Genomic DNA, 72089 nt, shown 5'->3' with positions numbered 1-72089 from the left:
ACGCTGGGTCCGAGAGTACGCAAGCACCTGTGGTGGAAGAAGTACTTGACCACTCTACAGATCGTACAGTTTGTGATCGCTATATTGCACATTTCCATACCACTTTTCGTGGACTGTGGATTTCCAAAGTCCATCATAATCTCGGGCGGCTTACAGACGTTTCTCTTGTTATGTTTATTTGTAAATTTCTACATCAAGGCCTACATGCAGAAAGGTAGTCACTTGAAACTTTCGCCAGAGGCCCTGGACGACAATGGTGAAAAGAGACCGGAAAAGAATGGCAAGAAAGATTAGCGCACTGTAGTGCTTCAGTTTACTCGTCTAAATAAAAAGGCAAAGTTGTACTTGTTTCGTACGGTTAGGTTATTGGCACTTTGGCACGGTTACTATATATGCTTTTATTAATCCCGTTTGTGGCAGAGTAACATGGCAATCTGTTTTTCTTGTCCTGTGCTAAGAAATAGCAAGTGAAAAGTCTTTTCACTCTGCTTCAGAAACGTTTAGGCATGTGGCGTTAGTGAGCTTAAAGCTCACACATTCTTTAATTGCATGCATTTCGTGCTTAAAATTTTTATTTCTCTATTTTGTAACTAAAAGAACATTGCAAAAGAATAAAGGATTGATACATACATACATACATACATACATACATACATACATACATACATACATACATACATACATACATACATACATACATACATACATACATACATACATACATACATACATACATACATACATACATACATACATACATACATACATACATACATACATACATACATACATACATACATACATACATACATATATACATACATATTGAGACGAGAGAGAAGAAAGAAACCGGGGAGATCAATTTCTTAGGGGCTCGTGATCATGATATATATATATATATAGTTCAATGAGAAGTTCTGTGGGTCCGGTGCATCCGGTGAGTCCTTCGTCTTCTGACGAAGGCCGTGCCACGGCCGAAACGTTAAGAACATTAAAGATGCAATTTTCGTAAGTGTGCACCTTCGTTTCTAAAACTATATATATATATATATATATATATATATATATATATATATATATATATTATATACAAGCGAAATTAAACGGCAACATTTTATATGAAGTTAAGAGAGATTTTGTCTCCGTCGAAGGCTGCAGAAGGGCTAAACTTATTCTTTGGTTCCATTTCCACTGAGGAGGAGCCCATTTCTGGTGATCTTATATTTGACTCCATTAAAGCTACTATGAATGACAACGTGATCACTCAGGAAGGAACCGAATTAGCTATTGAACGTCTCTAAATTAACTCATCACGTGGTCCAGACGGCGTATGCCCTAAATTACTTAAAGTTACTAATCCGGTCATATCACCCATTTTGGCAGCTATATTTTTACAATTTATTGAGATAGGATGTGTGCAAGAAGCCTGGAAAATTGCTTGTGTGACTCCGATACCGAAATCAGGCGATCCCTCCGTACCATCAAATTACAGGCCCACTTTCCTAACCAGTATACCTTGCAAATTACTAAAACGCATCATATTATCCGTAATAATAAAGTATTTAGCCGAGCAAAATTATTTTATTTCTAACCAACATGGTTTGTAGCACGGCCGTTTATGTGAAACACCATTATTCGAATTAGTTACCGACCTCCATCTTGCTGCTCACGGGTCCATACTGATTGATGGCATATTTATCTATTCTGATAAAACATTTGATAAGGTCCGTCACACTCGTTTGATACTAAAACATTACTGCCTTAAAATAAACAGAAACATTACTAACTGGATTGCTAGTTTTTTTTTTTATGTAGTTGTTATCAATTCGTTACCATGAATTATTGTTCGTCTTCGTTGGTTCAAGTTAAATCCGGGGTACCACAAGGCTCAGCACTTGGACCGACACACTTCCTCATCTACATTAACAACATCATTAAGAACATGACTTCTACTACTACTTCTACTACTACTACTACTTCTACTACATGACTTCTACTAGGACTGCGTTATTTATAGATAGATTACTAATCCCGATGACAACGCTGCTTTACAAAAAGAACTTGCCAGCATTTCCGCTTGGTGTGATCAATGGCAAATGAAAGTTAACGCTTCTAAATCCAATGTTACCACTCTGACAACTGCTACTCACCCCGCCCCCCCCTGGTATCCTTACGTGATAAACACAAGGCCTATTGAACATGTTTCTTCATTAAATTACTTAGGCATGCGTGCACCTGCCTGCCGACCTAACATGGAATACCCACATTGAAGCAATAAGTTCTAAAGCATCCAAAACACTCGGCTTGGCCAGACGTCGGTTACTTCAAGCTAATCCAAAGACAAAACTTATGGGATACACCTCTCTGATTCGCTCTAAAATAGAATATGCGTCATTCATTTGGTACCCGCATCAGATATACCTAATTAATAAACTAGTGTCCGTCCAGAATTAAGCTGGCTGATTTATAACAAGAAATCACTTACGTCATTCCAGCATCACTAAAACATTTATTACTACAAAAAGGGAGACTGCTGGCATTATCATCACACTTTCACAAGCTTTATCACAATCATTCGTCATTTGCGGCCTCTTACATACAGCCTGCCCATCGCATCTTCCGGCACCTAGATCACCCTTTCAATGTTGTAACACAGCATGCACGTACAAACCCTAATTAACTCGCCACTGCTTCGTGTCATCCGTCACTGAAATATTCTACCACACAATGACGTCTTGATAATAAACTACAATAAATGTGTGCATATGCTGAATAGTGCACTTAGCATCGATTATTATTTCTGTCTTAACCTTTATGTCTACAGCCTTATAACATGTTTTGTATACGCGAGTGTCGTTCATTGTCTGTTTCATTGATGTTGCTGTTAATGTCTGCTCACCTGTTTCACTGTAGCCCCCTATGTTTACTCTAACCCCTGCCCCCCCATGTAAGGCCAGGAAAGGCCTTTAAAGTATGTGAATAAAAAATCCTTTTCACCACTACCATTAGTGTTGTATTGTGACACAGCGACAATCCTGCCCAAGGCCCTACGATGCACACGAGCCTGAATATCATAGGATTGGCTTGTTGAGCCGCACTGCAACATACCGACCCCTTATGGCAGTGCAACCTGCTTTGTTATGAAATTAAGAAGCCAGACAAAGTGAACTATTCAGCTACACTAGGTGTGCATATGCAGCTAATAGGTCTACATGTTAAATAAGACTACACAAGTGATATCTCAAGTGGCTTACATCAAAACGCTGAGATGTCTGAAATTGAGTCAGCGAAAGAATGTTTCAAAACAAGAGCTTCGAAATGAATGGTGTAGATTTGAATGGACCGCATTTTGCGCTGTTGTTTGGCAAAAACACTTAATTACATATAATCGCTTTGCAAACTGTCGTCGGAGACTGTTGCAAAGACTAAGTAAATTAAACGGGCAGTTTCACATCAGGCTCTTGTAATAGCACAACGGAGCTCGCGAGTATGAAAAAGCACGGAGGCTATCCATTTCATGCCCATTAAAGTTGTGTCAAGTTGTAATGCTCGCTGCAATAAAACTAAAATTAACGTTGGGAAAGCTGGACTTTGGCAGCTCTAATTACTCTGCGTGTAAAAGACATCACTGTCACAGAGGCACAGAAGGTAAAATGCCGCTTTGTACATATGCATGCATGGTTCGGAGACGCATGTTTGTTAGCCATTCGGGTTGTTTCTTTAAATGTGTCAAATCATAAACATACATATACTGCGTTACTCAGATATGAGACATTTTGCTCGCCAGCCATGTCATTTGCGAACCACGACAAAACAGGAAGTTTGGGTGTGCTACCACGTGAGCAATCTTTTTATCAGACCTGCAATATAAATCAGTGGAAACGGACGTTGCGTTGCATATAGTACACGTTAATTTGGCCATCTAGGCCTGCTACATTTCAGTTAGTTTATTTTCTTTCGAACAAAAAAGAGGAAAGCAGACAGAAAGCGAATCAACCTGAAAGCGCTGTCATCCGACGCCATTTCCCTGAAATATTTTCAGATAGCTTACGTCGTAACTATAAGCAAACGTGAGATGCACATTCTTTACTCTTATCATAAATCTGGGCGCAAGCAGTCTGAGTAGTTACGTAAAGTGTTCATTTCTTTCATTTAATACCAGGTTGAGTTAAGATTTGTAGTACAAACGTGCAATATTTGATATTACGCGGTAGTGGGAACTGTAGATTTTATCAGTGTCACATTACAATGCGAGACCATCTGTCTTCAATTAGCATAATTGGTAAAAGCCTTCTGAAATAGGTCTTTTTTGTCAACTAAGAAGATATTTTGGAGCTATTATAAGTTTATTGAGGCGCCTGGCGCAAGCATTTATGCTCCAGTTATGGCTTACGAGTATGTGCCCAACTTATAAAGTAATGTAGGTTATTGCCACGATAAGATCATTCACTGTACGCAGAAATTGTTCGTGATTTCTTAAATAATTTGTTGCGTAATTTAATGCGGCATGATAGGTTGGCATTATAAAAGAAATGTGAAGAGCAGCAGCCCGACTTGCCAGCAACGGCAGCCTAGAATTTATTTTGTTTGGTGGTAGCGTATACATCACCGTTTGCTTAATCTGTTGTTGCCTATAACCACCGTCGGTAACGCAAACACTTTCTTGTTGCGGTGACATAAATATCGCTGCTTTGGGCATAGAGGAGGAGGAGCGTTCCTTGCTGCAAGTGGACGCAGCCTTGACAAAGCTGGCGGCAATTGCTCTGCTCGAGCGCCGCTTATCAAGTGCGGTAGAACCCCGGAAGCCCGTGCTCAGTGGCACGACGCTTTAGCCGCAGAGCAACAGCGGTGGGTATGCCCATTTTCTGGTGCGTCCTTTAAGAAAGTACATCAACTTCAATCCACAGCATGAATGAACTAGACAACTTACCGCGGCGCGGTGTATGCCTTTCTGCTTGCGCACCAAAAGAACAGGGCGAACCCAGAAACGGCGCGGACGCCGTCACTCGCGTCTCTGTTTTCACTTTTTCAGCAGCAACAGGAGCAACATCATTCTCATGAATAGGAACAGGTTGTTGCTCCTGGACACTGCTGGCCTGGTCGTGAACAGGTGTGAGCAAAGCGATTGCACATGCATACCCTGACGACCTCGTGGGCAAAGGTGGCTGTATCGACTGTGTCTCCAAAACGTTGTCACCATGTCACCGTCGTCGACGCGAACGCAAGTGCCGATGTCGATTACTTGCGGATACTTTTGTTGCTGCGAATACTTCAAAAGACAAAACAATTGCTGCAGGCATAAATTCAATAATGAAACGGACTGTTTATGTCTACGAAAGCCTACTAACTGGCTTACCGGTCATCAACTTATTGTTGTCAGCTCATTCGACAGCACTGTATGTTACGGCGTGTTTGGGCGGTTTGAGATACAAAGATCAAGAGACACTGCGTCGTAGCCGAGGAGCAAGCGTCGACGCGCGCACGCGCTTGTGTCATGTGGTTGCCTGCCCTTTTCCTCCAACAGGCGTGACGCGACGCACTGTCGCGTAGGCGCGCGCCCACGTGCACCGACGCGTGCCAGATGTTGCGCCGGTAAGCGGACACGAAGTTCATTCGGGACACAACGCGCTGCGCACCATCCCATTTACCCTGCTTTCCCGACCACATAACTCACCATTCACATTCAAGTACAGTAACGCGGTGTGGTGGAAGAAATGAAGTAAGGGCGGGAACACGTCTCTCCAAAATACCCAATGTCCTCGAAGAAACAACATATCGACGTAGAGAGAAACTAAGTGTTAATAGAATACTGAAGCGTAGAATGTCTCACTTGCCCTTATGTGCCCAGCCTTTCTAAGCTTCAGCATATTAACACATTTGAGATTGTATCAAATTCAGGACAGTGTAGCAAATAATGGTCAACGTCACCAAGAGCTTGACAGCCCGCATGAAGATGACACACTTAAGTCCTGCTTCGCACCGGCGCGCCGGAGTTCGCGCATACCCTGCGTGCATGCGATAGACGAGGGAAGTATTGCTTGCTTTTAATTCCTTAATCACTCGAGGTTGCAGCTGTGAGGAAAACGAACGAAAGTGTATTACTACAGCTTGCTACCTCACCATTTTTCTGTCCTGACGAGCCTTCTTCATACGTGCAGGATTATACTAGCAAAACGTGAAAAACTCTCTGCACCCTCCTTCAATGCTACGCCGATGTTTGAGGGTAGACACTGAAGCACGATGTTGCAGTCCATGATACGTAATCTACAGTACGTATCATATACGCTGAACGCCCTTGTAACGGGGGAATTCTCGTTGTAGTAATTGCAGAACGGCCTTGCTTCCTGAGAGGAGAACAGACTGCAGCTGGTATGATTTTAGTTTCCTCAATGCCTACACTTTCACACGCCGTAGAGGGAACGACGTAGTCACCTCTAGATAACCATGACACCTTGAGGGACAAGAATTACACGAGCCACTGCACAAGGTCCGCCCCCTCTGTCGACCGAACCGTGAAATAGCCTAGGATGTGTCAAACTGCCAAGTGTGAAATTTACGTTAAATATTTCTAGCATTCGCACCGCTCACCTTACTCTTGTGGCGGAAGAAAAGTTTTGGGTGCCAGAGCCCCTTGACGAAATGTACTAGTTATCTACGCTTTGGTATACATGTAACGCATTGTTATCACTTTTCTCGGCGCGTTCTAATTTTCCCGAATAATAACAGCAACAGAGCACGTTCGAGGCTACTGGCGTCGAATAGACAAATACACAAACGCATTTTTTTCTGTTAAATTATTCGATGATCCCCGTATTGCCTTTCCCCTGCGTAGGGTAGAAAAGCAGGTTCTGTATTCACAAAAGAGTTACGCTAGAAACACCCGTAAGACAAAATTTCAGCCAATCCTCATGTCAAACATATTACTAGTGAAGGTAGCCAGACAATGGCAAAAACCACTTCTGAACGAAAAGTATCGTCAATTCGGCCCCAGATTTTTTTTTCCGTTGTCGACTTTCCTACCTTTCCAGTCCTCATCTCGCTCCGATTATGAGGACTAATCACACGACGAACTATAGCGAGTAACTGTCGAAGGCATTCAAAGAGCCTCCCAATCCTCATTTTTTAAAAGTTTATGCTGAAGTAGAAAAAGGAAAGAAAGTGTACTTCACAGGCGAAAGCCAGATGGCAGGCCAGAGGACACACGCCATAGTAAAAGCTCCTTCCTGTTTGCACTCCCTGTAGTTGTTTAGTCATTTTTGCCATGTTCTATAAACGTACCGCCCCCAGCACCAAGGCGGAAGCGAGGCCCGCCGTGGTTCCCTTATAAAGCGCTTTCGTGCATTCATGCTTGCGTGTTTCTGAACAGCATTTGCGTGTTCGCGAGCATTTTCGTTTCTTTTCCTTTTTTCCCTGGTCTCTGACTGCACGCCGAAAACGTTACGTCCACACGCCTCTTAATTTACCTCGTTTCAAAACTTTCACTCTTTGTGTTTTAATAACATACCCTGCACATCGTCACCGAATCACGCTAGTGACTTATAACCCTGGTGCTGCTACCTCACTCCGCTCAGACCAAGTTTGCTTATTTGATTTGCACCGTTTTTACCAATCATTGGACAGGAAGTCACGTCTCCCCGAGGCAGCTGCCTCTCGAAATAGAATAAACGCAAGGCGTACGTACCTTACTCGGACTTCACTACTACTCATCATTATGGTCTGCCAACATTGACAAAATTGTCTTTTGTCGTTCGTTTCCTCGTCATATGAAATGCGTCTTTTGTCTCAGAAGCTGCGTCGCCGACGACACAAATCAAAAGGCTGGCATTCATTTGCTAGCCGGTTTTCGGCTCGGGCGGATGCCAAAGGGATCGCCGAAATTTTTTTCGGGAATCCCTTGGCTGTAGTTTAGTGCGTAAAAAGAGGCGTAAGAAGTGCGAGCATCATATGAGGCTTAGCATAACGTCTGACAGTGGCATTTCATTTTACTAGAGTCACGTGATAGCCTGCAAAACGGGTAAACAAGGACTTCCAGCTGTTCGTAGCGCCGACTCCGTGAGTAGCTGATTTCTGTTCAAACCTTTCTTTTGTGCATCTGTTGCGCAGTCCCCTGCACTTCACACTGCTCTAGCAAAACAGTGAAACATTGTTTGCTTCAATGATTGTTTATTGATTAGAACAACCCAATATTTAACGAGAGAAATAAGAGGCAAGGTGACGCGCTAAAGCCGTCTTGCGAGAGTTATTACTTTAGCACAAGCCTGGGCTCCTATCTGAATACATGCGAATGTAAAAATCGTTAATTTTGCGCGCCAAATATTTCACCCTACTTGATGACGCTTGCTGCATTTAAAATAATTTATTAAGACATAGTGACTGTAGGAAGCAGAGAAGACAGTTGGGCTAGCTGGTGCTTATTACAGACTTGAGACATCATTACCTACCGCGAAAAAGAATTCGGACGACAGCAAGAAGCACACAGGACAGGACGCTAGACTTCTGTTGAATTCTTACTACAAAGAAACATAAGATGCATCTTTGTTTTTATTTCATTGGCGCCAATATTCCCTACGGCATAAATTAAATAAAGAAAAATAGCTCTGTTTGGCACGGACCTCTGCACAGACCTCTGCACGGACCTCCGCACAGGCCGCTCCTGGACTTCATCCAGGAGCGGCCTGTGCAGAGGTCCGTGCGTCCAGTACGTTAGGGTCGACCTGGGTGGTAGCCAAGGCCATGCCGGTGGCGGGTGCGGGCCTCGTGAAGGCCCCGAGCAACTGTCCAGGAGGTGATCCAGCGTTTCCTCTGTGACTGGGGCAGTGCAGAAGGGGCAGACCAGTGGGGGAGGCTGTACAGCGGACGCCCAAGTGGCCCGGATGGCGGGAGTCAGGGCAGCGCCTACACGGATTCTCCTGAGCGCAACTTCCTCCCGGCGAGTTAAGCCGCCGGGAAGGTGCGATCCACGCGGAGGCATGAGCGCACGCGTGGAGCGCCGGAGTGATTCTTTGTGCAGGAGCAAGTTGCCCTTTCGGCATAAGATTCACGTGATGCGCAGAACCTAGACGAAAGGAAGCGACATTCATTTTTGCCTTTCCCCCTCTAATACAGGAGCTATCGGAACGCGTTAAAGTGGGGAAAGGGAAAAATGATCATTGCTTCCTTGCGTCTAGGTTCGGCGCATCACGTGAATCTTATGTTTCTTTGCAGTAAAAATTCAGTTGAACTCTAGCGTCCTGCCCTGTGTGCTTCTTCCTGTCGTCCGATGTCATTTAGCGATAGTTAATGATGTTTCAAGACGGCAGCAAGCACAAATTTTATTTAAGCCGTCAACTTTTCAATAAATATTCTTGAAAATCGCGATATTTAGAAAAACGAGACTATAAAGTTCGCAACTATAACTCAGCGATAAAAAGAAAACGGTATCGCATTCTGTAAACCTTACTCATTAAAACAGTGAAAGCGAATATAGGTCACTGTTATACACTGCTATAAAATATACCACTAAATTGTGACCAAGACCTTTTCGAAACCCTAGCAAGCATTGTGAGAACTTCAAATTGAAATTTTTATACCTAATTCGACCGCTTTATATGCTCTAATAGATGCAGTTTTAGAACTGAGATACCTGTCTTCGGCGCCGAGTTACGAATTTGTAAAGTTCGTGCTTGTATTTTTTTTTTAGACGGACCGATTTCTGGCAAATCTTCATAAAAATTCCAGCCCGTAAATTAAAATTCTGCTTGCTACAGTCGCTAAAATTTAACTTGCTCTCTCAAATGCAGCAAACTTAATTTGAATCGGTCAGGCGGTAGTTTCATAAAAGCACTTCTGCGTTTTACGTGCATTTGAATGAGGCAGAATTGTCGTCAACTAAACTAAAGAGCACAAGCAGCGCACCTACTCACTCTAAGCTCTACGATACTTATAGCAATATCATTCGACAAGGCATCGCTCATTGCCCTCAGCTATGCGATTGTCTGTCCTCCCATGTAAGGGCTTCAACTGCAGCGATGTGCATTCTAGCTGTCATTGCAGCACGGCCTTACCTAATTTACAGCAAAGCTGTTAAAATGCCCCTCACCAGGTTTGGTCAGTTTAAACAGACAAGCGCAGAGCATACATCATGCGCGGAGGATCATGCCTATACAAATTATTGCAACACAGCACAACCCCCCCCCCCCCCCCTTCGAAAACAGCTGAAATTACAAGCTAAACGCCCCCCGCCCTCCCTTTCCAGGATGTTGCGTCCCATCCAGAGTGTCACGGTAACACGCGATGACGCCTGTACGTAAAACGCATGGCTAGCTACGTCACTCACCATGACACGTCACTTCCGTTAATCATCTAATGCGCAAGGCGCAATGCCGCCGCTGTAACTGTACCGCGCAGCAAAAAGAAAAGAAAGAAAGTAAGGAAGACAAAGAAGAGAAAGCAGGCAGCGCTCGGCGCGTGAAGGTGAAGTGGTCCCACGGCTGTGGTGTGGGAGAAGGCAGGGAAGAGACACCGCTTGCGAAGGCTAGTCGAGGCAAAGGGAAATAGCCGTTGGCAGTGAATCTCGCCTCCTGGCTGCACGGTAACAAGAAGGTTAACTTATTCAATATTTACCATAGATTAACTAATTTTACAAATTATTTAGGTAAAACACTCCTTAGACGGCGTTTTACAACTTCTAGCGTATAACTAAAATTTGCAAATTGGGCTGGTGAGGAGCCCCTAAGACAGCTCCCACAGCCGGTTTTCAAGCGGCGGTGGCGTGCGGCGGCGGCGTGAGAACAGCCAGCCACGCAACCCGAGTCGAAGTTCCCAATTTTCGCTTGGAAACGCAATCGTCAAACATTACAGAATTTTTGGCTGTGGCTTAAGGTACGTCCAAGTACGTCTTCCTTCAACCTTTGTGCAGGTACGTTAGACGGATCCGGCAATGAGATTTGAACCCATCTCAGTAAAGCAATGTGTATTTGGCAGTCAAGCTTGCTAACCACCGAGCTGTTGCGCAACAGCAGTACTGACCAATTAACGAAAGGATATGCGCTCCACGTTGTTTATGTGTTTGTGCGTGTCTGGTGCATGTATTTCGGAGGCTAAGACCAACAGTACTGTAGTGGACGGGGATGTGTGCATAGCACAGAAACTGTTCTTGACGAAATGGTGGTTTTTTTGCGTGCAATTATACGTTGCCACGCTCAGAAAACCAGCGTCGGCAGTACGCAGGAGGCGCACATGACAATGATGACAATAAGCCTCTAACGTGGCACATCCCGACATTAGAGGACGCACCGAAAATAAGATGTTTTGTGAAAAACAACGTTGAAAGCATCGACAACTCCATTGCCAACAGCGACGTGGGGGCGACAACGCCACGTAGTTTACAAAGTAAATCACAGGACTCACAGCCGCCAAGTGCGCTATACAGCAGCGCTGCAAATGTACGGGGAAAAACATTACGCAGACTCCACTCTAGCTGACACGTCAATAATGCGAAGAATGCTTGCTTTGCTAGACAATGCTTCTTAGGAATGATACAAGTTCTACAGCGAACAGTTGCTGCTCTGGCGACGTGTCTATCATATCAGTTTGTCTGCTTATATATAGTAAGGCGAGCGAAATGAGACCGTAATTTGAAACTTGATGCAGGCTTTTTTATTATTATTTGTAAAAAATTCGATATAAAGAAATGCAAGATATGCTAAGATGATGTTCCTTGGGTCCTTGTCTTCTTCGTCAGCAAACATTATGGCAATGCAATTAGCAGAAGTATTAAATAAAAATTGCTTTAAAATTTAAGCATGTTTCATTTAGACCCGACCGCGGGGCAGATGAGACAGGCAGAGAGGACGAAATTAGGCAATCCCAAAATAACCACAGAATTCACTGCTTGAATATAAGACACTTGTAGCAGTCAACGTGGGTCTCACGCCGGTTTCATGGGCACATTCTATATAGCTTCCGCACTGAATTCATAGATAATTCCTGACAACTTACGTACCAAGCACTGCCAGTCCCTTTTAGTGCAAGCGCTGTAGCTTGCAGAATACTTGTATTGTAATAGCAATACAAGTATACAAGTATGCAAGCCTGCGGCTTACGGCGCGGTCGTGTGGGTGCCGTATCTTGAAAGCGATCTGGGGCTTGGCCACAGTGCGCGCCCGCACGGGTCTTATCTTCAAAGCGATCTGCGAGGTTTGCAGAGTGCGCGTAGTGCCGGTAGCTTCGTATGCGCAGTGCTTTCGACGTTTCATTCGCGTTGAAGCGAGATATGCACGAAGATCAATTCGCTTGCTGTTGCCGTGATTCCTCACTACAGCGTTTTGACAGCGAGTTTCCACTCTCATCGAGCGAGATGTGTTCATGTTTATCTGTGAGCGCGTGAAACCATTCTTGTGAATCTAGAACACGTTGGCGGGCTAGTTGGTTTGAATAAATGATAGAATATGTAAGCGCGACTGAACGGGGACGTAGAAACAGACACGCAGAGACAGCGCCGTCTCTGTGTGTCTGTTTCTTTCTACGTCCTCGCTCAGTCGCGCTTACACATTATATCATTGTTAACTTAGTAAGTGAATGTTTACATTTTGATGCGGCCGATAAAACTACTATGCTTCTTCGTATAGCTACCTCCTAACTTGCTGTCGCAATCGGTGCTTCGCCTTTTGGGCGAAATTGCGACTTTTTTTCATTTCTAGGCGTGCTTGTGCACTGAACGAATGCTTTTCCCTTGAATTTTTTTACGCGTAAGCGTAGATGGCCCATCTATGAAATCGGCGGGTGTATGTTTGAAGCAACGAGGGAAGCGAGCGCCGGAAGAGGAAGGCGCCTGGAGGTGGAAAATAGAATCGCCATGTTCGCGCCCTTTCCGTTTGTGCTTCGACGCCGCAGTGTTCGCTGTGCATGTTCGCGGCATCTCTTCTTTGCATGTGTAGTGGTGTAGTGGCAAGCAGTATGCGCTTTCCTTGTGGCACACCAGCTGGGATTATTCTGAACTCAGTGGACATGTCCATTTCGTCTGCTGGTGAAGTTCTGATTCGCTGGGCTGGGGTACGCGTCAAAAGGAAACAGGCACCCACAGCCAACCAGCACTTCAGCAACAGACGAAATGGACATGGACACTAGGTGGTCACTTACAGAATACCCCCAGGCGTCGTACAGTCGAGGTTAATGCAGCGTCCACGACCGCGTTCGCACCCTTTCCGTTTGCGCTTCCGCACCGCGGTGCTCGCTGGGCATGTTCGCAATGCCCATCGTCCATACGATTGCACGTAACCCGCGTTCACGAAGGGAAACGTCCCTAGCTTTCTTTATTGATTTCAAGGAATTCTACTGTTCTGGATGGGCGAAAACACTATCTTTCCGGCAGTTCTTGTAGCGAGATGAGGTGAGAATTGTCATCCCGTGGGCATTCTTTGCTTTAGCTTTTATTACTCCTGGCCCAAGAGAAGTTTCACGAAGGCTTTTATTACTTTCAGTAGGCTCCACGGGTGTTGGCGAAGGCCTCTGCGCTTTACGAAACACTTTTTTTCACAGTTCGAGTAAAGTGGCTCCACTGATGGACAGATTCATGGGCTCCTTGCATACCATATTCGGCGAAATCAGAATTTTATGAGTTTCTCTCACACGCCGCACCGTCATAGCCAAGAACAAAATTATACAGCGCAGCCGCAAGTAATCCGTCCGGCACTGCGGTGCCGCAGTGCCGGACGTACGCAACCGAGCCCGGTGTCAGCCTTATTCACACGTATACAGCCACAGGAGAAGGAGCTACGTGAAGCCTGGCTCGCGAAACTTAGAACCGGCAGATAGCCATCGGCTACAACTCGGGTATCCAGCAAGCACAGACGCGAGGAAGATTTCTGCTACGGCGCCGGGACTGCGATGTTCGTTCAATAGCAGAAAAGGCGCACTGGCACGCTCTCCCGCACCCGCTGCCTGGCTAATGTCATGACGGTTTGATCCATGAACTTGTTGATTCTAGATGCCGGCAAGCTCACTGGAATGGAAAGGGAGCGGTAAGAAGCATATTAAAAAAAAGGCATGGCATATGGTCATGTTTGTATTATCAATTCACGCACTGGATTGCGAAAGAAAAGCAGCGGGAAATCGCCCGCTGAGAATACCGATAAACATACAGTGCGACGCAACTTGACAAATAATAATGAAATGTCCAAGAACTTAGAAGAAGAAAAAAGAAAGATTGAATCGTCGCGACTGCACATCACAGTCGCCGTAGGCGTCGATGTCTCTATAACGAAATTGTTCTTTAACAGCTCTCATAGCGTCCACGCAACAATGGTTGCTTGTGTACTATCAAATTCTCATATTCTGCGGCCTAAAGCTCACGGCACGGTGCAAGAACGCGCTCACAGTGAAAGCAAAACATTGTGCGTGGACATAAATGCACATGCGCAGTCGGTCGCCGCGAACCCGTGCGATCGCTTCGTTGAGGCTTCATTGTGTTATGCGCCAGTTGGATATAAAGACAGCCCACTATAAGAACATATTTTACATAGCTTGAGCTCGGCGACTGCCTACCTTTCACGCAAGAAGCCGGTTCGAGAGACTCCATCGCGGCGACCGCACGCAGTGGCTTTCACTGTATACGTATTCGGTAAAGAGATAGCGTCTGTAAACAATTCTGTGCTTTCAGTTTGCAAAAGATTATTATTTCGACAGTAAGAACGTTCGCTTGTTTTGCGAATACTTAGAGAAATGTCCAGGAGAGCTGCCGTGTGGTATTTTTATTCAGCGCCGTAATCCAAGCCTACAAGGCGCGCGCCGTGTGATCCCTCGTACTACGCAAGGGAGGCGCTTCCGGCAGATGGCGACTCCGTAAGTCCTCGCCCCCAATACTGCCGAAGTAAAATAGCCCCATATCTCCACTCCCTCGTGTTCTTTGCGCGCGACGGAAGACGACATGCTTACTCCCCCGCTTTTCGCCCTTGAGCACGCGAAAGTGAGCCGCAATCGTCGGCTCACCCTCGCACACTTTCACTCGCACATACAGCATACGCGCGCGCCAACGGTGTTAACGCCCTTGGGCTTTATACGCAACATCATGGCGACGGCGACTACGACGGCAAAAATGCGTCTAGAGTGTCCATATAATTGCGATAGCAATAAAAAAATGACCGACAATTACAATACTCCCTGATGTGAAATTTGAGCGCAGCTGTATACGTGGCTTCATTTAGCGACACATTGGGCCAAACAATTTAAAACCGAAATCGCCGCACCGACTGGCAGAGGGCCAGTGTCATCGCCTTCGGAAAGGGCGGGAGGGGCAATGTGGAAACGCTGGCATAAGTAACATCGCACCCAGCTGTGGAAGACGACGACGACGACGAAGGCGCGAGCAGTGGCACGAGCGCGTTCGCATGGTTACGCCGAGGGACGACGACGTTCAACCCAGGAACGAGCGCCCTAAGAGCTGCGCTCTAAAATAATGTTCAAGCGTTCTGGGAGAAAGCCATGCAGAGCAGGACCGCACTCGAACGGACCCTCGCACTATAAAAATGCGGCTCGAATCGAGAGGAAGGGTGGCAGGCCTTTAAGGAAAAGCAGCTTCACAAGGTGCGCATTTATGTCACTGGTAATTATGCGATTCTACACGCTTTTCTGCGGCGCACAGAGCTCTTAATTTATTTCGGGAAGAAGTTAGGCACGATGACTATCCAAACCTTAATTTCTTATTTTTTCTTTTTACTGGCTGCTTCGCAAAAGAGATCCGACAACAGATACACGAAAAAACTGGGTTGACTCGGACAAGAATGCTTTGCATTCAAGATTGCTAAAATCTCGTAGGTTGTACTTCGTCATTTCGCTCATGACATCTATTGTAGTAACCGTTTTTTGCTGCAGAGTTGATTAATACCATGGCTGGGCTTTTAAAACAACTCACCCTATGTAATATTAGGAAGCTTTAAACAAAACTCCCTCATCACCTCAGGCCTAAATGATAATTTCCTCAAAAATTAAAGAAAGATGTCAGGATACTTTAAATTTAAAGGCAATCTCAAACGCCACCGGCCGAGACGCCAGGAAGGTGGGTGTTAGGGCGTTGTCCTACTGAATGACGAAAACAGAAAATGTGACTGCTTTGCACAAGTTCTAAAAACTTAGCATGCTGACCACAACGCCCCGTCCCCTTGATACCCCACAAAGGAAACGAAAATAAACATGATGCACGAAGATTGTCTGAATCGAAAATATCCAAGAAGCGAAACGTGGAACAACCTCGAACTAAAAAGAAACGAATTAGCATAACAATTTGGCCAAACAGCTGCAAAAAAAAAGAAAGGTTTTATAATGTTATACATTTTAGCTGAATAAATCTTGCCTACTTATACGTCTTGCCTACTTAGTCTTGCAGTCCTAAGGTCTGTCCACGTACTTAGTTCTAAATCAACACACCACACAATGGAGCCATGGGAGGCACAGCTAACCAGCTCAGACCAGGCGGGACAACAGTCCTTCATAAGACCGGTCAAGCGGGTGGCCGAGGCCAGCGGGGCCTTGGACTAAAGGGTCTCCGACCACTGCATGTAAATCTTTGTCAATCAAAGTTTCTCTCTGCCTCTCCCTCTCTCCCTCTCTCTCTCTAAATCAACAACATGCAATACATGATACAGAAAGAAAGTAACGTACATCACAAAAAAGAAAAAGTTGGAAGTCATTTCTCTAATCCCCGCTATTGTTTATTTTCAATCAAAACCTTGTAACTACCGTATAAATAATTTATTATTTTGTTCTTGAAATTCCTCTTTAAACGAATACATTTTTTATAAAACCATACCTCTCCCCCTTAACCCACCGTCCTATAATCGCTTGGTACTCGCCGAGATACACTTTGTATCTTTGGAATAGTCGTCCAGAAGGGTGGAGCGGGGCTTGCCACATTGCACCAACTTCAAGAAACGATCACGCAGGTTACACAGCTGGTGAAGAGGGTCACAAACAGAAGACACGGATTAACGGAACAAGACACCCCTAATTCTCGTACTAACATTGTTCACCAGCAGAATCACCTACGGTACAACGTACTTAGATATGACAAATAGTGAAAAAAACAAGTTGACCATATTGATAAGAAAGACATACAAATTGGCAAAAGGCATACCACCCACCACGTCAACAAAAAAACTGCTGAATCTCGGAGTACATAATACCTGGGAAGAATTGGTGGAGGCTCACAAGAAATAAATCGAAATACTAAAATTTACCACTGCCGGTAGAGCTCTCCTCAGAAGAATTGGGTACGCTGCCGAAGAAAAACACAACAGTCCACAACGTGTCCCCGACCCTGAGAGCAAATATGTACGTAGCACCCATACTAAGAAACGCGCACCCAGAATACAACAAAAAGAGAAGACAAGGGCGAGCCACCGCGCTATAAAAATGCTAAACAAAGAAAGCAACAAAGCAGATATATGGTGCACGGACGCCACCAGATACAAGGCAAGGAGGTATGTTGCCTGCGTAACCAACTTTGCAGAACGAAGATATAGCAGCAGCATCAGTATTTGCTAGGGACATTGAGGTAGCCGAACAGGTCGGTATGGCAATGGTCATACGGCCCTGCCGATGTGACGTGCTGGTCGCCGTCGTCACAGACTCGCAGGCAGCCTGTCGCCATTTTCGGACAGGAAGAATTAGCAAGAATGCACTCAACATCATCAAAAACAAAGACATCCCTGAAACGTACGTTGTCTTCACCCCGGGAGACGAATCCTTAGTGGCAAACCAAGCGGCTCACGCTTCCGCCCGAGAATATGTACGCCGGACAACTCCCACCGGGACATCGCCTACTGTGAGACCAAGACAAAATGATACAAAACAAATACTACAACGTTCTAGAACCTTACAAGAACAACAGAAGGGAATATCCGCCACAACCACAGTGCAAGCTTAACAGAGAAGCCGTCGTACAACGCCGAATTCAGATGGGCAGTCACCTCCACGGCACTCCATACTACACACGATGTGCCCCTCAACATTTACAAGAAACAGCCAATTCTGCAATACACCAAACACCTTCACCACATGGTCTGAGAATACAAAAAGAACCCGCGGACAACGCCCATCTAAGCAGCAACAGAAGACCAGTGGAAGGCACAGGCGACAAGCCCAAAACCTGAGTACCAACTTCGGCTGGTAAAGAGGCCCAGGCTATCAGCGCAGGGACATGTCTACCTGGAATAGGGTGGCCGCCCACTTTCGGGCATAAACAGCTTGGTCTCGGAAAAAAACTTTACTCAGTCACTCACTCGCCGCCATCGAAATGCGGCCACCGTGGTCGGGAAACCAAGCCGCACCTTGGTGCTCAGCAGCAGGTAGTAGTTGGAGCACCAGGCGGATAGCAATTAGGTTTCGGGCTCGGCCTTTCCACTCGACTGACCAAACTCACTATCTAGAGCGCAGGAGTTGTAGATGACAGCAGCTTTTTAATCTTTACCGCTCAGAAAACGGATGGAACGAATTTGAAATATCCTGTTAGAGATATTCGCACGTGATGTGTATCAGCGCTAAGGCGATTTTTTTTATGGTTAACTTTTTTAAATACCGTCCCACTTTTCTTTCAAAATTTTGCTATTAATGTTCTAATAAAGCCGGTGACGCAGTTGCCGGCGTTTCTAATGGAAGAAACAACAAAACTCAATGCATGCAATAATAGTTTGAACCACTACTTCAGATTTAAAACCGAACACGCATGCGATGACTGCGAAACTATTTCTTCAAGTTGTCAGGACAGAAGCGAAAGTCAGTGCGTAAAAAGCAAAAACTGTTCTTTTCTATTCCTATGGAATTGCAGTGCCAGGATTACTATGCAGAAGCGTCCCACAACACGGTCTATGACAGGAGTGCGGTCACGTTACACGGTATACCTCGTGTCACTTTTGCCACAAGCGGCAAATTTCCCAAAGCTTGCAGTGTGGTGTACTTTCGTAGTACTTCCTCCGGCAGAAAGAAAGAAGAAAAAGAAGGAGAGAGAGCCCGTGCGACCCGGTCATGCCGTACAAGGAAAAAGCGAGCACAGCGCAACGCAAACAACTGGCCGTGGCTGGCGTCACTTTCTTCAGCATTCGAGCGCTGGCAGGCTTAACACTATGCATTCAGCCAGTGTGATTGAGGGTGGCACGCGCACAAGAGAAAGGGACGAGAACCAGTTATTGTCTGCTGCTTTCTCTTTCCTTCCCCATCCTTCGCAGTCTAGGACCACGACGCTGGTTTGGACGTTTCCTAGACAAGTGTGCCTCTCATTAAGTCGCTTTCCTGGTATTCAAATGAAGCGGCATGGCCCGGACTTGCACAGGGATTTTCATACAATGCGAGACGGAAGGCATGTCCACCAACCTCAGTATCCCTGAGGCTATGGCGTAGCGCTGCTGTGCATGAGGTCGCGGGTTTTTCAATCCCGGTCGCGGAGGCCACATTAGAAGGGGTACGGAATGCAAAAGCGATCGTGTACCGTGCACGGGGAGCACGTTAAAGATTACCACGTGGTCAAAATTAATCCGGAATCCCCCAACTACGACGTGCGTCATAATTGGCATTTTGGTACGTAAAACCTTGTAATTTATTTTAATCGAAGGGCATCTCTGGTGTAAAGGCAGCATGTGTACTGTAATTCTTCCAGCCTAGGCGTAATGAAAACGCTGAGGGAGATATTAGAATCTGGCACGGAATGCCGTTGCGATTTGTCTAAAAGGGAAGGAGTGATAGCAGATGTGATCACGCATGCTCGATATTGTTATCGCAATTGCCATGCTACAAAACTGAATTTTGTAAACAGGGTAAAAAATAAAAATAAAAGAGCACATTAGAGACAAGCACTAATACTGTCCTTAGTGTTAGCGCAGCAGGGGCCAGCCCTGGCTTATAAAGCTATCTAAAAAGGAATGTAAGAACATCCGTCGTTACGGGTCGTTACATATTCCTCTTATTCTTGACTATAATCACGTCGTCGATAAAACAAGTTATATACATTGAGCGCGTATGCAGTAGCAACTAGTACACTTCAGGCACTCGGCAGCAGTGGCAATAAGCTGTCTTGGCGCGAAGCTAAAGATTATTCATATTTGCAGGAGGTTAACGGGCGTCGCCGCTGGCTGGCGATATATCATTCCAAAGCCTCAAACCCAACTCCCAACCACCTAGAACGTTACGTAGATTCCGCGTCAACCCTACGTCACCGTATTACAGCTACAAAGGAAGCCCGACATCGATGGAAATGACCAAAGACACTCAGCAGCAGCGGCAACGGGCTTTCTCCTTTCCGTGCTAAAAAGGTCCTACATGTGTTCAAGATTTCAGGCGTTGCCGATGGCGCGCTACGTGTCATTCCAAAAGCCCGGTACTTAACTGCTAACCACCTAGAACATCGCGTCAATTATACGTCAACCCTACGTTACCACGAGACAGCTATTCAAGCAGTGCGACATCGATGGAAGTGATCACAAGCGCTAAGCTGCAGTGGTAACGAACCATCTTGGCCAGTTTCTAGAGGGTTCTTCATATTTTCAGGTTGGTTTATTGTTGGGCGTACATAGATATAGATACAATTAGTTCCGCTATAGACGTTGCTGCTGAGTGTTTATATTTTGCTTTTTGTTTTGTGTTATACGTCGCTGTTAATAGTGACATTGTCAGATACATGTCTCGCGGGTTCACTAAATTGTTCCGTTGATGCGCTCAGGCCCTTGATGCGCTCAGAATAAAAATTCACTTATAATCTTGGAAATTACTCGAAAGTGACACTATGTACGAACCCAAAGAAAATGAGCTGCCTCAATACCATCTTCAAAAAGTGCAACATGCTAATCCACAAGAGGTTCAGACAGTCAGATCACTTGATTGCCCTCAGGCAGACCACTGTACGTGTAACATTTCACGGGAGTATGTAAGACAGGGTCTCATAGCAGCAAAGTTGCGCTTTAAGGTCAGCAGTGGATCCCCTTCACAATCGCCTTTTCTCTGTAGACACGTTGCTTGGGCTGCGGGGTAATGCGTAACTGCATTATACTGCTCCAAAAGCCTTAAAAATCTGATTTATGGTATATAGTATTGTATCTATGTATTATATCTTAGCGTGTCCTTGTGTATGCTTATTTTCTTTAGTTTGCACTATTCAATTTGCTTGATTAGTTGAATTCAGTTTGATTGCAGCAACAGAAGAACATGCCTTTTTCTGGTTTTGACTGTTTAAGCATGTTTGCGAAATGTGCTTTATTACCGGAACGTTTTTCATATCAATTCTTGTTGGCGGAGAAGCAAGCGTCTGGCACAATAGTTAACAACATTTTCAATTTAATTCGGATAAATCCCTCTTACGCAATCAGGCAACCACAAAAAGCCACAACATAGCTGACGTGGACATTTCCCGTGAAATAATAGAAATTCGCCGTAAACTTCATATTTCGTTGTAGGTGAAATGAAAATTTGTTGCCTTTGATGAAATAGAGGAAATCGTACGTAGAACGCGTTGAGCAAACAATGCGAGAAATGGCGGAGAAATACAACCAAGTAATTGCTCAGATAAAAGAGCAAAGTGCAGTTATTTCAGAACTCCGAAAAGAGATGGAAAAAGTTGATGTAGAGATCAACCAGCAAGATATTTGTTAGCTTAAAGAAGGACTAAACCACTGATACTAATTTACCTAGAAGGTTAACCCTTAACATTCATGGTCTTCTCATTGCGACTATGGCAGTTTTTTTTTTTTTTTTTCAACGTCAGGAGACTGCCTGATGACTTTCACGTCGAGCACTTCTCTGAACAGGATAATGAAGGCGCTCATTGACTTCCGTTCAAAAGCATATCAGTCAATGCAGTCAGGGTTAAAACGATTCCACTGATACTTCTTAGACCTGAATCTCTGGAAATCGGCAATAACTTGGCTTTTCAAGAAGCATACCTTTATGACAACATCTCTCGCAGCAATGCAGAGTACTAAGTTATAAGAACCAGCCTGTTATTGTGCGCTTGAGTGCGCAAGATCCCAGATTAAGCACGATTTTCTTTGCACGCTTTGTTAAGAGTTCGATCATTACTTCGACAATGTAATTTCTTTTTGAAACCTACTTTAACGACAAATATGACTTGCTACTTACAGAATACAGATGTTCCTCGGTATCTAGTGAAGAAAGAAGCGAGGTTGGAGTACATTTTTAAGTTAAAAAGTGGTTCTTCACATAAGAAAATTAGGCTGTCTGTTATCACTATAGCAGCCTTTACGCACCACCTTCTGGTGTCATGGCTATATATTTATTTGTTTAACTGAGCTACAATATTCTCATCAAATTGGCGTGTCTGTTGCTTTTACAGGAGAAATAAACAATGATATGTTATCTTTGTAACGCCATATGCATGTACTCTGCAAGTTTCCTTCTCTAGGACTCCAAAATGTAATCAGTGTACCGACAAGCGCAACTGATCTTTTCGAAACACTTACTGACTGGTGTCTCACGACGCAAGCGAATGCAGTGGAATCGGGTGCTTTAATAACTTTTGCTAGCAGTCATACGTCTATATTCGTATTTTTGACATCTCTATCAAGAACTCATTGTCAGCATGTCAGTAACATTTTGAATAGATATTTGTTATGAAAGTACATTACTACTTTTGAAATATCAGTCAGCGAAACAATACGGACAGACATTTAGCAGTAGACGAACTCTGTTACTGCTTACATGGATTTTGTGAACGCAATATAAAGTGTTTTAATCAAATATCTTCTACTATAGTAATGAAATGAAACAAAACATGGTAGAGTGACTTGGATTAGTACCGTGCTTCCAAGGAAGAGCAAAGAACAAAGCTGCCTCTTTACTGCCTTCGTGAAGACGGGACAACTCGAGTACTTAACCGGGTACAAAAAGATTACAAGCCAACAAGATTGTTAAAAGGTAGGAAAGTTCGAAAGCACTCTTAATGGTTCGAACAAAGTATGAAAAGCGATATACGATTTGCTGCCAAACGTGAGAAAGCTTCTGTTCCTGAAATATAACTGAGTGTATACAATCCGCCGAGATTTCGATGGTAATATAGTTAATTAATGATGGATAAATGAATCTAGACTGGTAATTTTAATTTAACACGTGTTTACGTCAGCCACAACACTGTGAAGTCGCATTCTGTCGGGCCGACTACAACACACGATGTCGCAAGCCTTTTTGGTAATATTATTGAGTGCCTGCGTATGTTGAGAATGACAAAAAAGCCGAGCCGATAAGAGCAGTGGCAGACGTTATGCATAAGCCCTTGTTACGCATATGTGTCCTTATTTTGTGATCATGTACCTTTCCTGATAGACTAAACATAGCGAGAACCCCCTTAATTTTACTTGAGGCCGATAGGTAATTTCAATATACCAATCTGAGCTCTCTGGTTATCTTCAAGAGTTACATGCACCGACTCCTAATGTCTGCATATTTACATCCCAAATGCCGCGACAAAGGAGAAGCAATATGGTTTCAAGACAAAAAAATATTACTGAAATGACGCTGTAAACATGAAATAAAAGTAATTTATATGCATGAACAGACATTACATGTTGTATTCGCACTCCTCGATTTCAATCAGCTGGTTTGGTCTGTTAAGCATGACATTGTATTCGAAGATTCAATACGGTAAGAGCGGCGCTACTCTCGCACTAATACATAGTTAACAATCAAATTACTATCACTACATTTCCATCTCCCGCATTCCCCGTGTTTTCACAAGAACACTCGTCATACAAAGTCCCCTTTAGGAGAAATTAAATAAGGTACCTTCTAGGCCGCTTCTTTTTCTATTATGCGTGTGCACGCATTGCATTTTACACGTTCCATTTACGCAAAACAAAATTCTGCTAACTGATGATACAAGCTTTTGTTTATGGTGAACACATGTATACTCTTAGGAGGCTTGCTAATGAATGGGTCGTAATTTACCAGATTGGCTTTGAGTAACCAAACTAAATAAAACCATTAACAATATGCACGAATTTCCTGCCACCGAGCGGGCATAGCAAGAACTAGACGAATCTTAAGTTCCGTGATGAAGTCATGGCACAAGTTTCTTGCGTTTTGCTGAAAACAAATACAAACTAGTCTCCTTACTTCAATGTCAGAAGCCATATTTCACGTTCAATGGGCTTTACAAGCAAACTATGACAGTTATAACATTTGGTTAAAAAGAAAGCTCTAATATTACTTGTTTTATTCCCGTTTGCTATATTGTGCAAAAACGTATGAGAATATATATAGTAAGTAAGGAAGCAGCAAGTGCTATGTGCAATAATTACAATGGACTAAGCTATTTGAAGCTTTCTCTGGGAAAACATGGGCTTAACAATGGGTAAGTACTTCTTAACGAGGGTACAATGTGAACCTACCATGGCATGCAAAGCAAATTCTATATAAAAGTTCGTCTTCTGGACCATCATTCTAGCATCATCAATATAGCACAATGATCGGTATGTTTAAAAAGGTGCAGCAAAAGGATAAGCGCCTATTTTATATATAATCAGAATGCATATCTTTTTGTTTATTTGCTATTGGTTTGCTACTGAGCCAAATATGTAAACTTTAATTTTATTTTGTCTTCTCTTTGTAATGAAATTTAGGTCGAACATTTTGGTTTCTTAAACTGTTTTTATGTATACAGGATGACCGTATTTATGTTCTATGAAATTTTTAAGAATAGCCTGTTGCAGTTAACGTAAATCCAGTGTTTGAGTTGGATTGTTCAGAGAGGCGGACATGCACAAGAAATTTAAACACATATTCAATTACTTAACAAAAATCAATTTATAACCTTCTTAATTATTTACGGGACACACATATTGTAATTTACGATTTCTAGCAGGTTTGCAAGATGGCTCCACTTGAAATGACTTTCCAGGATAATACAAGTTTCGAGATATTATTTCCCAAAGTGTTGAACGAAATATATAGGCGTTCCAGTTACTTTTCTGCTTAAGTTCATAAAAAAGTGTTTTGTTAAAAAAGAAAGTGGACCAAGAGTGCATTCTTGTGGCGAATTTGATGGCGCATATTTCTAAATTGGTGTCATTCTGGAAATTCATTCCAAGGCGATACTCCTGACAAACTCACCGGGTACAATATTTAAAGCGCAATAAGCGCCGTAAGGTAATTAATCAAGAAGTTAATTAGTGTATTCTTTTAATTTTTTTAACATGTGTACCGATTTTTCGTGCAAGTAGTGTCTGCCTCTCTTAACAATCCGACACAAGGATTATAATTAGATTATATGCAACAGGCGATTTTCTTCTTAATTCTACAAAACTTAATTGTTATCACCGCGTATATACATGTGTATCGTGGAGCGTGCGTGTACGTATAAATATTAAAATTGAAGTGAATAATTTGTACGCCTTGCCTCTCATTTCCTCTCTACACTGCTTGTACTCCAATACCTATTATACTTAATTCAAACTGCTTCTATTGTTCTCATGTCTCTATCGGAACGGGGGAAAGGAGAGCGATATGATACTATGTGAGGCATTCGTGTATTGTTATTAGCCTCCTAGATAAGAAAATGAAAGAAGAATTGCTTGTGTGAATAAGCAATAAAAACATGAAAAATGTTTGTAAAAATTTCAGCGTATGCCTGACTAATACCCCATGGTATTATGTTGATTGTATTCCTCTACTAAATAATATGTGATGCTAAAGACTAGCCAAAGAAACAAAATCCATCCTTAGTTGTTGAAGCATACGTCTGCCGCAACAGCAGAAAATCATAACAATGTGAAGTTTAATTTAAGCTTATATTATACGTACCTTACAATATTACCCCGTTGCTTGCTACCTTGAGGAAAGGAGTTTCTCCTCACTCAATCGTGCCTTGTCGTTCCAGGAAATTCAAGCGTGGCAGGAAGAAATGACGCTGAGCTTCGGTCTGACTTTCCTAATGCAGAAACTGTATTCCATCTCGGATCCCAGAACCAGGGACTTTCCCGTCGTGCTCAACCCTTTCTTCGTTTTTCCCATGGTGGCCGCTTATCTATATTTCGTCAAGGTTGCCGGTCCACGGTGGATGAAGAACAGGGAACCATTTCGCATCATCAACGTCATACGCGTTTACAACGTCATCATGGTAGTCGTGAACTGCGTGTCCCTCGTCATGATTCTCATCCCAACGTATCTGCCAGGAGGCACGTACAGCCTATGGTGCCAAGGAATAAAGGGAAACTCGCCCGATGAGCACCTCGATTACTATAAGCACGCCTGGATCTTTATCGCGTGGCGCTACGCCGACCTTCTCGACACCGTGTTCTTCGTGCTGCGCAAGAAGTTCAACCAAGTGACTCACCTGCACGTCATACACCACACCATTGTTGTGGTCAACATTTGGTTCTACGGCCGATTTGCGCCCGCAGGTCAGCCGGCGCTTGGCATAGCGCTCAACACATTCGTGCATATAGTCATGTACGCGTATTACTTCCTCGCAAGCTTCGGTCCTCGAATGCAGAAGTACCTGTGGTGGAAGAGGCACCTGACGACGCTTCAGATAGTCCAATTCATCATCATCATCGCCCACATGTCCGTGCCTCTTTTCGTCGAGTGCGGATTTCCAAGACAGGCTGTGTACGTCGCCAACACTCAGACATTCCTGATACTGTGCCTTTTCGTGAACTTTTACGTTCGATCGTACACGCCATGCAATAAGCCAGTAGTTCAAGGTCCAAAACAAGTCAGGGAGGAGAATGGAACAGCGTCGGCAGAGAACGCGAAGAGAAGGTAAAATATAAAAAGCGTGTAATGTCAACGCGAATCCTTTAAGCAGACCGGGCACGCTCCTTGGAGGCCTTAGGCTTTTCGAAATCATCCAAGAGTCTACTCACACTATGCTGTGGAAAACCGTAGCACCAAAGCAATCTAAAAGGAATGAACAAATAAAAAGAGCTCTATTGCGTAATTTGTTTCAATCGAGGGCAACCCCAATAAGTGTGGTGTCGGAACAGGAAGGCAGGCAGGCTGAATTGAGAGCAAACGTGGATATGTCCTGCATCAGAATTAGAAGCTGAACGCGCGGGTACCATGCAGTGGACATGTCCTCTCTGTGTATACACACTGTGACGCATGCTGAAGGTAATTTCCCTGGTCGTTTAAAATTCGCCTCAAATTGGCAATCCATGCTCTTGGACGTGCAAAGAACTGCATGAAAGCACACTACGCACATCGCGATGCTGAAGTATTCTAATAAATTTGCTCTGATAATTCATTATGGATTCACGGATTCGATGCGTACAATGAAGGTGCCCTATATCGTAAAACTATTTCAATATGTTTTTATTCCAATCTCCTGACGTCTAATTTGCGTAACTGCAGACCCAAGCATCTGGTGGTGACCCGCAGGGTTGTCTGAACAGACCAATCAATCGCTCTCTTTGTTTAGAGGAGCTCACTTTTGTTTGCTCTAAAAGCCAATAACATTGCCTACACTGAGCGCCTTGTCTTAGCTAATTGGTTGACAAGAGGCGAGGAGCACACTCAAGTGGAAAGGGATTCGATGAGGCCGAGCCAGTGCACTGAAACTCGATAACCGGATGAAGAGGGTGGTGCCGGCGTCTGTGATTGGTGCGCGGTGTCTATGATTGGTCTGCTTTCCCTTACTGAGCTTGCGGTGGCTCGTCGAAAATCGCGGCGGCATGCAACGGAAGGTTAAGAATGCCGCTAAAACGGATCCTCAGCAAAAAAGAGTAGGCAGAACGAGGTCGTAAACGTGCCGAAAGTTCTCGAAAACGTTACACGGCCACGCAAGAAGTTTTATTACACGCAAATGAACCCATGCTCTCCAGCAGGGGCGAGTAGCCAGTGCCAGAGCGTTTGGCGGCAGCCATTTTTTATTCCTTTCGGAACGGGGCAGCCTGCGGCTATTCAGAAGAACATTCAGTTTTGTTCGGCATATGAATGCATCTTTAACGCGTACATGTCACTTTGACGTGGCGAGCTTTCGTGGTTTTGTGACTTCCATGACAGGCAGGCGAAGTGGGTGTAACCCGAAAACTTTTGACCAATAGCCGAGGGCTAAAGGCGAAAAGGCGTCAAAGTAGAAATACCTATTTTTCTTCTGTTCTGTCCAATCATGCACAATCAGTGTGCACACGTCATATCATATGGGGAGCCATTACAGTTTTCGTGAGGTCGCGCGATAGACAGGCGAAGTGGGGGTGGCCCAAAAAAGTTTTTGACCAATCGCGGAATGCTGATTGCAGAATTCGGATAGAAAAGTTTGGAATAGCTTTACGTTATAGCACCCAAGGTCGCGCTTTGCACGCGTATGTGTCTGCTGCACGCGCCCACTCGTTTTACCTGTAATTGTTGTTGCTGGAGTCAGATCCTACCGTATTTGATCAGTGACGCGGGTGCGGGGCAATTGTGAGCATCATTTCCAAAGCTAGGTCATCCTGCACGCTCCAACCCCCTCAACTCACTTCGACAATACTACGTTGACTGATAGCAGATGCCGCAAGCGAACAGCTGGCAACAAAACACTACTATGAGCTCTTCCACGTATTTATTCCCCATTGCTTCCTAATATCTGTGCTTTTTGCACATTTATGTGTGTGCGCGTGCACGTGCGTGCGTGCGTACAAGCGTGTGAGTCGGGGAGGGGGGGGGGACCTGAAAAAAATTACTACTTAACATTTTAATTGTTCATGCTATCGTATACACTGCAATTGCAAAATTGGAGCCGAGAAGAAGTGAAGTCATGTCTGCTGCTTAGATAAAATTCTCAGAACACATGAGCACTTTCTAGTCCCCAAAATGTTCTAAAATAATGCGCATTAGAATCCTCCCTGTAACCATCCTCCCGAACTTAACTCTTAAGCGGACGCTTAGGTGGAAAGTCTTAACCGAAAAACCATTCTATTTAATTTCTAATTTTAAGGATGTATATAATACTACTCTTGGACTGCGGCTCATCCGAAATGATTCTACTGCTGTTTGGATTGAATTTTGCAATTTACAGCGTGCCCCATGAAAAGACGGGTCAGGGCTGTAACAAGCAATTCAAAATACTTTAGATAAAAGTGAAGAAAACAAACACGCGGTTAAAATTAAATAATTGAGTTTTACGTGCCAAGATCCCGATATGATTATGAGGCATGCCGTAGTGGGGGACTCCAGGTTGATTTTGACCATCTGGAGTTCTTTAACGTGCCCCTGAATCTAAGTACACGGGTGTTTTTGCATTTCGCCCCCATCAAAGTGCGGCCGCCGTGGCAGGGATTTGCTCCCGCGACCTCACCCTTGGCAGCGCAACACCAAAGCCTCTAAGCAACCACGGTGGGTCAAACACGTGGTATCGTTTAGCATAGTGTGATAATTCAAACATGATGCCTCACTTCTCGCTGAAACTAGACGAAGAACATTAGGGTCGCATTCGAGTGGCGCACTGCAAGTCTGGAGAGAGTGAGCCCGCCCAGTATCACACTCACTACTACTTCGCATCACCCGTGATTATAGCTTAAAAAAACACGCCTAGTGTTTGTTACACTCTAGCGTTGTATTCAACACTTCGATGTGTGGCGGTACTCCTTGCCCAAAATTTAAGCTTGCAACGCACATCGAGTACTCTAAAGAATTCACTATGCCATTACCGGTCCGGCTGCTTTTTGTTTCAAAAATGAACTTCGAAAAGAAAGAAACTTGAATGAGAGAGAGTGAAACATTTACTTCCTTTCGGCCTCCTGTCCGTGGCTACAAAATAAACTTGAGAAAACAGGTGACGAAATTGAAATCTAACACAACCAAAAACGCTTCGTATTACCGCTGCCTATGTCTCTTATACTCCTCAAAATCCACGCTGAGGCACTTGGCAGAAAAAGATGCTGTGAGGGATGTTTTACCTATATATTTGTTTCTCACATTGATGTTATCCGTAATAGTCGACTTTGGTTTTGAGCTCGCAAGTGTTTCTTCGTAACGTAGGAGCAAACTTGAAAAGACTTGTTGGTCAGGAGGCTCTGAACGCGCATGGCACATATTTAGGTACGTAGTGCTGTACCTCCATACGACAACTGCAGCGCAGGTCCTATCGTTTACATTGATAATAAATTTGAAAATTTACCTGGAAGGTAATACCCCCTTGAGCATCTATCATATTTGTAACCGAGCTGATAAATGTAATAAAATAGTTTGCATGTTTCTGGTCGCTTTCCACAGCCTCGTTCACTAACGATACGTCTACCGCACACGTGCTCTTATATCGGTCACACAACGCTGTGCCTACAACACTCTGCATAGTTTTTCTTTCGTTGAAGTCTTCTGCTGATTTGTGCTTCGAACGTCTTTTTTTCATGGGAACTGTTCGCAAACTGCTTAATATAGCGCATCTTTTCAACACAGGACATGAATGCCGAAATAAATGTTTTGCAAGTATTTAATTGTTCATATCCCAAATTCTTTTCTTTGCTCCATGACAGACTAACGTTAAGCATACTATGGCATACGAATCCGCAGCTGATAGGCCAAGTCTATGCTGATAGCTCTTGCGTGCGGACATAAGAAACTCGAGCTGTGCGGTAAAGCATTCCACCTTCTACTCACGATCCGAACAATCAAAGAAATATCGCAGGGATTATTGCATAGCTTACGTTACATAAGCGCACTAATGACTATCATCACAGCATTTTAAAGCAATGACTTGTAGTTATCAGGAATGAAATCTTGGATTTAAAAATTTGAAGGCCAAAAATGAATGAAAGTTAAGCAAATGATACAAACGTTTTGTGTGTTTTCATGCAAACGCATCTTTTGCTTAGCCTGAGCAAGTCTGAATTGTTCGGTGCCGGCGTGAAGTTCCGTATAAAGTCGAAGTGCAATAAGATCGTATCACACCCCCACGCGTTGTATGTTGCGGGTGCGAAGGAAAGCGTGCGACTGTAAGCCAAGATGGAATGCGGCTCTCGATGTACGCCCAATATTAGAGGTCACACAATAAAGGACGCGGGACGACGAGGCGGGGAGGGGGGGGGGGGGGGAGTGAGTGCGTGGTACTGTTATCGAGCGAGCGCTAGGCATGGAGGGGAGGGGCGAGGGAGCGCGCGTTTCCTCTGCTGGCCCGATCGTGGCAGCACATGGCTGTGCGCGCGGGTGAATGCCTACACCGCCCGCGCCCTGTCTTGGAAATAACATACGGAGGGTGCAAACGTTGGGCGAGCCGATTTGGCTGATGGTTGCGTGAGAGCGAGGCAGCAGAAGCATGCGCTGCCTTCTTCTCAGTGACTGTTCGCGATCGTTCAGCGAGATCTGTTCGTGTTCACCTTTGCGTGCGTGAAACCATGCTTGTTAATTTATTTGTAAACGAATCTTTACTGCACTTTATACGGCCTATGAACCTACAAACCTTTTTTTCGTGTTTGTGTCTCATACATTGCTATCGCTATCAATGCTTCGCCTTTGGGGTGAAACTGCGACTTTTTTTTATTTATTTTTCTCTGCTCTCAATAAAGACCTTTGTACACTCTATACTCCCCTTCTCAAAGCAGTTAGGAACGCAATGCAAATTGACTAACTGGTAACAGTGACAATCAGATGAAGAACGGCGACTGTCTGAAAGCAAAACAATGTACGCGTGAGAGTACCAACAGGATAGTAGAGTTTGGTCGGTGGGCAGGTTATCATTTTGTAAACAAATCAAATGAAAGTATTTACTTCAGTCATGGTGCCAAAAATTGTGTGCGTGATCTGTTTTTGTCAGTTCTGTCCAGCAGAGGGGGGGGGTAAAGGGAGACGTAGTTTGGGAGGGCTACTCTACTTTAGCCTTTTTATAAGAAAAGAGGACCTGAATGGCCGTACGCAAAAGCAACACGCAGTGACTGTAAAAAGAACAGCTTATTAAAAAAAACATGTGAAGGATAATCCTACCATATTGTCTTTCTTTGAAAGGAGTCTGCTGCAATTTGGAATAAAATTGCGCAACATTGATACATTTGGCAGTTCATCGTAAACCGTGACTAAAGTTGGTATGCAACTCGTTTCGTGTGCCGAATCGAATGTCAAACGGGTATGTTTACGTTCCTAAAGTATACACACGTAAGCGGGAATGAGACGAAAAGTTGAACAAAACACACTCGTGCCAGCGAATATGAGTAAGGATGTCGCAAGTGGAAACAATCAAAGGGCTCCCAAGTGCGGAGCATGTAAACGAGCGTGGAGAAAGCGGTGGCCGCTATCGGTGGTAATGCTATAATAGCAAAGACGGTGCAACAAATGGACCACACAGGCCTTCATGCACACACACCCTTTGTCGTGTTTTATTTTTGTGAGCATAGAGGTGAAGCTACGAGTGAGGAGTTTCACACTCAGACAACAGAAACAGTGCGAGTCACACGACGAATGAGCATAATACACACCGCAATAAGAGCGTTGACTTTGATGCAAGTGATCACGTTGACAATAAGCGCGTGACATTTATTATCAATCACAGAAGGAAGCAAATATAAATGCCGTAATTCATACTTCCACTTGCAATAAGCTATAGCGACATCCCATAAATTAAGTGGAATTTTACTTCGCTACAATAAAGAATGAAAACTTGTGGATACGCTATTTCATAGGCGTGCCTTGTTAATTCGCTGTAGGTTGTAATGAGGGAATATGAACATTTCAATATGAGCAATAAGAAAATGCTATTTCTTTGCAGCACCGCAACGTGCCCTATACTATAGCACCCCGCCCTTTTTGAGCCACACCGCATAAATACGTAATTGTTCGCTGACCTAACGCATAACAGTATTTACTTGAAGGATCCCGTACAAACGCGTCCGTGCCGCATGCATATTAAAAAGAAAGTGCAGTACCCTTGTAGATAAAGCAACGATACAGACACCCCAAGACATCAGAATATTCTCGAAAGCCGAGTTCAATTATGAGAATAGTGACAAAGAGCCCCCCAGCCATCAATATTGACACAATTTTGGAATCAAAGCATCGCTATGTTAACCCTTTGTAGGACGGCGTATATCCTTTTCCAGAACGTTCGATAATTTTTGCGTGATATGAATAAGTCAGGTGCTTAGATATAGTGTACAGTAGGTTCCATTTCTCTACACCATGCTGCTTATCTTAAAAGAATGCGGCACTTATTTTTCTCACTGAAACTAAATTGTCCTTAAAAAGTGGGGTGCATGGGCCCTATAACGTAAAACTATTCTAATATGTTTTTATTCCAATCTCCTGACGACGCCTCATGTGATGATTGTGGTAGCGAGGAGACTCTTCAACACCTTCTCTGTGACTGTCCTCGCTACAATTTACAGAGACGATCGCTCGAAATCGCGATAGCGCTATTCGACAAAAGACCTCTAACACAGGAACTTATTTTAGGATGCCGAAATCACAAACCATTGCAGCGGAGGGCGACGAGGGCATTGTTGCACTTTTTAAGGAAACAGAACTGGACAGGCGGCTGTATACCCTGAACAGATATGTATAGTGCTGCAAGTGCTACTGTGCTCTACGGCGATGGTATGCAGTGACAGTGACCGACTGTGATTGCATGCCTATGCTCCTTTTCTTTTTGTCTCTGCTTTGCTATCACATTACCTCCCGCTCCCCTCTCTCCCTAGCGTAGGGTAGCGAACCGGATCTACCCATCTGGTTAACCTTCCTGCCTTTCCCCATTCTTTTCTCTCTCTCTCTCTCGCTCTCTCCTGATGTCAAATTTGCGTAACCGCCGACGCAAGCATCGGGCGGTAACCCGCAGGGTTGTCTGAACAGACCAATCGAACGGTCTCCTCGTTTACAGGAGGTCATTTTTGTTTGCTTTAAAAACGAATAACGTTGCCTACACTGAGTGGCTTGTTTTATGTAATTGGCTGACAAGAGGCGAGGAGCACGCTTAAGTGGAGAGGGATTCGATGGGGTCGTGCCAGTGCACTGAAAACCGATAACCGCATGAAGAGGGTGGTGCCGGCGTCTGCGATTGGTCCGCTTTCCCTTACTTAGCTTGCGGTGGCTTGTCTAAAATTGCGGCGGCATGCAACGCATGGTTAAGAATGCCACTAAAACTGATCCTCAGCAAAGAGGAGTTGGCAGAGCGAGGTAGTAAACGTGCCGAAAGTGCTCGATAACATTACACAGCCACGCTAAATATTTTGTTGTACGCAAATAAACCCATGCTCTCCGGCAGGTGCGAGTAGCCAGTGCCCAAGCGATCGGCGGCAGCCATCTTTTATTCCTTTCGGAACGAGGTAGCCTTCGCTTATTCAGAAAAAAACTCAGTTTTGTTCGGAATGCATGTTTAACGCGTACACGTCACTCTGACGCGGTGAGTTTTCGCGGCTTTGTGACGTCGCGTAACCGGCAGGTGCAGTGGTTGCAGGTCGAAAGCTTTTGACGAAATATAGCTGAGGGCCAATGGCGAAAAGACGTGGAATCAGAAATAACTCAGTGGGGGTGGTTAAAAAAACGTTTTGACCAATCGCAGAGGGTTAATTGATTGCAGCATTCGAAAAGTTTGGTATAACTTTATGTTATAGCGCCCCATATGTCGGCTTGACCCTATAGGGTCACGAAGCAAGATTACTTCTGACTACTTCCCTTGTGAACCACTCTTGAAATATTTTGTGTGGTATAAGTAAATGAGGTGCTCATAAGTAGTTTGCAACAAATTACATTTCTGCATAACAAATCTTTCATTTTTAAAAAGTGGGAGAAATCTATCCCCCTGACACTTCGTTGCTTTTTCGAAAAGTTGGGTCTAACTTGTTCCACTTATCTTCGAGGGCCTCAATGAAAAATTACCTGCAACTCCTTCTCTAGTAAAACGGACCAAACAATGAACGACGGACCAAGTGGAACAGCGGACGCCATAAACAAATTGCTTGTGCACAGTTTTTCCCAGAGTGACAAATAGCAACGGCATCATCGCCTTTCAGCACGTGCAAGCTATTGCAGGCGCATTGACAAGAGTGAGCTTTGCGGGCTAGCTATCACCCCAAGATACAAAAAAGGGAGCTTAATGTAAGCTATAGGTGTAAATCTCAATGCAGAAAAGATGGATAACTTATCACTCATCTTGAGAACGTTTTTATAGCGAGAAAATGTGTGGCCAAACTCAGAAAGCGTGCAAAAACAATGCAAAAGAATGTTTAGATTTTGCACGCCTGTCCCCTCTTAGTAGTAGTTAGCACCCCTTTTCAAAGGTATTGTCGCATGAAGTGTTAAACCTCTAGACAGAAAGCAGCACCAAACAAATTAGATCAACACGCCTATTTGCTGTTGAGAAGCGTTTTCGCGCACATGTTAAAGTGGGACGTGTATGTCTCACTGTTCGGCCAATTGTTAGCATGACTGGCATAGCATTGACGATGAAGAATAGAAGAACATAGTTGAATAGTAGGGGCAAATATGCGCTATTTGTACACTATTCGAATAGACTGAACCAAAAGTCGTGTGGTGGCGCTGCAGCTGCCAGCGCTGGTCTAACCTATAAGTGTGCACAGCTTTTGTGTGTGGGCTTGCACACGAGAGAGGAGATTGGCTGCCGCGAATCTAGCACTGATAATTGGCTGTATCTACTCACGGTGTGACCACTTTGATCTGGGAGCTTTTGTAGTCAGGAGGACGTTAGCCCAACTCACGGAACGAAAGCATAAGCCACAGCGGAAGACTGCGGCTCATGCATTGTCATAAGGAGGAAGAGCGCGATAGAATAAAAAAAAAGAAAGGACGCGGCGGCGGGAAAAGAACATTAGGGCGAACGTCCGCCTACAAAGGTAAAAATACGCCCCGGCGTTACAGTTGGCCGAACCGGCGCTGCGGACTCCCGGAACTGGAGCAGTGGCCACGTTGCTTTCTTCTCAGATGCCGGGTGAGGTCGATGTACCGAGACCTTCCGTTAGGAGAGTGGGTGAAAGTCGAAGGGTTCGCCTTGTGCCACTGAGACCACATGCTTTTGTGCGCCCACAGAGGCAACCGGACAGCGTGCACTGTCACTCCACTGACGAAGAAATGGAGGCCATCAAGTTCCCTTCCGGTCACAGGTGAGCACACTTTCGCACCAGTGGCGAGCACGCGTTATAGGACGTTACGTTCGTGCGAAAAAAAGCAACAGAAAAGTAACACCAAACTCAGACAGCAAGGTTTTGTCCGCTGGTGTGTAGGCGTAGAGAAAGCTGGTGCCGAAATGAGAAACAGTTTTCATCGGTCGAAACTGTAACTTGGCAGTGGTCCTTGGGTAAATAAAATATATTTCTCCACTTAGCTAGGCAGCGCCCACTATGCTACACTTATACGCCAGTTTGGCGCCATGTGTACGCAAGTTTGTACACCCAAAGATGATTTGATTCTCCTGAAGTATAAGGGGGAGGGGGGACCGCGTTAATTTCTGACATAACCGTCGGTAAGGACATGAGTATAATCTATGTAAGCTGTTACCACCGGAAGTACGACAAAATTCAGTTATGCAGTGAGTCCGATATACGACGCGAAGCCTTGAGGGAATAGTGTCACGTTGTATTGACGGTGAGCAACAAGACAGTGTCAAAACTGTGCATTAAAGCCTGACCCTCTAGTGGGCTAGCACGTGCCCAGGAAAGCAGGCAACGCTCAAATAACAGCGATAGCGCCGAGCCCCGTCGTCCTTTGTCGATCCTTATCCACAAGTCAAGTGCATTGGCCATCGACACATGAACACATGACTCATTCCTACGTTCCTGTGTAATCGCTGGTACTCACGTAAGTTTGAGAATGTACGGCATTATTCATGTAACGTGCGCAATCTGGTTAGGCGATTCTCGTTTTGCTGTAGAATCATCAACAACACTAAGGAAATTTCGGATGCATGAAAGCGTGTCTTACGCCGAGTGTTAATTATGTAACAGTGGTTAGCCGGTGAAAAATGACCACCGAAAAAAAAGCTAAACAGTATGTGCGTGACAAGATGGTCCCAGACGCTTCCTTACTACGCGGAATGGTTGCGAGTGCGCGTAGTCGACGCATCATTTGTGCCAGGCTGTGACCTTACAATGTTCTCCACTGACTGAAAAGCAGAGGTGAACAAGCGCCGGCACTACTTCATGAACTGATTCATCTGCAGGAGTCTATTCCTTAAAGGGACTGCCAACTGCCCCGAACGTGTCATGAGATGTTCGTCGAATAGAAAAGACCATAATTTACAGTGATATCATTGAGAATTCCGTTCGCAATTGAAGTGTCGAATTATAATTCAATACTCGCACATAAATTCGCAAATAAGGGTAAATCGCGCCAACTGATGGTGAAGCCATGGTACTTCAGATGTAGTCAATGAAATTACTAATGAAACGTCCACGCCAACAAGCGGCACTGCTTTTGTGGCAACGAGTGGAGCGGCGAAGCCGTGTCTCCCCTCACTGCATGGCAGTGCGCACGAGTGCTTTTGTTCGCGCGCAAGTAAGCGAGTGAGTACCACGAGTTCTGTGGTCTCTCTCTCTGTCATTCAAAATGTCGCGGACTAATTGTGCCGGGAATGGGTGCCAGCACTGCAATAATAGCACTACTGGAGTGTCGTACCTCCTTGATTGCCTTGGCTAAAATGAAAGCCTGGCGCATGCAGCCAGCAAACGCTTGGCCTTTGATTTCTGTTACTTGGAGGAAGCCGTCACTGAGGAGCAGACGTGGACACCACCCATTGTTGAAGAAAAAAATTCAACATATAATAAAACTTCAACCGCAACGATATCGCTTGATAAGCAAACTATTGGGCTCTTGCAGCTATGACCACACTTGTCTGCTTTCCCACCGATGCCGACGTATAATCACTATAGCACTCTCATATCACTGTTTCCAGCCTGTTTTCTGAGCACGACAGCATCCTCAATACAGATGAAAAAATTCTGATAAATGTCTCACGCCATTTTCCGCGTTACTACTGCATGATTGAATGCTAAGACTGGTAAGCTTTCTGTTGCATTAAAAAAATCACAGGCCTGCGCGGCACACCCAGTACAGCCACAGCGTAAACTGGCGCACCGTCTCAATAGAAGTCCCTACAGCAAATTGAGTGAAGATGGTAACTGCAAGTACAAAGTTTGTGAAAAGTAGTGAGGTTTGTCGCGAAGAAGCTGCCGGGCAGCATTTTCGGTAGTACGTACTTGAGAGTTTGGGCACCGAGCCGCATTTTCGGCAGTACGCACTCGACGGTCCTGGCAGCGAAGCTGTCGGGCTGCAGTTTTGTCAGCACGCACTAGAGGGTCTTCGCGGCGTAGTCTTTTTGCGTGCTTTTTTCGAGAACAAACTGAACTGTCCTGCCGACGTGGACGGTGGCCTGCGGCTTGTGCAGCTCTCTGCATAATGGTGTGCTGAGCCTCACGTTGCTTGGCTGAAGCTGCGCTCGCGGCTCTAAAAGTCGTTTCTTCAGCAACGGTTCGCACTTTGCGAGGAGGCGCCATAACGTGAACCGAAAAGATTACACGAGTATCAAGACTATGCGGTGCTAATGTCACATTCCACGATACGTGGCGCGATACGATGCATGCCTCTAAAAATCGAAGGACGAAAGCCTTAGTCAGCAGGATCTGTAGCAAGATCAGACTCTTAATACCTCGCACTAGTCACTTCTCTTGGTTCGCTGTCTCCTAAATGCTTATCTCTTACCGTCATCTTCCTTACCTGATTACAGAAGCGCCATTTTTTCTCCCTTTCAAAGAGAATGGAAATGCATGCATTAATTATGTAAAAGTTAATCACTCGTATAATTAGGACTTTATGCGCACCAGGATATGCATATGGGATGCAAATTGTACACGTACGTATCTTTTTCGTATACATCTCTGTAATCTTCTTTTTCTTCTTTAAACCTTCTCTATTTACCTTCTTCAACTGCACAACCAAGTGATATCTCATCCGCCTTGTCCAATCTTTCATCGTCTGTCACATTACTTACGTTGCGCCCTTTCTCAACTGGTACAAAGCTGAAAAGACTAAACTGGACATTATCACCAGAGGAGCCTATAAGCAGGCCTTAGGACTACCAAACCACACCAGCACGGAACTTCTACTACAATTAGGTATCCACAGCACGCTAGACGAGTTAATCGAAGCCCAACGTCGATCCCAACTAGAGCGGGTTACCCTAACGGAAACGGGCCGCAGCATTCTAAACAAGCTTAATATCACCTACCACCGTCAACATGGAGACAAACACCCAATACCACGCGACATTCAGCAATGGATACACGCCGACCCTATTCCGAAATACATGCACCCAGACTACAACAAAGAACGCAGGAAGGCACGAGCTACCTCTCTCATCAAAGCTTATGCCAACACGGCGGGCGTCACCTTCGTTGACGCAGCTGAGTACTAAGATGGACGGCGCTTTGCGGCGGTTACCACGGCAGGCGGCTTGCTCCGACATGCTGCCAGCATCGTTACCAAAAATGCCGAGACGGCCGAGGAAGTGGCCATCGCCCTGGCCACTCTTGACCCAGCTAGTCACACCATACTGAGCGATTCTCGCGCAGCAATCAACAACTACATCAAAGGTCGTATTTCTCAGCAATCACTCCGTATCTTACGACAAGCCCCGCATTCGCCTGGAAATCAAATCGCCCTCGTCTGGATCCCAGCACACGCCGGCGTTGTCCACCCGCACCTCACCAACCTCAACGAGGTCACACACTCCGTAGCACGAGGACTAGTCAACCGTGCCGGAGACGGTGCTGGTGAAATCATTTTACCTCGCAAGAAGAACCTTCCCCACCCCTCACTGCAAGTTAAACAGGGCACAGCCAACCACCCTTCGCCTGTTACAGACGAATACATACCCCTCCCTCACACGCTATCACATTATATACCCCGACATCTACCCGAGCCAGACGTGCAAGGTCTGTAAAACTGAATCAGCAACACTCCCCCACATGCTATGGGAGTGCAAACGTCAATACCCAGACCTTAATCCCGTGACCCTCTCGTCGAGATGGCACGCCGCCCTGCGCAGCTCCCATCTCGACGACCAACCCTGGGCGACCCAGCAGGCCTACGAAGCGGCGAAGAGGCAAGACCTCGACGTCCCATCGTGGGAGGCTAGGCCCAGCCGACTGAACTGCTGGTGCTCATTAAAGTTCACTCTCTCTCTCTCTAACTTCTTCTCTAAATAAAAGCTTACAGATCTCCATAATCTTCTTTTTCTTCCTCAAGACAACTCTATCTACTTTGTACCTCTACCTGCGGTATACCGATGCGGTGCTAATGATGATGATGATGATTTATTGGCATCCCCTTTGAAACGCAGCATCTTGATATGACAAGTGACTCGATAGGATGCTAATGATGGTGAAGCTGAGGATTTATTGGCACCTATCTAGCTTGAATAAATCAGGTAGACAATATGTTTTTTCTAGCGTTGTTTAATACATCTCCTTAACCTTCTTTTTCTTCCTCAAACCTTCTGATGTAAGAGTGCGCAACTGCAGTGAAAAATGTGCACGTATCGACGCTATGCGGCGCACATGTCCCATCGTGCGTCCCCTCGCGCGCTACGACGCGTTTATAGGACCCTTTTCCGCTGCATGCTAGCAATCGCTGGCGTCGCTCAGTGGTGGAGCAGCTGACTGCTACGCAGCAGGCTCGGGTTTGATCCCAACGGGAACTGGATACATTTTTGTGTCATTCCCGGCGATAGCTGCTAAGCACACCGGACACGTCGGCGTCGGGGGACACCACTGCTAACCGAAACGGCTATTGGAATGAGCCTATAACATCTTACGCTGTAAAACGGGTACCGTTAGAAGTGGTTGTCAGTCCCTTTAAACTACAATGTATAGCTGTGCTGTAGGAGGCGTGAAATAGGCAATTTTCGTAAAACTGTATTTGTAAAAGTTGCTAAGGTAAAGCACTGCTATAAAGCATTATTTTCATGCATCAGATATTGACCACGAAGCTTCACTTCCCATGAGGTTACTCAAAACTTCATGACTGGGGAGAACCAATGAAACAGAAAAATGTCGTATCACTTCATCATTTGTTTGGCGGCATCAGTAACAGCTCGAACAAGCGTGTTGAAGCTTGACGGGCTCTAACTTACCGCTCGAACTAACAACCTTCAGAACTGCAACCATTCGATGTCTATGAGAAAGAAACTTAACGTGCAAAAAATATGTGCTTAGAAACTCGCAGCTTGGCAAACTATATCTGCGACTTTCTAACCAGAAGGGACACTGAAAACAATTGCTGTACGTAGTCAGATTTGGCCGTGATGCTCCTTCAGAAACTCAAGCAGCGTCTCTTTTTTTTTTTTCTTTTTCATGAAATAAAAACAGCTGTTAAGCAAAAAATTTCCTTCGAAAGCCGAAGTTTCTTAAAAAGCGGAAGGAAGAGTATATGCGCGTAACTTCTCAGTTATTTATTTTATTCATTTTATTTTATTGCGGGTAAAAAAACATACACAAATAAATAACGTAGCAGCAAGAAATGGTTCGTGATTACAGCAAAATTGATTAGTTATTTGTATCCGGGAGTGATGATGCCTGATAAGGCCGTACGAAACTTTGGGTTGTCCTTGATTGCGACAACTGCACCGGAAAGGTGGTTCCATTCCTGAGAGGTCCTAGGAATAAATGATTCGTTACAGGTTCTGGTGCGGCATTGAATGATTCCAACCTTATGGCTATGATAAATGGGAGAGTAAATGTAGGTAGGTGATGATATAAGATTATCGCGCAGGTAGGAATTGGGAAAATACAGTTTATGAAATAAAGTAAGGCGAAAGCACTTACGCCGGGCTGAGAGAGGAGCAAGCAGCAAAGAGTTTTTCACGGCAGTTACGCTTGATGTGCGGCTGTAATTGCTATGAATGAAACGTGCGGCATTGTTCTGGATTAGTTCAAATGATTGAATGAGTGTTTCAAGGTACGGGTTCCAGATGGATGAGGCGTACTCCATTTTACTCCTAATAAGTGTTTTGTATAGTATTAATATTAATGATGTAGGGGCAGAACAAAAATTTCGGCGAAGATAACCTAGCATGCGATTAGTATTGCTAATTACGTTGTCGATGTGCAACGACCAGGAAAGTGACGAGGTTATGTGGACGCCTAGGTATTTATAGGAGGTTACGACCTCTAGGGGAGTATCATTAAGGTAATAGTTCGGCGGAGGAATATTGCTGCGAGTTACACGCATACATTTACATTTAGTTACGTTAAGTTGCATTAACCATACGTCACACCAGTTCGAGATAGCGTTTATATTGTCTTGTAAGAATTTGTTATCAGATTTTTCCGAGATTTCACGGAGGATAACACAGTCATCTGCGAAAAGGTAAATATTAGAACAAACGTCATTGGGTAAATCGTTAATGTAAATTAAGAAGAGAAGAGGGCCTATAACTGATCCTTGGGGCACACCAGAGTCTACAGGATTAGATGGGGACATATGATTGTTTGACACAACATACTGTGACAGATTAAGGAGAAAATGCTCAAGCCATGCAAAAAGGTTACGATCTATATTAAATTTACTAAGTTTAAATAAAAGCAATTTATGACACACTTTGCCGAAGGCCTCGGCAAAATCAAAGAAAACACAGTCTGAGAATGACCCTTTGTTGAGAATAAAATGAAGCCTGTGAGTAAAAGAAAAAAGTTGAGTCTCACAAGGCAAGTTTTTTAGGAAGCCATGTTGCGCTCTTGTGAAAAATTAATTATTCTCTAAGTGCTTTGCTAAATGTGAGTACAAGATATGTTCAAGAACTCTCTCGGAAGTTCTCGCAACATTTTGTCATTTTCTTTCAGAATAGAAACCTGCCAACGTACACTGGGTTGAATGTTCTATTATTCCTATACATTACGTAAGAGTTTATAACTTTGAATATTTAGCAACCACGGGTGGCCTCAAAAGCACGAGGTGTTACATCGTGCGGCTTAAACAACACCCATGGGATGGGCATCCGTTGTTCTTACTTTTGTGCTTTTCCCTGGCACTTTGATGCCATTTCGGCCCATGGCTTCAACCAATTAGCTTCAACTAAAAAAAAAGCACTGGTTGACGCAAACAGGATACGAAAAGAAGTGACGTCATCTACGTGAGAAATTAAGGCAGTACCTTCTGACTACCACTCCACACTTAACTATCCATTTCACAGAAAAGAGAGAGCCGTGTGAAAAGGACAATGTATCCCACTTAACCTTCTGCCCTTGCAGCCCTACGCTCATTGTTCTTTACGGAGGTCAGTTCTTCAAGATCTCTTGACTTACTAGGGCTGCTCGCGTGATTCACTTCACGTACCCTTCCCCGCTATGACGTTCTGCCGACAGGAAAAGTAGGGTGAACAAAGCAGCTCGTTTTCATACAATAATATCAACCTTCGTTCTATCCGTGTCAAGAGAGGGCGGCGAAAGGAGAAGCGAGAAGCGGTGACGTTTCCGTGCATTCATTGTGACGTTCTTTTTTCTTAATTCTACCTAGTGACAAATGCTGTTAAGTTTCAGGCAGGACGGAACGCGTAGCCTAACATTGTTGCGAGGACGCGCAGGCGCACTGCAAGGTTTCTGAAATTGGGCCCCATCTCTCCAAATTCGTTCTTTTCAACAAAGCCTAGCAACAAGTACGTGTCTTGTCCACTAAAAAGCGGCGAAATTGGAGCTACTTGTTCACGATCGCAGGTAAGCAGTCCTTTCGGCATGGAGTGGAGAAATTTCTGATGCGTTCGATTCAGACTTTTCTACGTCACGTGTGGTATAAGCGAATATTTAGATGACTGTGCTTTTCGGCATGATGTGAACGATCTTGTTTTTTGTGTGCATAGTTCAAAGCGTGTTACGTGGTCACTTTGAGATTAGGGAAAGGAGTAAGAAAGGCTCTCGGCATGACACGACGCATTTCCCGACACATAACTTCTAGGGCAGTTCCCGATATCCATCCCTAAAGAATGCCACTGCGAGATATATTCAAGCAACAGTGATTCGCCTTAGCTGCAATAGCGATTTATTCGAATTGCGGAGTGCAGCAGCAGCAGTCATACGACATGATAACTGAATTAACTGAGAGCAGGTGAAAGGCCATTGCAGTTCTTATATTTGTATAATTTTCTAGTCCAATCAAATTCTTAATTTGTTACATGCTAAGGCTCTAAACATCGTACTCTAACTTAGCAGTTCGTCCGCTCTTAGTGCAGTCAGACTTTCTAGCTAAATTCAGTCTGGGTGTGAGCTATGCATGACATAAGTCTTTACTATTTGTTTTTGAGGAGTTAGCAAAATAGACGCCGTGTGATACGGCACTGCAATACATATTGAAAGATGTCGTCCTTTCGACTTGTAAGTGTACCCGGCCCTAAACTTCTTAATACGTGCTTCCTGCGGCAGGCTGACGTAGTTTATTTTCAGAGATTTCGGTCATTTTTCGAGCCCGAGCAGCTCCCTAGAATTGGCTTTATGCAGTACGTTTGCATTTTATTGCTTCAAGTACGCCAAGTTCCCTGAATATTGACTATACTTACGGTGAGCAGAAACAATAAAAAGAGTATTTACTGCACTAATTTCCTCAAGCTTGCGAAATGAGCTCTAAAAGTTAAGCTGTATTGTGCGCAGGTGTAAGTGAAAATAACGCGATGTAATTACGGCCATTTTTACATCATGCATCACTGTTGGACACAGCTGCCTTGTATAAAAGATTGTTACTGCATTAGATTTTCTTTATTCTAGGACTTCTTTCTAAGTTACACAAGTTATATAGCTCCAGTCCGACATTAACTTATAATTATTTGGAGCTGTAGCTAGGCTTGGGTATGATCACCGAACTACAATATCATCGCAGCATGGCGCGACATATAAATGGACCTGAAGCTACTACGGGCAATTGCAGCATAATGAAATACGCTAACAATTAACTCAGACAAAGCTGAGTAGGTAGGGTGAGGAGTTGTACATAGCGTAAGCGGCTCGGGCTCCTCCCATTCGCCAAGTCATTTGTAGCTCAATCCAAGGCCTGTTGGTGTTCTTGATTTCTAGTTCGGTAAACGGTGATTTGACACGCATTTTTACGGTTATGAGTTCTTCTAAGGTCAAATCTCCGGACATTATTCACTAGTAGAAACTAGAAGAACAACGTTAAAGTTATCAAAATAATTCACTGCTGGTACAATTGCAATCGGTCGTAATTAAAAACGGTGTCTGTTCTTTGATTATTTTCCTCAGCATTTTAGCGAACACGACTATGTTCGAAAATGTGTATAAAAGTATCCAGAGAGAAGACTACTTCTAATTCAATTCAGATACATCCGGAAAAAAAATCATAATGAAATATTCTATTGTTTCGAGCTATTTCTTGAAAATCTGCAGGAAACCGCAATTTATAACTTAATACAGCCAGAAATTACTGAATTAAAGGTGCCGACATGTGTGAACGAGACGAGGAAGTTAATCAGGTGGTTCTATGAGAACCTAATTTAATCTTATCCCGTTTGCAGGTTCGGGCGAACAAGTATGGCTCTCAGCCTCCAACCCAAAGTGTGGCTAGACAAGCTCCACGCCATTTCTGATCCTAGGACCCGAGACTACCCGGTAGTCTTGAATCCATTCTTCGTCACCCTGATGCTCGTCGCCTACCTCTACTTCGTCAAGGTCGCCGGGCCGAGATGGATGAAGAACCGAGAACCCTTTCAAATCACAAACATCATCCGCGTGTACAACATCGCCATGGTTCTCGTGAACATCGTGGCCATCTTCGTGATTCTCATTCCCACGTACCTGCCCGGAGGCACGTACAGCCTGCTCTGTCAAGGACTGACAGGCAAATCGCCCGAGCATCACCTTAAGTACTACAAGTACGGCTGGATCCTGGTTGCGTGGCGATACGCGGATCTCTTGGACACCGTCTTCTTCGTTCTGCGCAAGAAGTTCAATCAGGTGACCCAACTTCACGTCATCCACCACACCATCGTGGTCATCAACATCTGGTTCTACACGCGCTTCGCTCCCGAGGGTCAGCCGGCGCTCGGTCTAGCACTCAACATTTTCGTGCACATCATCATGTACATGTATTACTTCCTCGCCAGCTTCGGAGCCCGCATGCAGAAGTACCTGTGGTGGAAGAAGTACCTTACAACGATGCAAATCGTGCAGTTCCTCATTATCATCGTGCACATGTCCATACCGCTTTTCGTCGACTGCGGATTTCCAAGGCGAGTCGTGCACATAGCGAACGCCCAGACCTTCCTCATCCTCTGCTTGTTTATAAACTTTTACCTTCGGTCGTACACGCGTTACAACAACAAATCAAAAGCTGACTCGGAGTCCTCAACCAGTGCTATCACCAGCACCCGCACACTCAGCAAAGAAGAGAAAAAGGAATAGTGAGAAAAAAGTGATTGTTCACTTCAATCTATGCAGCCGTTCAATGACTTTTGAAATACTACTCTACAAAGTTTGGTTGTTCCTATGTCAAAATAAAATCATCAGTTGTGTGTACATGGCAAAGACACATAGTCCATTGGCTTTCTTGTGATTCAGCCGAGCTGAGATACCTTTATCGTCTATGCTGGTAATAAGTGAGATGATCAATTTACTTTGTAGTCAACATCAAACGCAAAAACTGCGAAGAAACGAAGAGAAGTTAGTGGCAGGTAAGACAATGAACCATGGTAAGAAGATGTTTCAATCATATTTAGTTTCGTACAGTTGTAGATCAAAGGTGACATTCTCAGCATGGTACCTCGTAACAATGTCTACAGGCACTTGCTTCGGTAATCTACTTCAGCGAGAATCAAGTAGTCGCTCTCATGAGTTCTGTATTGACTACTGAAAATTGTCGCGATATTGTTCTAATGTTGTCAAGCTGCGGAAGTAATGTGATTCAACGTTATGACTAATGATGACTCCACGCAATACGTGGCTGCTGCAAAGCCTCTGCAAGCCAAGCTGTTCGCCTGAAAAAAATATCATCCAGTACGGACCCTCGCCTTCGCTGTCGCCTTGGCATTCTCTTGCGCTCACCTCAATGGCCCTGTTCCAATAGCGGTTCAATAAAAAATTAATGTAGCTATTTTGAAAAATATTTCACAAAATCTAAATAAGTTCTGAAAGTGTTATGGGCTGCCAGACCTTACTGTTTCGTGTCCTTTACGGCTAGTGCAAATGTCGCCATTGAACCAGCCTGGCGGGAACTGAAGTCTTGCCAGCATCAGCCTGTTCTTTTTTTCAGGCAGCAAGGTCGCACTGTAATTGCTGCAACGCGGGTTGTCTCTTGGCAATTGCATTCAACGTACGTTACGTTCTGCGAAATAATTACTCATGATAAGCTTTACCATTGTTTTTGAGTGGTTCGGGGGGAAAAGTATGGTGCGAGGAGACGAAGCAAGCTCGCTCTTTTATTTCGCCGCCTTCCTTTTGCATCTTATTTCCTAGTAACAAACGTAACGCCACCTTTACTCGGAGATGTACCAACATCCACTACAGAGTGCGGGAAGCAGCTCGAAGTATTGCACTACTGTTGGATGCGACAGAGACGGGAACAGCTCTAAGCCATGTGGGTATCATACTGACCTGTACCACGGGTTTTTGGAAGCTTCCTTAGACGGGTTGGTTGGCACAGACCGAATTGGGGAGGAAATGCCCGTTGAAATCGAAGGAAGACGAACCTTTGGAAGCAGCACGAAACTTCTCGGACAAGAAACGAAAAGATGGCACTCCAGTGCTTTCAAGACCCCACAGTTTTTATCAAGTGCAGGGCCAGCTTCACGTCTTGACTTTGTGGTGTACAGAACCACAGGAGTACATGTGCAAGAAGTACATCGTGATGATACTTTCTCGACAACACAAATGGAGCCATTTCTCTTTAGCTTGTACAATGACTGTTCTTTGGGAAATTGTAGACTCCCGACTTGCTAGGCTATTGACCTGCGCTGTCGAGATTCAAATAGGCTAGTCATTGAGGGTAAGGAGAAAAACTAAGAACGAAGGCCAAAAGAGCCAAGTAGGACTGAACAGCAGTGGCGTAGCTAGGTCGTTTGGCACCCGGGGTCCATAGGTCTGCTGTCACCCCCCCCCCCCTCCGGATGCCGTCAGGAAGGCGAGGATATCGAAAATTTCCAAGAAGTAGGGATGGGGGGGGGTGATGTTTCAGCATCACCACAGCCGCCTTGGATACTGTGCATGTCCCCCTCTCCTTTGCTTTCGTTAATGTAGCAGGTATACGCGCTGTTTTATTTTTCGGACCAAATAACACAAGGCGCTGCACTGATAACTTGCAATACGCGCATTTGCACATCTCCTGTCAGACTGTAAAGCTTCGCAGACAATATAGATAGGGAAGCATGGAAAATATGGCTCACAAGCTACAAAAACATTTTAATAAAGTTTTAATTAGCGATCTTAGAGGCAATATTTGCAATATTGCATTCACAAAACTGAAGCCCGACAGTCATATGTTGCCCAACAACTCCACAAAGGTCGTCGTAGGTACTACGGCGGGCAGTATTTTGGCCGTGGACAGCCCTGAACCCAAACGAAAATAGTGTCAGCGACACTTGTCTCCCCACGCTGTTAGAAAAAGCCACCCACCTACTTCCCTGCTGTGCGGGCGCTGATATGACAATTACGAGTTCTGTTCATTCTGATCCATTAAGCCTCTCTTTATTTGCTGCTATTGGCAAACGTGATTGTCCGAGCTGTGATGCCGCCACAAGGTTGGGAACGGAATAGAGCACGCTTCGCGTCGATTCCAGCCGTCATCATGTAAAAGAAAAAAATTGGAGAAGGCTGCGATGAAGCCCGTGCCAGCGTAAGGTTTCGCTACTGTTGGTCTGCACTCGCGGCACTCTTAAAACGGTTGCACCATTGCGGTGTATATTTGCCCCACAACGATAATCGTCATTTGCCTAGCTTGTGTTTTCTTTCTTCAAAACTCGGCGCTCGCTACTTTCCTGTCGAGAATGCTGTGTCACGTTGATAACGCGCAAGCCATTCGTGACTTGCAAGTACGAGGCTGGCAGCGTTAAAGAAAATGTCGCCATGAAAGATGACTATTATTGTTGTGGGACCAGATAAGCCACAAAAGGTGATTTTTTCTTTAAGCGAATGGAGAAGATAGAGAGATCGACGTCACTGTCGTACTGTTTCATATTTCCTTCGGTACTGTCATACTGGGCCGACTGCAGTGCCAAAGAACTGCAGGCTGCAGCACCCAAGAGGATTTTGTTTAGCGAAGTTTTGTTGAGTTAATAATATGAGCCTGGGTGCTAAATTCCCGAATTACAATGTTTCCTCTATAATTGCTAAGGAGTTATTTAAGACATCCTATGTTAAGATAGCCCGGACTGAACGGAAGACGGACCCAAGAGCCACATCGCCAGACTGTGTGTTTAGCGACGCCCGCTCCCAAGATCAGCGCACCGCACATGACACATTCCGCTAAGGCGATTAGTCTAGCGAACGCTTCGCGAATTAATTTTTTTAGCGCGCACATTCGTGCAATTATTACGTAGTGTGTTGGTAAAGCTGCAGCTGACAATTCCGTGGCACTACACAACTGGCACATCGGGTACATGAGCTCGGGTTGCTGCTCCAGTCAAGCCGGCGGAAATAGAAGGTTCTTCAGACATATATGACCCCCCCCCCCCCCCCAACTGGCACACAGAGCGCTATTGCCCCCACCCCCCACCCGCCCCTCGTTATTACGCCACTGCTGAACAGCCATATAAGAACCTAGCTTGCCGTGGTATGGAGCAGAATATATGTCGCGATATTTTCTTTTAAAAAAGCAGGCTGAAGTCACGCCTCGTCTTTTATAGCTGCCTTGAGGAAAAGGTGATATCGTTGTCTGGCAAACCACAGCGTGCATGTTGGCGAACGCGTAGCCAAAGCCGTGTGCACATCCAAATGTGACTGATTGCATTTTTGTTCTTGCCGCGGCGTGTTCATGTGTGAGCTCTTCCGTTCAACTTCGTGTGTGATTTATTTGTGATCAATTTGCTGTGATAGCACTAAAATAAATTCATATACTAGACCACTCTAACTCATCGCTCTTCATAGCTCGGAGCTATGTATCTAAAACGATGCCCGGGTAACACTGTTCCTGTTCTTTTTTTTTTTTCGCCAGTCATTGGAAGTCAAGCTGTCTTATACGAAAGGCTCGCCCTAACACTTTGCGTGAGCTCCAATAAATAGCTCTGTCAGTGCCTATATTGCTGTAATTTATTTGGAGTATGTTGCGAAACATGTTGTCTAAGGGAGATTAGCCTGGTTGACATAACACAAATTCAGTGAGGTTTATACATTTTCACTTCTGTACTACCCTTATGTAGTGATGCTGATAACACTGAAAATGAGCACCTGCTACAACTAAATGTAATTTCAGCACTGCGTATGAAGTTTGGGTATTTCCAGAAAATATGGGAAGCAGGCCATTTGTGGCTATGCGGAGCTGAAGAAGCTCGTGTCCGGTGTGACGATGGCGATGGGCAGCGTGATGCTTCCATGAAAACAGCGAAAAAGGCGCAAACGGCATCATCCAGCCATCTGGGTGGCTGCGGCGGAATCCACCACCTCTAGCCGCAGCAAAAAAAAAAAAAAAAGCATGAAAACGATGGTCTTTGTCAGGACTAACTATACTGATGCGACGCAATTGGCATTTTCCATAAAACCGCGAGAATGGCCCGCAACCAAACAGGGGTGATGCCGGACGTGAATGCAGAACCGACGCGTTCCATCCTCCTTTGTGGCCGCGACGGCAAGATATCATTCGAGAGAGAGTGAAAAGGAGAGGGTAAGTGTATAGGCAGGTGACAGCGGGAGCAGGATCAGGAAACCAGTGTGTCCTACGCCCCAGATGTCACAGTTACGTTCACTTGTCATTCTTCTCTTGGAACCTGTTGTTGTCTCGTGTTTTCTGCAAATTACTGCCAAAATTTGCTGTGTGTACCAAGGTTTTCAACGTCTGGCAAAGGCAACGTCTGAAAAGCAACTTTCTCTGAAGTGTTTCAAATGAAATGGGAAAGACCAATCAATATGCATCTGAGTGAAGAACGAGAACAAATGATTTATTGTAACTGGAGCCTCAAATTTCAGAACAAGTGCCTGTGGTTGCAAACCTGTTCCCACTTGCATGGGTCACTAAGTGACAGGCAGTATAATGTATGAGGGCAGCGTAACCGTCTTGATGTATAAGAGAACACGAGTGCTGTCAGTACCATCATGAATTGTTACAATCAGCTTGTATTTCGGTTACTAGATATTTCGCAATCCCGCTTTTATCACGTGACTTCATATCCTGGAGTGCTGCCGTGTGCGCTTCATCCATGAGCCATAGGGGCCGAAAGTTTCAGCTATTTATCACGTCTGTATTCTGGCGCCAGGCCGCTGCACATACTGATGGCAAACGTTGCACTAGTTTTTTTCCCCATGCTTCGAAAAGCCGATGAGTGCCCAAAACCATTCGGCCGGTTCGTCGGACAATAGGAAACACAACGTCCTTCAAAAAGGGAGAGAGCAACGCGTCCCGCGCATGCGAGAAGGGAAGCAGGCCATCGACAGAGTTGAGTGCTTTCCGGCGGCGTCGTCCACTTACCTCGACCTTCGTGTGATAGCGTCTCCTCATCTTCCTTCAGTTTTGGTGCATTTTTCGTGATGAGGAATTGTTAGTGTGTGGGAAGGGGGCATCACTTGCCGCCGTCACCGTAACTGTACCGCATAAGGCGGGCGTTTGAACTATTCTGTGGTAGACCGAGCTTTCACGGGTCGTCGTTCCTGAAGTGGTCACTGTCGCAGCTTCGACGGGGCGAGATACGGGAAACCTACGGTGTGAGGCCCCACGGCCGGGGTGCGCAAGGAAAGAGTCTGGCTGCTCTAGTCGGGCACCAGACAAAGAAAAGAATGCGTTTATTCCAGTGAGTAGAAAGCAAACACGGCAGGGTACACTCACAGCGTTGGGCGCGGAGTGGCGCTAGGGGTCATAACCATTCGAAACCGAAACTGGATACCAAAACAGGATATCACATTCACCCTCTCATGCACTAGCTCAAATCAACGCTGCTTACCTTCCGCGATTGGAGGAGCCGGCGCTCTTGCACCAGAACATGGCCGATGGACTAGAAACATTTGTTCGCCACCCTAATACCAATCCATGTTCATGCAATTTGCAAACAGCTGGGTTAAAAAAAGAAGTCAGAAAAAAGCATTCAACACATAAAAGTCGGCGGTGCCCCTTACATGAGCTGCATGTATTTTGGGATGCATGAAGATGATAGTGCTTTATATAGGTAGACGCAAAGCCTTTTCATCGCGCCTGTATATAAAATGCACCCTTTTTGGCGCACTGGGAGGTGTGCAAAACGGGGTCGGCGTATTGTTAGCACGTTAGCACGGAATCAATGGAATGGGGCTTGCTTGGGGGCTTCTGAACGTAGGGAAATAGGCATCAGATAACGCGGCACATGCGTGACGCCCATAAAAAGCCCATCAGTGTTTTTAAAGCAGTTCGTGCCGACGTCGGCTGGGACGAGGGTCCCATTATTATTATTATTCTTTCCTTTTGGAAGTGTTATTTTTATTAAATACAAGCCCGCAATAAACAAATTCAAACGAAAGATTTACGCTAGGACCTGTCGAGAAATCCGTGTTTGGTTGATCCGGACCTGAACGAGGAAGAAGTAGAAGGTGTGAAGCCGGTAGGTCTACAAGCAAAAGCCAGAAAAAACATACATAAATTTCTTTTTGTCCTCTGCTACCACCTTATCCCAGTAATATATATATATATATATATATACCCATTAGTGGGTTGTGCCACTTCACCTGAAACGAGCACTTAATTCAGCCTAGCTAAGCAAGGGTACGTGGCCAACCACTCTGCCTGAACAACGGCTTTCAAAATGTTCAGTTTCAGTGCGCGGAAGATGCAATGGTACAAATTGGCTACGCGGAACAGAAACGAGGAGCTGGCAAAACCACGAGTCCCACAGGTTCATACTGGTTTGCGCTTAGGCTAATTGACCGTAAAGCCCACTTCAGAAAACAGTGAAAAAAAACTGCACTTGTTCCCCCTTTCTGGTCTCAGTACCCGCCTGTCGAGCTTTCAGAGGTAGGAAAGTACACAGTTTGTGGGAGTACCATTGGCACGATGGGCTGGACTTGCTGCTATCCCTCCGCAGTACGGAGTTCGAAACAAGGCAGTGGGAGGTCTACAATAAAACAAAAAATTCCGTCTGAACCCATCTACGATGATAGCCTAAGTTTTGCGAAACATTCGGGCACGCACGCACGCACACGCACATTCTTTGATTACCTTATTCAACATCTATGACATCATTGTTCACTTCATCTGTTGTGCCCAAGAAAGTTATCACGCGAAGGTGCGTGCTTGTAAAATTCCTCACCCCTTTTCAAATGTTAGCGTGCCGCCGAGCAAACTTACTCGCTTACCATGCTGCAGGTGCAGGTTCAATTTCTCGCAGTGGGCTAAATCCTCTTAATTACTTTTAAAAGCCAAGCACTCTTAGCCCCTTCTTCTCGCTTTTCGGGTGCTCGCTGCCAACTGTCTTGTACTGTTGGCTGGTACTGGACGTTGTGAAAACAAACATCGTATATAGAGCAAACCGAGGCGGCCGGGGGCGGCGGGTGATGCACGTAGGCGCAGATGTGAGCTCCAGCGCCAACATGCCGTCGTCATCATATCGTCATCGTCGTCGTCGTCGTCACTTCATCGCCGTCGTGCCATTGTGATTACTCCTTTCTTTGTCATGTCGTCATCATCTGTCCGCTGTCTTCACTCTGTCATCATCACTGCGTCGTTACAACGCAGCCATCGTTGAGTCGCCGTCGTCATACTGTTTTCGTCATTTCGTCGTCTTCCTTCCATGATCGTCATGCCGTCGTCGTCAGAGTGTCGTCATCATACAGCCACGCCGTCATGGCCGTTCCATCATCTCCATTCTGTCGTGGTGATTCCAGTGTTGTCCTAACATTGTCGCCATGCCTCCTTCGTCAGGCCATCATTGTCATTCTGTCGTGGTCATTGCTTCGTCGTTTGTACAGCTTCGTCACGCCATTTTCATTAAGCCGTCGTCGTCGTCATACAGTCGTCGTTATTCTAACATCGTCATACCATCGTCCTCACCTAATTGTCATCATATCTTCGTCATTCCATTGTCGTCACATAATCGTCTTCATACCAGCATCGTCCCTTTGGCATCGTCATAGCGTTGTCGTCACGCCGTCTTTGACGTTCCCTCGCCATCGTGTCATCATCGTCATTGCATCGTCATCGTGCAGTCATTGTCACGAAGTCGTGGACGTTCCGTCGTCACCAGTCTTTTGTAGTGAGTCCATTGTTATCATGCCATCGTCGTCCTGCTGTCGTCGTCATACAGTTGTCATCATCACAACTTGGTCGTTCCCATCTGGGTCATTCTTTAGTTCTCATGTATGGGATGCGCGTGATTGAAGGCCGCAAGTTTTGTTGATCGAGGCGTTTCGCGGGGAAGATGTCTAAAACTTGCTCGTGCCCTCTACTTCCAAGCAGTCGCTAAACAATAACAATGTTGTTGGCAAATACCAACAAAAGTTTCATTTATATTGACACGTGTACTTATATTTATCGGGCGACCACGTTTCGCCGCCTAACAAATTTTATCGCACAGCGCGGGACGCGCCTGCATGAATCCGAAGTCTCTGGAAAGTTATCGATGCTTCTATCCGCTGTATGTTGTCGCCGAACCTTGTGTTATCTGATTTCATCGCGTGACGGGAATGGTGTAGAACTTTGTGGAAGGCGCGCGGGTCCCAACGATTAGTCTGGAACATTCGATGACTGCTGTATAAAAGCTGACGCGCTGGACCCGCTGACCAGATTTTTGACGATCGCCGACTGTGTTCGCCGCTTTCGTTGTGCTATAAGTGTAGCCTGTTTTGTGGGCACAAGTTCGCCCAATAAAAGTTAGTTTTCTCGTTCACAGTATTGCTACTGTGTTCTTCTACGTCACCACCACGTGACAATATCAATTCGCAAAGTGCGTAAGATCCACATATTCTTTTACTATATAGACTTCACGCAACGTAGTTTATAAATGACAAACTATTCTGTATTTAATAGGGCATTCGAAGTTCGTTTTACTAGCAATTATATAGCAATTATAGGGACACTCCAGGCAAGCTATCGCAGTTGCCGTCTCCGTGCTGTTCTCAATATATTTAAGTCTATGTCTTCTATATGTTTGCTATATTTTTACATGCCGTGTATGCCAGATAGATGATATACTGTTCTACAGCCAGAGTTGCTCCAACCAAGTTTAATGTTTTGGCTAAATTTGTCATCAGAATTTTTTTAGAATTGCAGCTAGCAAAAAAAACATTCCCATGAAACATGTAATTCACAGCGCATGCTTCTGTATCCCAAATCGCAGATTTTTACCAGCTGCAAAAAGTTAGTACTCACGATCTCAAATTGGTGTGGTTTAACTAGCTCCGCTCTTTACAGGCAGCGCAAGGCACCTGTAGGAAGTCATTATGGCTATACATGGCATATTAGAGCAAGCGTGCCAGAGATTTCGGCGGACGCAAGTATGTCGCATCCGCCTATAGTCGTGCGCTCGTACTCTTAAAACGCTGTCTAGGAGTCGAAGCGCTACGGTAAACATTGATATCGCTCGCAGTGGTTCGCACTGCTGGTGAAATTGCCGTTCCCTTTTCTTGAATACTCGTACTCAATTGGACACGGTAATGAAGCTATTCGAACACTCTTGCAAATAACCATTGCAACGTCTAGGCCTTATGGCCTCCATGCGTTTACACCTTCATAAACACTTGCAAAAATGCGCTGTATTTTGATATTATTGATATTATTGTTCAATGTAGCTTTACGTAATGATACGAGCTTTCGTTGTTATTTTATAACGGTACTTACGAACGTCTTCGAGCCACTGCGTACTGTGCCTTATCGCTCTACTATCGTCCAGGAAAACGTGCAGTATTCAAAGCAGTTCTCCCTCTATATATGCCCTGACACTTCCTCAACAGTGCTGCCGTTTCGCCACATTTATTCGTATTGTCTTCTGCGGACAAAGAAAGAAGAAATAAAAACAAGCCGATGAAGCTTTTGTACATAAAGATAAAATTGGCTCGGGGTCCTTCTTTCTTCCTTGTAGCCGCACGTTCGTCCCGTTGCGAAGGTTCACCGCTGGTGCATTCTAATTTCGTTACAATTACGCACAGTGAAAACCCCTGTCATTTGTTATTCAAATTTGGTTTCATCGCAATAATTTCTAACGTTGTTAGTTCGCTTGACGTTGTTCCTATCTACAGCATTTTCGCAACAGGGGACAAGAATGCCACTTGCAGCCATAATGCTGCTTCTGTCTTAGTTGCTGCTAATTTCCCTTTTTTTCCCTTCTTTTTTGTTCTTGCCTGTGTTTGTGTCTAAACAAGGGTCGCGCTTTGGCACGGACACCTTTGTTCAACAGCGAGTTTTCTTTTTCTTTTTTTTTAAGCGCTGCGCAACCGAAGAACAACGTCACCCAAATCTTTCAAAGCACGACTGAAGGAAAACAGCCGAATTTGGGAGAGGGCAACGAAGTCAAGGCCACCAAGATAAGTTTTCTTTGTTTACCCCTTAAAAAACAACTGTCGACGCAACGCAGATAGCTAGACGAGAGCTAAAGAGGTTTAAACTGCATGGGTGCGCGCCAGAAAAATTTTCTTCGCCACTGGCCGTCCTAGTGTTAGGCTCACTCGCCGGCTCCCAGACCTTTGCGCTCGCTATTTACAAGCTGTGCTAGTGCTCCCTGTGCGTTGACACCAATAACCAGGCTTGACACGACACAGGTACGTCTGTCTATGGATACCATACTTCAGTCAATTGTATTTAGGTAACACTTATTTTGCAGTACTGATGCTAGCTATGAAATCTATCCGTCATGCTGGCAAAGACGATTGAAAATATATACCCATTCACGTGGTTCTTGCAATGGGCCAACGTTTTCACCGAAAGGTGTGAGACACTTATTTGAGCTCTAGACGCTGCCAGACGCTCACATAAACGCCTATCATTTTGAAAGCACCATAAAGGCAGGCGTAGATTCTCGCGCGAGGTATTATATAAGAGGATCTTCGCGCTTGTGTCCTTTTTTGCGCATATAAAAGCGTTAACAGCCACATTAAGGAATTAGCCCAGGAAATGCGGTTTTCTATTCCTTCGCCATGTAATGCCTTACCTATGCGAGCTGTGGAAAAGAAGCAATGCTCGCAGAATCAACTAACTGTGTTTGCCATAAAATTTTGCTTCGCGTGTGAGTTTTATGAGACACACAGGTTGATTACAGCCGACTGTCTAAAATATGTGTTCTTTATGGTTATATTGCGCTTAGTTTTACACTGACGATATTAAGTGAAGGAAAGGACGTGGACGTACGTAGCGCTACGTAAGTCCACGTCCTGTCCTTCACTTAATATATTCAGTATAAAACTAAGCGCAATATAACCATGAACGTTCACCAACTAGCCCCCTTCATTGCTTTACTATATGTTCTTTAGGTGAGGACACTTGCGAGGCGGGATTGACTAGATAAAGTATTAACGGTGCATGCCAGTCTGTCCTCTGACGACAACGAATATCTTTCTGTGGGGTGACTCAATTCAAGGGAATATAGGTTTCCCCTCCCGTTGCTACAGCAAACGGCGCTTCGCGGAAAATCTGAATTCAATTCAGAGACATAATTTTGCCGCGTAGCTCAATCATTTCGATTTTCCCGCGAAGCGGCGGTTGCTACAGCAACGAGAGAAAAAAACTTTTTCTTGTCCTTGGCAGCTATAGCGTGTTGTTCGCGCTTAAAGAAGAAAGTGAAGAATAACGTGTTAAAGCCCGTGCAATGCATCTGGACTTTTCTGAATATGTGGTGGCAGTCCAAGATAGCCGTCATATCAGCTGGCTGATTGGCTGAAGGAATATCATGTGACGATAATGTCAGGAACGGGGTTTTCGTAAACGTCCATATAACGTGGCATGACGTTGCACTGCATGGGCCGCCGTTGCGGAGAATTTCCGCCATTATTTTTGGTGCGTTGATGAACGCGATATGCGCTAATGATCATTCATATGCACTGGAAATCGAGAGACATGTGTATCGCAACATTTTCCCCGTCAATTGGGGCAATGAAAATCTTTCGTTCATAATGCGGACTCTTATCGTTCGCATCGCTCTTGGGTGGTGTAGGCAGTTGTGTTTTAAGCCATAATTAAAGAAAACGCGTTTATTTGAAATTATATTGCTTGAGCATACAAATCTTCTGCGACTTATTGCACTTCTCACTGCTGCATTCGTACTGTAATCAGCATTAATAACTTGTGTCGTGCCCGTTGGGAGGATCGAGTCCATTATGAAAGGCAATGTCAGACGAAAGGTTCGCTGCAGGTCCTAAGCTAGGAACTGGCATTAGCGATCACATCCACACAGCACCCAAGCAGCGGATTTGGGCACAGGAGGACACAGGAGGAAGGTGTCCATGTCAAACTAAAGAATTACTTGTTACGAAGCAGTAGCACACAAGAAGCGCAGCAGAACTTTTCATTGTCTATCTAAGTAAGCGTCGGCTAGTCTGTCTGAGGCTAGACCCTGTTTAAAACTATTTGTAGCATACAGTGTGTCTCTATTTTTTTTTGCATTCATCTTGGCATTGGATAATTCATACCAAAGACATTCAATCGACTATAAAGCCGAAGGAAGTTTTATACTAGAGGTTCATCCTTATCCAGTCAACGAGAATTTTACAACTGCCGCTTATGTCACTTTGCCTGCTTTTATTGCTGCTTTTATTTTATACCTTTTATTGCCTGCTTTTACGTGCACTTATTACGTATAATCCGGTAGCTCTAGCGAATTCCTCGGCCGATACGGAAAGAATTGTTAGAGTTGGGACGGCAGGCTAGCACACAGCTGTCACGCTGTTCGAGTTCACCAGCACTGTTCCGCATGACTTTTATTTTGTTCCTTGAATAGATAAGACGACGAGCGACATGCATGAAGAAGGTCCTTGGGTAAAGCAGCCGACGCACGTGACTAGCAGAACTTTACAATTATCATTAGGAACATAGGCTTCACACAAAATAGTGATGAAGCCTAGTTTTAAATATTGAATGTACCACGTGCTTTGTAGTTTTGATTTTCTCGCTGTAGGCGATATGTTGCTTAATTGAAAACTCCATGAATACAAACTCGTTTTTTATCGATAGTAACTTGATTCGTCACTCGTCCTAGCGCTGTGTACAGTGGGTAGTTATCGACTTCGCTTTAAAGCTCCTACGCAGTAAAGGCTTATTCACGTCGTGTTTCAATAAAGAATGGTAGGCGACCCTAATGTTTGACTTAGGTGTTTCTTAGCAGTGCTCGCACGTGGGCGTTGGTGTTCTGTAGGTTAAGCGAGCGAACGCCCTTCCCCTGGCAGGATACGCGATGGCAGAGCGAAGGAGGTAGCGGAGGAAGCGCAGCGCGCGCCACCTGCCGGAGCGTAGCCCCCTATTGAGCGGCGCACGAAGCGCACCTTACGCGCCCTCTCCGGTGCTGACGGCAGAGCATGTAACAAGCGCGTGCGCGTAGCTGTTGCGCGCAAGCGAGCGAACGAGCAGGCGAGCACCGGGCGAGAAGCGAGACAGTAGGGAGTGACGTCACATCCGCTCGGATGAGGCAGATGTTCAATCTATGTCAGGCACCTGTTTTCCATTAGTTGGCGGGTAAATATGCCACCTTATTATGTGTGACATCATTAGTGACGTCAATACTTCCACTCTATAGTTGCGGAATTCCAGGAATTTCACCAAAGTCGTGCTCATATGGCGTGTCTCTAAGGTCCACGTTTCTGTGCTTTGATGGGTGGTAATCAGTGATATGTAATAAATCCTAATTATTCCAGGTACTTCAGTAACTCAACTTACAACTAAACTTATGCTCTGATATACCTACAGTGAAACCCATGAATTTAGTACTGTACTATGTTTTTAATTTTCCTTTTTTTTATTTAATTTGAATTTCGTCCCCAGTCGTATCAGGAAGCGAACCAGAAGTGCTGCGCAAGAAACAAGAGTGTCGCTCGATGCTCGTGCCACTAAAAGGTGGTGCCATTCGTTGCACGACCGTACCGTCCGCAGATACCATCAATCACCGCTGCTCGATCAAAATTAGAGCGACCATTTCGCCAGCGATATTTTCATAAAAGAAGAGGAAGACAGTCCCTATTAGCACAAACCTTCGAGTGTGATTCCTGAATAAATTATTTGGAATTCAAGACGGAAACTGTTTCCGTTCTTTATTGTACGTAGTTTCCAACGAAATATTTGTCCATTTTCTTCAGCATATATGCTTTGAGGATGGTCAGCCTTATAAACGGCACCTCTGCTGGAATTCTATTTATTTAATAACTGTTTTTTTACAAACATGCGCAAACAGAAAGTAAATTTAAGCTGTGCAACTTGCGAGCATTTGCGGAGCAAAATGGTTTACGTTGAGCATTTTACACAAGGAGAGAAAATACCGGCGTGCTATCTGCGCTGTCTGCGTACGTCAACGATCAATGCATGTAGTTTCTTTGATAAGTAGGCTGCTCTTTCGGATTTCATAACAAGTATATTAGATTAAGTAAAGCTCTCGTGTCGCAGATCCTGTTTTCTTTCTTTGCAGCAACGAAAACAGAGAGCCTGCAGAAGAACATAACGGCGAAGATGAAGTTCACCTTAAACCCCGTCACCTTATCCAACCAGATAGTTCAGATGGGAGATCCTCGAACGCGCGACTATCCATTGGTCACCAACCCTCTCTTCGTCTTCCCGATGGTCGCCCTCTATCTGTACTTTGTGAAGGTGGCGGGTCCACGCTGGATGAAGGACAGAAAGCCATTCAACGTCGTCAACCTCGTCCGCGCCTACAACCTGTTCATGGTGGTAATGTCGGTCAGGTTTCTCTACTTTATGCTACCGTTCACGTACTTACCCGGTGGCCACTACAACTTCTGGTGTCAGGGCATCACCGGCTACATGAACGATGAGATGAGGGCCTACTACAAGCAGGGCTGGATCTTCACGGCCGTCCGCTACGCCGACCTGCTCGACACGGTGTTCTTCGTCTTGCGCAAGAAGTTCACCCACATATCGCACCTCCACGTAATTCATCACACGCTAGTCACCGTGAACGTCTGGTTCTACACGCTCTTCGCGCCCGAGGGTCAGCCGGCGCTGGGCCTGGCCCTGAACGTGGCCGTTCACGTGGTCATGTACTCGTACTACTTCCTCACCACTTTCGGACCGAAGGTCCGCAAGTATCTCTGGTGGAAGAAATATCTCACGGCCGTGCAAATAGTTCAGTTTGTCATCATGATCATCCACTTTTCCATACCGCTGTTCGTCGACTGTGGCTTTCCCAGGCATCTCATTATCATTGGAAACGCGCAAACTTTCCTCGTCCTGTGTCTGTTCGTTAACTTTTATGTCAAAAACTATTCATCTAATGACTCCCCATCGAGCAAAAGACTTACACAGGGGCAAAAGCACGACAATGTCACTGTAGACGGGAAAGCGGAGTAGATTTAGCCGCGTAGAGCGATTTAGCAGGTGTTCTATGTCACAACTTGTCATTGGGCAATTTGTTGCTGCTATATGGCACGGTGCGCGTAATCGCAACCCCCCCCCCCTTTTTTTTTGCTGCTGTACAATCATCATCATCTCTCGTAGTGTGCGAGGGGAGAAGTTGCACTCCTGAGCTGCACTCCTGGTAACTTGGCATACAGCTGTGCTGTATCGGGAGCTATGAACAGGCGCAAACACTTGCAAGTTCTGTACTGTGTTGTATCTTTACAGCTGGACATCAGCCTATGTGTCGTTCCGAGCAATCCCGATGTCGACGTCCTGTTGGAGCTAGCAGCCTTTTACAATTATTTATCGTCATCGTGCACTGTCGAGACAGCACTGAATATAAACATACCTTACACTTTCCAATGCCTAAGAACTCTACCAACTTGCTGGTATGTATCAGGAAACTAAAAAAAAAACAGTCATGACTCTCCTACACATTATTTCTAGCAAGAGAACACACTGATGAGTCCAACCAAGCAATGGTATCATTTGCATTCACACCTTATTTGGCCTGGTTCGAAAACAAGGAACCATGCATAGCACGAGTGGAAAGAGTTCATAGAGGTCCACATATAGATACTATATATTGCAGCTTTCATCAAGTTGAACAGATGACTAGAAGTAAGCAAAGTGCAGTAAAGAAGCGCTGAAGAAGAGGGTAATGTAATATTCATAATTTAATTATGAATAAACCTGGGCTAATTCTTACTCGCTGATGCAACTTTCTTATGCAAGGCATACAAGTCAACAGTAACCCTCTGAAGGCTGAGAAGTGGTAAGAAGAGTTGCTTTGGACGACAAATGCTTGGTGATGTCTTACCTAACTACACATTTTGTAATATAAGGCTTTTAGGTAATGAACGTTTGAGAGAACACGCTTGTTCGTTTGGTTCACGCCGATGTGTGAATGTGTGCGAATGTACAAGTCTGCCAGAGAATGCTTCGTTCTCCTTGAGAAAGAAACCCTGCGTAAACTGGAAGACAGAGAAATGTATCTGTAGAACACTCGACTGTAGTTTTTGTGATGTTGTACATTGTGTATAAATGGCAAGAGAATAAAATTATTTACTCCATCGTCGCATGCTCCATCTTCTTCTTCAGACTCGCTAAGAAAAAACTGTAATAGAGTGTTAATGTTGCAACGTTGTAGTGACGGCGAACAGCTGCAGTGGTAAAACGCAAGTCATAAAGCTAAATGTTTATCGGGCGAACCTGTGCCCAGCTTCACAAGTAACACTCTGCACAAGGATACCGGAATCTTCAAACTTTGATCTGCAGATCAGACCATCAATAACATTCGGGAAACTTTCGGTACAGAGAGGTGGGTCATGCGCTGAGTGATAACCTTTAACATTCGTTAGCCGTTGAAATGCGGTCACCGGATATATATGAACATGTACACGTACCTCTATGCTCTGGCGTGTATATATTGCAGCGTCAGGAATAGAGTGCTTTACTCATTCTCGCTCCCCTGCACTGCGCTGTTCCTCACTTTCAACATATACCTGCACCACATTTGGGAGAAAGAGAAAAAAAAGTTTACTAAGAACGATTTCGAGTATTAGTTTTATCGTCGCCGTATCGCGTCCATAGTTTTCATCTGACACCTGCTGCGGTGTCAGTGTTTCGGGAGTAGAAGCCGAACGAACATCAATACCGTACTTGTCAAGATGCGAGATCTGAACCACTAGGCCTGCATTCGCAAAAGGCCCTCATGCTACAATCGCTCGTAAGAGCGAGTTCTGGCGAATCCTCATGCTCCACATGTTATTGGAGAAAGCAGCCGGTCAATGGAGAATAGCACTTACAAATGAAAACCTCTGTGAATTCCGACCCTGATCAGCAAATTTGAGTGTCTGCAGCACTTAATCACTCAGTGTCAATAGTATATCATTATGAGTATATAAAATGACCCTCATCAGCGCAGCTTGTACGATAATGCGCTTGCTGAAGCATTATAATTTAGTAAACGTAAATAGGCGCGTTACGCTAGCGCAAAGGAACGCACCATCAAATAAACTTAATGGAGATAAATGTTCATTTTATCCGCTATGGTAGGAGTAAATACACTGCATGCGGTGACAATCCATTGTAAATGGCTGCTCGTAAGCTTATTCCTTCTTTTCGCGTTACCAGCCCAATATTGTTTCAATATTAGAGACTTCGTAATCATATCTGAAGAGGCTATAATGAATATAATAACGCCTAATGGGCTCGAACGATAATAATATTAACGTGGAGACTCCAGTTTGCGTATTAGGTTCCTTTCGTTTGGGTAGGGTGTGTTCAGTTTCGTTCGAATAGCTAAACAACATAATTGAAGAAGCTGCTCAAGTCAAACAAGTTCGGTAACGCAGCTTTAATGAAAAATTCAGCACTCAAAGGCATCATTGTCTAATGTTCTTCAAACTCGCGTAAACCGGGGGTTTCTACGAAGACTTTAAGTAATATTTAAATATAACCGCTTAGAAATAGAAGGACGGTTCCTTCGGATACGTGCGTCAGTGGTGGCGATTACGGGGTGACGGGTGAGACGTGGTAATTAGTCGCTAATCAAGAAAAAATCATTAATTGAACTTAAAGCGTTTAGTTCAAGCTGGCTCATTATAATTGGAAAATTGAAGCGACCTCTCAGTAGGAGACGTATCATCTTCTGGATAGGGAAAATTGCGATTACCCGCAGAACTGCTGCACGACAAATTTCGGCTATCAGAACGCGTGACACTGAAACTGGGAGGCTGCAGCTAAAGCCCCTCCATACACGTTTTCGCCGACCAAAGCGGCGTTGACGCGGGGATGGAGGGGTTTTGGCTGCAGCGAGCGCAAAGCCGCGCCCCTCGAGGCCGCGTTCTGCTTACGTCACCCAGCAGCAGGTAACCAGCGAGCCGCGCCTCCGTACTGCTCGCTGTGGGCAAGACAGTGAGGAGTACGGAAGAAGGTCAAAGAAGTTTGTAGAGGGCCGGAGATTTATCAAAAAGCATCAGATCAAACTTTGCTTTCCTCAGGGATTTAGCTTAGCAGTTCGAGGATGGCGTACTGCTATGGTACTAATGGGCGCAAAGGAAGAGGAACGTGTTCGCAGTGAGCGAGCAACTAGGCAAGCCCACGCTCTTTCTCGCCTTCAGCATGTCCGAGGTCCCCAGCCAACGCCTGCTCAATTCATCGAGACAGTCAAAGAGCTCGTCGAGGCAAACTACTGCAGGGTTGACGTCATGGCCAGCCACCTGCAATATGCTTCGCATAACTTCGATTGCCGCAGTACGTGGGATTTTCATGATTTTTTTCGTAGTTACAGTGTCTTATATGGATCCAGACAAAAAGCTAGGGGTATACTAATCAGTGTTGAAAGCTACCTTGAATGTGCTAGATGTCCTCTAGCATTTTGTCTCTATTTTTTCTCTTCCTTAAAGAGACAGTAAAGATGAGAGAGAGAGAGAGATAGAGAGAGAGAGAGAGAGAGGGATATAAAGAAAGGAGGGATGTTAACCAGTCAAGAGTCCGGTTGGCTACACTACGCTGGGGGAAGGGTGAAGGGGAAGAGAGAGGGGGGACATAGAGACGTGCACGGGCAGTACTTGAGCCAAAGCCGCTCGTGCAAACCAGACATTTTCAGAAAGCAAGAAAGTGCCTTCGCTGCCTTCTGAGCCGATGATCGGTGGGGATGGTGCTCCAGTAGTGTCCGTTCACTCAGGGGACGATCACCTAGTCTCCTTAATGTGTTGGACAAATATTGGCATTGTGCTTGAAAATGTGGACAGTGGCACAATAACTGGTCAATGATCTCCTCGAATCCGGGAACATCACATGCAAGACTATCAGCCATTCTAATTAGTGCTGCATAAGTTTTTCTGAACTCCTAGCCAACACCGACCCAGAAGAGACGCTTCGCGTCGGTGCAGTCAGGCCGGAGGTCTGAGTTGCAGTGAAAGGTTTAGTCTGTGCAGTCTGGCGCGCCTTGTATGTGCGGTATTCCATTCTGCTAAGGAGAGCGTGTGTGCTAGAATGAGGAGTTGTCTCGCAGCGTCAGTCCTTGAGAGAGGAATAAGAACGCAGTAGTCTTTGTTTGACGTCCGAACTGTCTTACCTGCGTCATCATTTCCAATGATACCGCAATGGTCTGGTATCTATTAGAAAGAGATATCATGGCCTTTTTTGCTCAAGTGATGGACAAGTTCCACGATTTCGCACGTGAGCTGATCGTGAGTTCCATATCGAAGAAACGACTGCATACATTGCAAGGCCGGCCTTGAATCGCAGGAGAGTGCCCATTTTCGAGAACTTTCAGCATTTATCACTTGAAGCGCGTCGGGAAGAGCCGCCAGCTCTGCAGCTGTAGACGTGGTGAGCTGGGAAGTTTGAGCCGCTGGGTTATTCCCACTACAGAACCACCGGAACTGGTTGATGTAGTTGAGCCATCAGTACAGACCTGTGTGTAGTCACTGTATTTCTTATAAATGAGGAGTAAACTACGCTGCTTCAGTGCAGATGGCAGTAAGTCCGACTTTTTCTGAAGTCCTGAGATCGTTAGGTTTACTTGAGTACGGCTCATACACCATGAGAGAATCAAAGGTCTTGCTGCAGGTGTGTAACCGGACCTGAGAGAGGCACGGTGCGCGAAGACAGCTGCACTGAATGTCGTGGGGGGCGTTCTTACTGGGAGGCTTGCGAGGTGGGGGGTAGGGGTCCGGGCGAAGTGTCTTATGTCTACACGAACAGTTTCAATGGTAATGTGCGTTCTAATAGTATAATTTTAAGTGACTGCAATACAGTCGTTGACGCACTCCGCGGTAAACCAAGGCATATCTTGAGGGCTCGGACTTGGATGCTTTGGATTGTATTCAGGTTAGTTCTGCCGATGTTGGAGATTACCGGTAAGCTGTACCGCAGGCATCCAATAAAGAGTACCCTGCACAGTTGCATCGTAGATTGTAGTGACACTCCCCAGGTCTTTCCTGCTAGGAACTTCAACATATGGCAGATTTCTATGGCAGACGTTTTCTCACATAATTCACATGAAAGTTCAAGGAGAGATTTCTGTCAATGACCACCCCCAAACATCTCTTCCATCCTTCTGTATAATATTGTTTTTTATAACCTGTAATCTATAATGAATAAATCAATTTCAATTCAATCCAACTTGTGCTGTACGAGATCAGCTGTCTATCGACGGATATCACGTATGGAGACATTGATTATCTGGTAAATGCCACTACGGCACACTTTTCACATGATATTTGAAGTTATTGTTCTCGAAGTTAGGATGATGTTAAAGTACCTGCCTTCTAAAGCCGCGCGCGAAGCTGCCGTCATGTGACACCCAACGTCGAAATACAAATGTCGCCGCCATAGATGGACAGCCTAACGGTGCATGGAAGACACTAAAGAAAAACTCTAAATCAGTTTAGACGCTAAACCGTTCTTTGAAAACTCGATCGTCGTTAATTTCGATATAATAATTCGATTATTAGAAGATAAAATGAAGGTCGAAGTTTTGAGTTTTCGAATTTAGCACCAGATACTGAACGCCGGGACGCCACTGTGACGTCATGGATTTCAAAGTTTGTTTTCCTCTTTAGACCACGTTGGCTTAGAAAAAGTTCCTGAAACCCGTCATGATCGATCGTTGGCTCCTTTGGAAAACAATGTAGTCCGTCTTTACCACTAAAGAATCACCTAGGCCCTAGGAAACCTAGCCAAAATCCATGACGTCACAGCGAGTGGATGCGAGAAATTCAAGAAGACATCGCCATCTGTCTTTTGTTGTTGCGCTTTTTCTGGCTGACTAAGCGTCCTATCGTGGTAAGAGTGCTGTTTTTGATATTGTAGAAGGGTACTTTACTGATACAAACGAAATCATCTATCTCTTTGGTGTCCCTCTAAAACATATATCTCTGCCTTGTACGGTTACCGATGCTTGTAACGGATCCGGTCCTATCAATTTATCTCCAGTCTTCTTCCGCCAATACTCTAAGCGTCTCTTTCTTATCTCGACTGCTAACCGGTTAATGCTTTTCTGCACTTTAACTCCAAGCGCTTAATTGTGGAAGGCGTACATTACCTATGAGTCTCGCTGGGTGAATACTACGCACTCAATTAGAGTGTGTTGAGTTTTCTCCGGATTTTCGCTGCAGCAGACACATGCCGCATTCTGCTGCGAATATTCCCTACGGTATGTTTTCGTCATTAGGCAAACAGCTCGGGTCTTAAATAACAGGTCACTGCCATTTCGTTATCGTATAATTTTTCCTTTCTAATTTCTTTCTTGCCATTCTTGTAAATCTCCATAGATTCTTATGCTTCCATCTCTTCCATCCAACATACCGCCTCTGTTTCTCTCACTTTCATTGTGATTACTCCTAGTTGTCTATTTGCACTTTCGACTACCCTGTACCTGGTTGCCAAATTTCTTTTTGGACTTATTCCGCCATTCTGTATTCACGCTTTTTAGGTGCAGATACTTGAGCACTTTAGCAGCTCATTTATTTTCATGCGTGTTCCCGAGTCTTACTTTAAAAACTAATTTTGTTATGCGCTTCTCTGACTCCAAAAGAGGCTGCACCCATGTCTCTCTGCACTGCCTCATTAGCTTTTTTACTTTGGGCCTCCAAAGAGAACCTCTCCACCAACCTATGGTTAACACCCAACCCTGACAAGATGTCTGATTTTAAGCACAGAATCGCGTCTGTGAACGTTAGGGCTGGCACGATTGCTCCTTTCCAGATTCCTCACACCACCTCATGTTTAGTGGACCCCAAAGTGATTTATGTTTCATTATTGCTACATTCAACATCCCCTTTATTCTTAGGTTATCTTGGTGGGTGCTTCATTAAATTTTTCATTCGTTTATGTATACAGCAAGGTATTTATTTAGCTTGACTATGGGTATGGACTTGCTGTCGAATTGTTTACACTTCCTTCCTCGTCTCTTCATTAAAGATCACAAGTCCCGATCTTTCTGCGCTAAACTTTAGACCTAGATCTGTAGTTGCGTTTCCGCACATATTCTCAAATCTCTATGAATCTCTTGCATTGACCACTAGTAGCACTATGTCGTACGCACACATCAGCCCAGGCACCTTCTGTTACACCCTTTCACCATTACGAAGGTAAAATAAATCAAACACAAACTGACAGTCTTTAAGCCCTCTTTCTGTGCCCTTATAAAGCGTGAACACAAATGGTGGCAGATGACAACCTTGCTTCAGTCCTTGGTGAATTTCCACCATTTAATTGCATTTCCGGCCTCCCCATACAGTTTGTACTCGGTTGTCACTATGTATCTCCCTCAGCAGCTCCACGAAATCGTCATATTTGCCTTCCTGCTTGAGAATACCTCATAAAAATTCGCTGTCTACCTCATCATTGGCTCCCTTCATAGCTATAAATGATACCCATAAAAGGCTGTGCTGAGCTTTTGAAATCTCTATGCACGGGGTTAATACAACATATTATCCCCTAAGCGCCTGCATGCTGTGTACCCATTTTGTAGTTTCAACAACATATTATTTTACTCCAACCACTGTGACAACTAATTTTATGGCTTGCGTTGCTATTCTATATATCGCCGGCGTTGCTGTCGCTCACATACAACTCGGCCCAATGGCGCCATCTATAATGTGTCCTAGGAAGTACCCTGCAAGCCTGACGCGTTGTTACGTCGCCAGCACGGACTCGCGAAAGAGGCAGGCCTATTACACCGCCGCTTAAGGAAAGCGGCGCGTCGTTTATGACGCTAAATGGCCGACAAAGATCCTTGTCAAGTATTTCCTTGAGTTCCTTCTTGGGAGATTACGTGTCTACGACAGGTTGTTTGAATAGCGTGGCAGAAGACAAATAGCCCTCACTAATGCAGCGCTTAGGAGTGAAGGTAGTCATCATGCGGTGTCAGAGGCAGCCGTAGGAATGACAGCTCCAACATTTGTTACGGTGTTTTGGCGCTGTTTCCTGCAGCAAAAGGCGCCAAGGCTCATTTTGTATTGGAGATTAAAGTAGCGTGGTATCTGTGGTTAGTAACGGGCAAAGTTGGGTGATAACCATGTTTTTATGTACAGCACGGGGGACATAGCACAAGTCTTCTTCCTACTCTTTCTTAAAATTACTATCTCTAAGAGAAAACTTCAGCTTTACCGCTCCGTGTGCAGATATGCTGTCATCAGGCAACGGCGGCCACAATTAAGAATTACACTTGTTGCAAATCAAAGAAAACGTACGTTGCGGTTATTGACGGCCGCTATGCTTCTGTTGAACGCCTAATTGCGTATAAAGTTTAACAATTATTGCTAAAATAACGTTTACTAAACTATTCTAACTATCTCAACGTAAGAAACGAAAAGAATGAGAACCGATGGGCACAATATTTGTTAGTCGCAGTCATATGAAGCCAACAGACAATGAATCTAAGGAAAGCACAATGGAAATTGTTGTTTTATTTGAAATGCAGAAATGATATGGTAACGTAAGGAACGAAAGGGGACAAAAAAGCAACTTGCCCTCATTGAGAGCCAAGCCAACGTCTTTCGCATAACGCGAGTGATTCTTTAGCAATTGAGCTATGGTGACGGCTATGTACGTCAATATTATGGGGTATGTTATTAATATCACAACTATCACTAAAATACGATTATGCCTTTTGCGGCTGTCACTGCGATTAATGTTCTACGGCTACAAAAAAGTATCAACTGAAATTTTTATAGTGCGTTAATTCACGACGAAAGCGGGTCTTCAATAACGCAATCCTCTATAGTGCGAAAAAAGGCTACAAGTTGCGTTTGTTTACTATATTGCCACTACACAACTTTTGCAAGAGATCCGTTTACAAAATACAGGTTTGCTCTGAATTCAATTATGACGCGCTGTCACATTTGTATGGTTTGTTTAAACAAATTGCTGACTATTGCAAAGGTTGTGTACCCCTCGGCGTGACCACCTCGTCAACCAAGAGGTCCCGCTATTGCGCGCACCGTGGTAGTTTTGACAGTGACACATAATTCTATACGGAACTTTACAGCAGCAAAGTTGTAACTAGGCGTCACATAAAACAGATTTGTGAATTTCATCAGTTATCACAAAAATAGTTCACCCCATAAATGACATTTCCCCCACAACCACTGCTAATTGACCTACGTTTATTTAAAATAATCACATCAAGCGGTTCTGTGGGCTTGCGTGTGTGTACGCACCTGCGGACGGCAGTATGCGCGCGCGCGCGCGCGCGTGCGTGTGCGTGCGTGTGTGCGTGTGCGTGTGCGTGTGCGTGTGTGTGTGTGTGTGTGTGTGTGTGTGTGTGTGTGTGTGTGTGTGTGTGTGTGTGTGTGTGTGTGTGTGTGTGTGTGTGTGTGTGTGTGTGTGTGTTCATCTAGTTGCTGCTACATTGATAAGCTAAACGGAAATTCGGATTAGCAGGAACACTTAGTCCTTATAATACTATTGCTACTTTGTCTAGCTGACTAAATGAGAAATTTATCGTTAGGTCTGGTGTGTGCAATCAAAGATGCCGTGATTTCTGTTTTGCTTTTGGGCTTAGTAGCTGAGAAAATGGGCGGGAGGAGACCCTTATTATAATAAGCTGTCAGTGCCCATCTTTCGGCATTGTCATTATACTGCCGTTATAGTTTATCAGTGTGAACTCTCAAAAAGTAAGAGCCAGTTGTCAGAAACTCAACCATTAATTTTGCTATAGTGGCACAAGTACGACCTGACTGTGAAGTGACTTTTGTCATCTGGTGCCTGTGACTTCAAGGCGTGGATAATGCCGTTTGAGTTGGTCAAACCATTTCAACAGTATTACGAAGTACTAAGCAATGAAGAGTGTTTTATTATTGCATATGATAAAGTGAAGTACTTCCTTGGCAGGCATAACATAAAGAAGATTTAGCATTTTCGACATTTGTAGAGCTTGTTGCTGCAGATCCCATGTCTTGAGGGCTAGCCTGAGTAAACCCTTGTGCTCAAGCTTTTAGTTGTTCTGCAAGCCTGAGTTTTAATGTCCGTGTTCTAATGTCTCATTTCGATCAAACAGTAGTTGGAGACATGTACGACTGCAAAGGATTATTATAGTTAATGTTGGGAGCTTTTACTGTGACAGTAGTTAACAGCTACAAATTGTGCTTGCCTTGTCCGTTCGTCCCGTTTTGCTGTCCCCTTTGTTACACTAACGACGTCTGTTGACGTCCTCTCAAGCATTCTCATTGCCACAGTGAGAAGAAATATTCGACTTTTCAACAACAGGCTCCACTGGGGTTTGAGCTCACGCAAAGAGGGCAATGTCAATTTAGGATACGAGCACACTAACCACAGATATGTCACCCAACAGCGGTGTCGGGTAACCTAGGCAAGGTTTGGCGCTCCACAGAGACTCTGATAGCAGTGGCATCTGTGCATGTATTTCGGAGGCCATAGCGAGCAATACTGTACTAGACGGGGATAACATTATGTGCATCGCATAGAAATTGTTCTTGACGAGATAATGGCATGTTTGCGAGCAATTCTTCATTGTCATACTCTACGTAGTTTTACGCAGTAGTTCACAGTATTCAAAGTGCCTATATCGTCGTCATTATCAT

At 44.8% G+C, this 72089-nt stretch overlaps 4 protein-coding genes across 4 annotated transcripts in view; all 4 read left to right on the top strand.

Moving 5' to 3' along the window:
• Positions 1 to 311, top strand: part of LOC126536737 (very long chain fatty acid elongase AAEL008004-like) — a 934-nt gene extending 623 nt beyond the window's left edge. Inside the window, exon 1 of the mRNA XM_050183751.2 lies at positions 1 to 311. This exon is cut by the window's left edge and continues 623 nt beyond it. Within this exon, the coding sequence (XP_050039708.2) occupies positions 1 to 294 (294 nt within the window). The 3' untranslated portion in view covers positions 295 to 311.
• A 25552-nt stretch (positions 312 to 25863) lies between these two features.
• LOC126536736 (very long chain fatty acid elongase AAEL008004-like) lies at positions 25864 to 27155 on the top strand. The gene has a single exon (XM_050183750.2). It carries the CDS (start codon positions 25871 to 25873, stop codon positions 26732 to 26734), a length of 864 nt encoding a protein of 287 aa, XP_050039707.1. The 5' UTR covers positions 25864 to 25870; the 3' UTR covers positions 26735 to 27155.
• Positions 27156 to 35394: 8239 nt separating this feature from the next.
• Positions 35395 to 46403, top strand: LOC126536735 (very long chain fatty acid elongase 1-like). The gene is made up of 2 exons (XM_055073881.1): positions 35395 to 35987; positions 45395 to 46403. Exons 1-2 carry the CDS (start codon positions 35809 to 35811, stop codon positions 46278 to 46280), a joined length of 1065 nt encoding a protein of 354 aa, XP_054929856.1. The 5' UTR covers positions 35395 to 35808; the 3' UTR covers positions 46281 to 46403.
• A 9373-nt stretch (positions 46404 to 55776) lies between these two features.
• On the top strand, positions 55777 to 62601 carry LOC126536733 (very long chain fatty acid elongase AAEL008004-like). The gene is made up of 2 exons (XM_050183748.3): positions 55777 to 56735; positions 60581 to 62601. The coding sequence occupies exon 2, from the start codon at positions 60622 to 60624 to the stop codon at positions 61477 to 61479; it is 858 nt and encodes a 285-aa protein (XP_050039705.1). The 5' UTR covers positions 55777 to 56735; positions 60581 to 60621; the 3' UTR covers positions 61480 to 62601.
• The last annotated feature ends 9488 nt before the right edge of the window (positions 62602 to 72089 follow it).

Source organism: Dermacentor andersoni, chromosome 4, assembly GCF_023375885.2.
Source record: "Dermacentor andersoni chromosome 4, qqDerAnde1_hic_scaffold, whole genome shotgun sequence".
Taxonomy (NCBI): domain Eukaryota; kingdom Metazoa; phylum Arthropoda; class Arachnida; order Ixodida; family Ixodidae; genus Dermacentor; species Dermacentor andersoni.
Note: the sequence above shows the minus strand (reverse complement) of the source record. Positions and strands in the feature narration are given on the sequence as shown.

Coding starts and splice junctions, on each gene's coding strand:
- LOC126536736 (XM_050183750.2), top strand. CDS start 25,871: ATGACGCTGAGCTTCGGTCTGACTTTCCTAATGCAGAAACTGTATTCC.
- LOC126536733 (XM_050183748.3), top strand. CDS start 60,622: ATGAAGTTCACCTTAAACCCCGTCACCTTATCCAACCAGATAGTTCAG.
- LOC126536735 (XM_055073881.1), top strand. CDS start 35,809: ATGCCGGGTGAGGTCGATGTACCGAGACCTTCCGTTAGGAGAGTGGGT. Junction 35,988..45,394: donor AAGTTCCCTTCCGGTCACAG/GTGAGCACACTT, acceptor TCCCGTTTGCAG/GTTCGGGCGAACAAGTATGG.